This window comes from Cornus florida, unplaced genomic scaffold (assembly GCF_030987335.1).
Source record: "Cornus florida cultivar Cherokee Brave unplaced genomic scaffold, ASM3098733v1 CherokeeBrave_3.0.0_Hap2_Chr10, whole genome shotgun sequence".
NCBI classification, from domain to species: domain Eukaryota; kingdom Viridiplantae; phylum Streptophyta; class Magnoliopsida; order Cornales; family Cornaceae; genus Cornus; species Cornus florida.
Genome location: NW_026775580.1, coordinates 54,566,443 through 54,619,851, shown reverse-complemented (window position 1 = coordinate 54,619,851; position 53,409 = coordinate 54,566,443). Strand labels below are relative to the sequence as shown.

The window sequence follows — 53,409 nt, the reverse complement described above, 5'->3', positions numbered from 1 at the left end:
ATATATAATTATTTATCTATATAATCATGAATGAAATAATTAATTTGGAGGTTAGAATTAGATATTTGTTACTTTTGTTTTTCTAAATTTTGTTTTATTTTTTAATTAACTCATTATATATTTTAAATTACATTGAATCACTTTCTTCTTAAAAAAAAAATCACTCCCTAGTATTCTAAAAGTATTCAAAACATGCTCTCACCATGTTCCAGTTGTGTTCAACCAGAAAATAAAAAATTTGTTTTAAAGTAGCGAGGATTCGATTCTTTAGAAGATAAATGTAAGCCAATTTTCCCACAACACATCTATGTACACATATACGTTAGTTGAATTGTCATTGAAATAAAGCTTTCATGCAATTCATAATCAATCTGCAATCTGCATTCTCAGGACCTGATTGGGTTCAATTCTGAAAAAAAGAAGAAAGTTTTCAGACTGTTCAATGGAAATGTGTGTGTGTGTGTGTGGAGTATCAACCAGACAAATTCTCATTCTGGACCTATCCCAAAGGCTCCTCCCATTAGCCTCATTAAGCTACTAACAAGATTCCCCAACTCTGATAAAAGCAATACGACTAACCATGAGAGTACCCATTTTATGTCCTCTCCGCAAGATTCTTTCCTCTCTTTCATTTCTTCGTAATATTTCAAGACAACCAAACAAAGAAAAATGAAATTTTTTCTATAATTTCTTTTTGCCTCCCCACTTGGTTTCTCAGTTAAAAAGTGGCATGATAAGCAAATTCAGCACCTTGTTATCGTAATAGTTTCTAACGACTGCAATAGTACCTATGCAAGTGATGTACATATTTTCGTAGTTGAGTGGAAACGAAGAATCACATCAAAGATAGTAGATGGAGAGAGTACATGCATGAACTAATAATCCACAGAGACTACTTCCAAGTATTGGTCTTGTGTTGATTTAAACCCCATATTAGCATTGCTATAGTTTTCAATCCAGCAACAGAAATGGATGAGGAATTGGGGATCAAGTACCAGCAGCAGAGACATTTCCCAAGTATGAATGCTTAAGTGCGTCAGAAGCAGTAATCCTTTTACTCGGATCCAAGATCAACATTTTCTGCAAAACAATGACCAAAGTAAACATACAAGGAAATGTGAAAGTACCATATAAAAATTAGATTTTATATATTCCGTCACTTTCAAAATGCAGCGACATTTAAAACTAGAAAGCTTAATTTAATGCGAGTGGTGATCAGATGGACTTGCTAGGCCACGGTTAGAACAAGAGTTAGGTATAGCAAAATCACAACTTACAGAAAGAAGATCCAATCCAGCAGGTTCAAGTCCAGCCACCTCGACTCCAAGGTTTCGTGTACATTGAGGCTGTTGGCAGAAGGGAAACAAGGTGAGAACGAACAGTACCTTTTTGAAGATTCTGTGGTAGGAAGATCAAAGAGACAAAGGAAGCTCAAAATCTGTATTACCGTGGGTATGTAAGCAATGTAGTCACATAATGAAGTCACTCCAGGCCAGGTTGCTTCAGTTGGCACACCCAACAAGCTTCATACAAGAATGCAAATGTCAATATGACTGAACTTGAGATGGGAAATGGATATGCACATAAAATCGGTTTGTGTGAGCTATATTAGCACCTGAACATGTCCATCAATACACTAATCTCACTTTCTGTACAGAACAGAGGTCGAAGGGTCACCATCTCAGCAAATATACACCCCACAGCCCACACATCAGCGGGAGTGGAGTAATTGGAGCCAAGCAGGACTTCAGGCGCCTTGTATGCTAGAGTTGCTACCTGGAATGCACTTCAAAAGTATGAAAATCATAGACAATGTGATAAACAAGTTGACTGATGCTTCAAAAGTTTCCTTGTAATAGAATGAGATGTTTCTCAAAAAGTGATCAAATCCTGGTATATTTAAAGATGTATTGATATGTTTTGTAGAAAAAAGATAACCCCACTAGAACCTAATCCGTCAAAATTACATTTGCAAGGGACTTCCTTTCCTAGTGAGGTCGTAATCACAACCTCTGGAGTGCACTCGATCAGTTTCCTCTTATTTCATTCAAACAACATTGAGAAAGAATGATAGTTAATGCCAGTTTTCCAACTACTATGGATTTAGAAAACTTAAGACACCTAGAGGAGACCTTCCCAAATTTCTGTGAGTCACTGCGCCCATAGTCAGGGCTCTGGAGAATAACCATTTGTTATTATCCTAGTTATACAATGACAAGAGTATCTATGTTTCACAAATTTTAGGATTTGTTTTCCAAGTGGAAGTAGAATTACCCCACTCCATCAACTCCATTCAGCTTGATCTCAACTTCCAGAGCAACACACACACACACACATATATATATTTGGGTATGCAGGAATAATAATTTCTCATTAAAATTTACAACTTTTCTTGCTAAAATCAATAAAAGAAAAAGAATTTTTTGGTATGCAGGAAACATCTAGATACCCATGAAGGAAAAATCTCAACATTACTCCAAAATACCAAGCCAACATTAAGGAAAATAGAACATAACAAATTTCATAAACATGATTTCTTGTAAGGACATATGCAAGGATAATAGTCAGGAGCAGTGAAATACCTTGCCACTGTTGGTCCTAAGAGGAACACCAAATGCCCTGGCCAATCCAAAGTTAGCAATCTTCAAGACCTTGCTGTCGATATCTATGAGCAAATTCTTAGGTTTCAAATCCTGATGGAGTATTTTATGAGAATGACAATAAGCAACACCACAGAGAATCTGATGGAGAAACCGCTGCAGAGAAATTATGTTCAAAGGTAATCATCATTGTCATCTCAACTAACTATCCAAAGTAACTGCAGACAAACACTATGAAACTGCAATTTTTTCTTTCTTTCTTTAATTTTTTTTTTTATAAAAACACAAATAAGTAAACAGTAACAAAGAAGAAGATAAACAGAGAGTGTTTGGAAAACCGTATGGAGTTTCAGTCAGTGTCCTTCATTCTAATTTATTCAGTTTCTGGTCATGTTATAACTCAATTTTATCAAACAACACAAAATTGAAAAAAAATCATTATCATAAAATTTATAAATCATCCACATCAAGTGATATCATGTCACAACAATAGAAAAGTGGTAGTCAAATATAAAATATTCATACAATAAAGAAAACTTTATTGATCTGTAAAAGTGAAATAAAAGGCCATAAACGTCTGTAACATTTCACCAATGCACCAGTTTAGCTTCATTTTAAAGTTACAGACAGAAGTTACCCATTTACAGAAACACAAGCAGAAGGCTCTCGCCCACCTTTATTATTTGTTGATCCTTTGCAACCTCAGGATAAGAAGCAATGAACTTTGACAGGTCAAGGTCCAGACACTCGAAAATGAGATCCACGTCTGCCCCATTCTTTATTACATTAAGTAACCTGTTTCCAAAGTTCCACACACACAGATATATATATATATATATATATATATATATACACACACATATATTAGAAATTCACAAAATTAGTACTGTTTAAATGTTGTCAGAAGTTCAAGACATTAAAGAAAGTTAATAGAAAAATATAGCAGAAAAATCAACATAAGAGATTTACTACTGTTTGCAACCGATAAAATTTTAATTATATTAAATAGATAAGGGCCTTTCTGAACTAAGATACACTATACTCATGAGACAATCAAGTTCTACATACATCCATCAACCAGAACAACAATTAAAAGAGAATGGAAAGTTAGCCCTCCTTAATTTATTCATTTTGGTACAAGTATTTTTAGAAGTGTGATATAGCATAAAATGCCAAAAAGAAATCCAGCATGTCTGCCTCAGTGGAAATAGGCCTCTGATGTCTCATTTTCATTCTGCCATTACAAATACTAGAAATACAAGTGATCTGTTGTACTATGATACACAAGGTATCAAGATAAATATATCAAAAATAATACCCTGGAAAAATATAAATCATTGTAGAAACACCATTACAAATATTAGATTTCCGATAAGCCATGCAAGTCCCACACGAATTAATGGCCCCATTGAGTTCTAGATACTAGATAGCATTCCTAGGAATACATTCATCACCTCAGATAGAACCATTACAAGGGAAAAAAGAGAGGGGAAGGAATTATCTCAAAAACAATGTCACAAAAGTTGATTGTTACTTTATGGGCAGGTTTGTAATGATTATCACAAAAAGTGATGAAGCCTTCCATTTTCTATAATGAAGCCATTCTAGATTTAAAATTTTTCATTTCTAGTTCTGTAGAGACAATGGAACCATTTGCCCCCTGTGAGTTATGATTTTGCCTTTGAGAAATGTGATTAATTCACCAAAGTGGGGGTTCATAACAACAACACACATACACATTCAAAGTGTCCCAAGAGAAGAAGAGAAACAAAGCAAAAACTAAAATAAATTATCCAAGGAGTAAGAAGTTGCAACATTTATTGCTTTCTCTCGCTATGCTGAAAGGAAAACAATAACAGTTCTGGAGTTACCTGTTTCTCAAGGATTAAATTTTATGAGACCAACTGCAAGCTTCAAAAGGTAATTAATGAAAAATGAATAAAAAGAAGGAAAATGATAAAGACCACAAAAAAAATTCTGTGATCTATATCATAAATAATGTGGCTATTCCACATCAGTAATTTAAGAGCAATTTGTTTATTCATTTACTATATGGATAAATAATTATCCAATCACAACAAAAAATCATCTTATAGGATAAGAACTATGGTGAGGTTTTGTTGAATTTTTCCAGCCGTAGTTGGATCTGTGTCTCCACTGAAAAAGGAAAACCCTAATCAACATCATCGCCCTTATGAATAAATGAATTCTCTTTTTCCATTCTTTCTATTACAAGCCATCTCTTGGCTAATATTTAAGTTTTTAAAGTCATTTCTAATGATTTGATCTCATGTCAATTTCAGGTGCCCTATTTGCCTCCTACCCTCTATGCAAATTATCCTACCTCTTCTCACCGGTGCATATATAGATCTTTTGTGTCTATGTCCATATCACCTAAGTCTGTTTTCTCTAATCTTATCCTAATAGGAGTCACACCTAAGTTCTCCCTCACATTTTGGAAAACCTAATCTTGCTACGTTTTCATCGTTGCACCATTACAGCATGAAAAGTATACATTTTGGAGAGATTGGACCTCCATGAGTTTCAACATCTTTGTCCAAAATTATGATAATCATTTTCTGAAATGTATTGTGCAAAGAATCAAGAAGATTTGAAAGGGAAAAAAAAAAACCATAATCTTCATGGAAGGAATCCAAGTTTTGCCCTTCCATAAAATCGACAATTGTCAAAACAATTTCAAGCGATTCTTGAACCGGTTTGATGTTATTGATTGAGTCCATAACTGCATGGATATTAGTGGATGGGTCATGAGGCAGGGGACATTGGCCGGATCAGGTGGAGTCGGGCAAGATGCTAATGAAGTAGCGAGTTTTGAGGTTGGGGATGAAGTGTTGTGATGGCAGAATAAATGTTGTAGTTGGAGTCTAAAGAAAGAAGGAGTCCCAAGAAAAAGATACCATAAACGACATTTTCTTATTTTGTGTTCGAGGTGTGTATCACTGCTCTAAAAAGAATAAACGATCCAGAAATTTTATTGGACTTGATCTTTTTGTATGATTGTTGATGTCATTTCAAATTTTAATTACTATCAAAAATAAATGTTCAACTGTGTAAAGAAAGGTTGATGTTCCAACTAAAATATATATATTTTTTTCAAGAAACCAAATAGATAGTACTCCCTAGATTATAAATATTTTCCATAACTAAACCAAAATCTTAAATTGCATATGCATAATTAGCCCTATCATTTCAGGACAAGTATGGAACCAAACCTTGCACTCTGGAAGTAGCACAAATGCCTAGTCTAAAAAAATTTGAGTGGTGCCAAGAAATGAAATATTAGCATGATATAACTAATATGGCAATTTAAATGTAAGCAATTAATTTATGTGATTAGTCTCTCAATGAAAGTAATACTTCACTGTTGGCAAGAAAATCTGAAGATTTGATTTTGGCAATTCATACATGCTCGATCAAAATAATTTCTATCTATAGGAAATAAAAATAGATGGCCAAAAATCAATTTATCATCTGAAGTTTTTACACTTTATAGACTCCATCATATTCATAATCAAAATAAAAAATGGCATACTCAAGAAGTTAGAGAAGGTAACCATCAAATGAAAGACAAGAAGAGTCAAATGTAGGTGCAACATGCAACAAACACTAACAGAATGCACAAATATGTGAGACTGATTTTATTCAAGTAGAGAACAACCAAAAGAACAGCACAAGGGGCAAAAAACTTGGATAGAGGAGGTGAGAAATATATGAATGCCTATGATTCTATGAATGGTCTGCCTTCAGATAGACCTGATCACATGACAAAATATATATATTTATATATAAGTCATCTAAAGACATGTTGAAATTAAGATTATGTTAAGTTGAATTAAGTTCAAAACTGTTTTTACATAATCTATTAATAATTGGCTGCAAACCTCTGCTTATAGAACACACAAACATCATTAAAGGTAACCCCAAGGGGGTGGTGTTTTGGCCAAGAACACAACTGACGAGGCGGAGGTCCTGGGTTCAACGCCTCACAGAATGACATATTGGGGCTTGCCAAGTATCACAAGAAGAATGGTCCCACCCAAAGGGTGAGGACATGCCTATGAGCCAACAAAAATAATGGAAAAGAAAAAAAGAACCATTAAAGGTACTTAGGTACTTTTGTACTTTGAGTACTAAATTATGTAAGATGCAGAGAGTATAAACGAAGTTACGAAAGATATGACTAATTTTTCAACAATATTGCTGTTGCATGGCAGGTGGCATACTATGGAGCAACTATCGACACCAACAAAGTGTATATTAAGAATCCAAAAGCAAAAAATACTATGACATCAATAATACCTCTTATTTATTGCTTAGCATGGGGCTCTACTAAATATTGCATTTCCTTATCAATTGTCATAAGGAAAGAAAACATGATTATACTAGTAAAAGACATTATACAAGACAAATTCATTCTCTGCATTGGTGGACGTTCTCCATCCACACCCACCCACTTCAGAACTTCCAAAGAAATCAACAATTAATTCACCAATTCTTAATATAAAAAAGGAGAAGGTAGTTTCCAAGCAATGTTGTAGCTAATACATCTCTTCATTCATTGAAATACTAGGACATAATTTGGTTTAAAATTTATTTTTCTTTTTGATTGGTTGAGATAGAGAAAATGTTCAGTCTTCTAACTTGCACCAAGATTCCATAACTTTCTTAACAAGTATCAATGGAAAAAAGAGAAAAAGAGGTGGCAAGAAGAGGAGAAATCATCAATCTTTTAAACAGTACTCTTTCATCTCATTATTGGCTATTTGTCATAACAATTACAATAAATGAGCATCACCTGATTATATTGCCATGATCCAGTTCCTTCAAAAGCGAGATTTCTCTTATTACTGAACTGGGGACACCTTCATCTTCATCTCCAAAGAAAATCCTCTTCAGAGCTACAATCGCATCGGTCACGCAATCACGGCACTTGTAAACCGTACCAAATCCACCTTGTCCAATCTTCTCAATCAGCTCATACTGCGAATTGAGTAGGATGAACAGCCATGCAAAGAGACTTGGAGTAGTAACAAAGTAACCTAGAAGTAAGAAACCCTACCTTATTGTCCATTTATCAAGTCAAACAGGACCACCACCGAAGGAAAATCTGAAGTTTTTGATCTGGAAAAATTGGAAAATGGATTTCTAATAAATGGTCAATTAACAAGGGAAAATAAATGGATATGTTAACACATAATCAAGCTAACCGTCAAAATAGGACAGTTGAAATACAAAGAAACTCAAAAACTTTCAAACCACAAATCTGCATTGAGAAGAAAGAAATGAACTAATGAACAGACAAATCAACTAAGAAACTTCCAAAAATTTAACCAGTACAAATAGAAAAAGAAATGAAACCAGACGTGCCAAAAGAAAACATTTGGAGGGACACTTGACCAGAACTTAAAAGCCATGAATGCAATGAGTGGTTATCCATAAACAAATGTATCTAAACTCTCAGTCCTGAACAAAGTTTGCAATGCTAGACATGCCAAAGGTAGTCATAATAGTTTTTGGAATTCCTTAGATCCAATCAAGAATAAATGTCCTTTTTGCCTTTTCATTTCTTGTAAAGTCATTTATCATGCATAATATTCTTCAAAATATCTGTTCTTCCAACACTAGTTAAAGTAGCACCTAAAGTACAAAAATACTAATCTACCTAGCTTAAAAAGAAAGTGAACCCAAAACAGTCATTTTATTCCTTCTGCTGCAGAAATATTTTACATTTTCTTTAGCCAATCGCTATAGAAATCAAAACTCCAAAAGGTTGTTTGGTTATGAATAATTTCAATATTGATATTATACATCCCACTATTCGTATTTAGCAAGACGCTAAGCACCAAAAGAGATTCATTACCGCACTAGAAAACAGAAGTAAAGGCAGCTCGAGATCACAAAACATATTAATTGTTAGATAATTTAAGATCAACAACTAAATTCTTCAATATGCAGACGATAATTTCATCTCTAAAGTTCTGAATTCTATCTTCAAATCTTTCAATTGTTTACTCAAGTGTATTATATTCCATCTATGAAACTTAAGAAATTGTAATACGTACTGCTAATGAACATATATATCTTGCACACTCGATAGTACAATCAGAATATCAGACCAGTATTCAATTCAACACATAAAAGAACTAGAAAGTTTATACAGAAAATCATCCTAAATCATCATCATCATCGTCATCGTCATCTCAAAGACGTATAAATACAGATCTATGCATATAGAATATATATATATGTACATGCGCTAGGGCTTACATTTTCCTAATATAGAAAAAAGACCTTATCGCAATCAACAGTTATTGACAAATTGTATATTGAAATTGAAGATGTTATATGTGTGTATACGCACACGACCTTCAGACATACATAGCAATCACGAGATCGTAGTAATCAAGAGATCGTATGGATCTGACAAAGCTCAAGCTAAACCAAATATTAAAACTAAGATGCTCTAATTGAAATTGAAGATGATATGTGTGTGTGTAAGTGTGTGTTTAGAGAGAGAGAGAGAGAGAGAGAGAGAGAGAGAGAGAGTTTACCTAGAAGAAATAGTGACGATCACCGGTTTTGCCCTAATTTCTTGATTGTTTTCGAAGTCGAACTATAGTTGCAGATGAGAGCTGTAAAGCGAAAATCTGCTGAAATGAGGAGAGAGAATCTTATTTATACACACAAATACAGAGGCGTAACTGCGTTTCCCTCCAAAATCAGAAAGAGGAGAGGCGTAACTGCATTTCCCTCCAAAATCAGAAAGAGGAGATACTGGGGTGTAGCGATTGTAAAGTGCTCTCGATCATCCAACCCCTCAGGACCATTGGATGCATTTTGAATGTCAGCACAACTTATTTTTGCCTTAACAAATCATGATGATGATGATTGCTACAACATTTTTTAATTTTAATTTTTATAAACGAATGGATTTGAAGGTGAAGAAGTGGAGTTTAAATAAAAATTTAAGAAGTCAAATTAAAAATTAAGAATTGCAAAGATATATCATGTTATTTTAAAATTTACACAAAATAGTATTCCCTCTATCCCAGTGTTATGTTTAGGGGATCGTAACTCACAAACATGATATTTTGTATGGGAATCGTGACTCACAAATATGACATTTTGTATGAGACTGAAGGAGTACGAAATTCGACCTTACTCATCTATTGTTTATGAATTTTTTATTTTTTAATATTCAATTTTTATTATTCTTTTATATGGACCTGATTATAATATATTGATCAATGTAAAAGTAGATAGAGTTTCCATGCAAAATGGATTGTATTTTATTACTAAATCTCTTTAAAATGCACATAAGTAACTATAAAAATTAAGAGTGGCAATTGGGTGGGTTTGGACTGGTTATGAATGGACGGGACATCAATAAGTCACTAACCATTATCAAATATCAACCCATTATAGTAGATTAAAAATGAGTTGGGTGTTAAATAGGCTGAGCCAAACCTAAACCACACCCAACCCAATTACCCAAATACTTTTAAAAATAAATTGTCAAATATTTTTAATTCTCGAATACCAAAAAATAAAAAAATAAAAAAATAAAGAGGAAATTACTCTCTCTCTCTCTCTCAAATTTTTTAGAGAGCAAAAAAAAGAGTTAAAAAACTTTTGTTAAAAAAAAAAAAAAAAAAAGGAGAAGAAAGAGAGAACAGAGGAGAGAGAAAGGAAAGAGAGAAACGGAGGAGAGAAAAAAGGGGGAAGAGATGAGAAAACAGAGGGAAAAATAAATAAAAGAAGAAAGAGACAGAAAAAGAGTTTTGTTTGAGCGGGTACCTACTATTCACTCATTATTTACCCATGAATATAATGGGCACCCATTTTTTACCCATTAATTACCCATTCATTTAAATTGATTGCCCAAATAATTTAATTTTAATGAGCAGATTTGAGCGATTTAATGGGTTTCGTTATAAATTGTCACTCATAATAAAAAGTTCGGTAAGATTTGTTACATTTTGTATAAATACATACTATATGATTCATTTAAAAATTAAAAAGAAAAAATCCAGTACCAAAAGTGAAAAAAGTCTTTTTTATTTGTTTTTGTTACCGTAACTGAACAACTCTAGCAAATTTTTTTTCTTTCTAAAATCAATATAATATACAACTTTTTTCGTTTTTACAATCTTCTAAACATTAATTTTTCTTTTAAAATATTGAATATATTTAATTTACCAAACTTATGAATGGTTCACAATAAATCACATTACCAAAAAAAATAATAATAATAAATTGATATCTTTTCCCACAAAAAATGTAACCTTTGATGAACACCAATTCAGTGCTTGTCAAAAACTCTCCGATAATAAGTCTGTGATCCGAGTTCTGCGTAATGGGAGTTCTAAAATTAAGCAAAAATTTTTGCCAATCAGTGACAGTTTTGAAAGGAGAACAAAACTAAGGTTGGAAGCTGCCCCCCTCCAGTGATTTCAAAAGTTGGGAATTTGAGGTTGATTTGGTGCTTGGCTTTTGCTTCAGTAAATCAGCCTTTGTAATCTCATTTCTGATCAATTTTGATCAATTGTGAGCAACCCATTTGGTTTAGAGAGGAACAAAGCATTCGATTTTAAAAGATAAATGTAAGCCAATTTCTCACAACACATATTTATATACACATATACATCCATAGTTAAATGCGCATAAAGTTGAATTCTCATTGAAATAAAGCTTTCCTGCAATTAATTCATAATCAATCTGCATTCTCAGGACGTGTTTAGTTTTTAGACGGATAAATGGACAAATTCTCATATTACTGTGTATGGCGGCACCGAATTCCCACCTTGATTTGGTGCACCCAAACATAACAATCCTGTTTTCGCAATTACAATCCTGTTTTCGCAATTAGCCTCATTAAGCTGCTTACAAGATTCTCTAACTCTGATTAACACCATCATTGGTAAAGGAAAAAGATAAAAGCAAGACAAGTAGATGAAAGCACAAAGTAGCAGTAGTCTCTCATTCATGAGACCCCCCATTTATGTCCATTTACCTGGGAATAATAACAAACAGATCCAGAGGGGCAAATATCAGGGAGAGACTGGCTTTGTCACCACTACAAAGCACATTGAAGATGACTACGGTCTACGGCTCGGTAAATTTGTGGCAAAAAAAAAGATCTAAAGGCCGAATCCAAGCATTAGAAACAATACCCTCCACCTCTGGTGTCGTAATATTTCCACACAACCAAACAAGGAGAAATGATATTCACGTAGTTTTTGGTGAGATTCAAGACCTTGTTATCGTAACAGTTTCAGTAGAACAGTAACGGGTGCAAGTTATGTACACAGTTTTGTTAGTGGAGGGGAATAGAAGAATCAAGTTCCATAGATGCAGAGAGTACATGGATGAACGAACTATCCAACCGTCAGAGCTCAAATACGGAAGTATGCATGCTGAAGTGCATCAGAAGCAGTAATCCTTCTACTTGGATCCAAGATCAGCATTTTCTGCATAAAAACAACAGATAAAATTTATATTTTATATATATTCCACTCACTTTCAAAATGCAGTGACATTTTAAAACTAGATAGCTTAATTTAATGTGAGTGGTGGTGATCCTCAAATTCTTTATATACGATTAGAACCAGAAACTCCTTGTGATGTATCAGAATCAGACTAAGGTATATATAGCAAAATCACAACTTACAGAAAGAAGATCCAATCCAACAGCTCCAACTCCAGCGGCCTCGGCTGCAAGGTTTCGTTTGACAACAGTGCGGAACTGTCAGCAGAAGAGAAACAATTGGTGAGGACAGTACTGTTTTTAAGATATATTCTGCGACAGGAAGATCAAAGAGACAAAGCAAGCTCAAAATCCTCTATTACCGCGATCATTTTAGTAAAGTGGACACATAATGAAGTCACTCCAGGCCAGGTTGCTTCAGTTGGCACACCAAACATCCTTCATACAGGAATGCAAAAGTCAATATGACTGAATAAACTTGACATGGAAAACGAACAAGCACATAAAATCGGTTTGTGTGAGCTATATAGCACCTGAATATTTCCATCAATACATTAAATTCAGTATGTGCTTGGAACAGAGGCTGACCGGTCACCATCTCAGCAAATATACACCCCACAGACCACATATCAACCGGAGTGGAGTAATTGGCACCAAGCAGGAGTTCGGGTGCCTTGTATGCTAAAGTTCCACCCTGGAGTGCACTTCAAAAGTATGAAAATCATAGACAATGTGATAAACAAGTTGACTCATACTTGAATAGTTTCCTTGTAAAAGAGTATAATGTTTCTCGAGAAGTGATCAAAACATACAACTTAATTGCTCAACATTACATTTGCAAGGGACTTCCTTTTCTAGTAAGGCCCGAATCACAGCCTCTAGAGTGTACTCAGTCCACCACCCAATAGCATGTTGACCCCAGAAGCAGAACCCCATATTTCTTCTAGAGAATCTCCTAATTGTTCCAGAGCCACTAGAACGAAGCTGCTGGAAATAAGAGAAGAGAAAGAAACAAAAGCAGGCAAGAAATCCTACGATCATTTTTCTCTTATCATCCAAACAACATTGAGAAAGAATGATACCAATTATATGAAATTAATATTCGAATGTCACTTTTCTGACTACTGTGGGTTTACAAAAGACACATAAAGGAGAACTTCCCAAATTTCTCTTGCTTGCTATGCCCAGAGTCAGGATTCAGGAGAATAATAATTTTTTATTCAACTAGTTATACAATAATAGAGTATCAATGCTTCACAAAGATAATAAACATATTTGTTTTCTAAGTGGAAGAACAAATTACTCCACTCAGCCAACCCCATTCTGCTTGATCTCAACTTCCAGAGCAACATTCAGGAAGAATAACAATTTTACACAAAGTAATGTCCAAAATGTCCCCAAGGGGCAATCTAGAAATTATTCAGTGTTCCCCATCCCACACTAAAGATACTTTTCTTTTTTTTTGGGAACACTTATTTCTTTATTTTTATACATAAAAAAAAGGCATATCTAAATGTCTCCTAAGTTGTGGTATTCAAATTGCGCAATTTCCAGCCTACATATCCCCGTGGCAAGTGAAAAATTGTTACCAAAGCAATCAGGTATACAAAAAGGACAAATACAAGGATAATGGTAATGAGCAGTGACATACCTTGCCAGTGTAGTTCCTAAGAGGAACACCAAATGCCCTGGCCAATCCAAAGTCAGCAATCTTCACTATGTTGTTGTTGCCATCTATCAGCAAATTCTCAGGTTTCAAATCCCGGTGGAGTATTTTATGAGAATGACAATAAGCAACACCACAGAGAATCTGAGAGAGAAAACCCTGCAGAGAGATCATGTTTGAAGGTAATCGTCATTGTCATCTCAACTAACTAATCAAAGTAACTGCAGACAAACAAAATATATAACTATATATATATAATAATAATAATAAATAAATAAATGATAAAAAATAAGAAACATAAACAGGAGTATTTCGAAAACCGTATGGACTTTCCGTCAGTGTCTTTCATTCTACTTTATTCATCATAACAATAGAAAAGTGCTAGTGTCAAATAAAAATTATTCATACAATAAATAAAAGTTTATCGATCTGTAAAAGTGAAAAGAGAAGGCCGTAAACATCTATACCATTTCATCAATGCACCAGTTTAGCTTTATTTTTAAGCTACAGACATAAGTAACCAATTTACGGAAATACATCCAAAAGGCTCTCACCCACCTTTATTTTTTGTCGTTCCTTTGCAACCTCAGGATAAGATGCAATGAAGTTTGATAGATCAAGGTCCAGACACTCAAAAATGAGATCCACGCTTGCCCAATTGTTTATTATTACCTCAAGTAACCTGTTTCCAAAGTTCCACACACATTATTATATATATATATATATATATATAGAAATTCACAAAATTAGGACGCTTTACATGTCGTCAGAAGTTCAAGAAATTAAGAAAGTTAATAGAAAGATATATAGCAGATAAATCAAACATAAGAGATTTACTACTATTTGCAACCAATAAAATTTTAATTTATATTAAATAGATAAGGGCCTCTCTGAACTAAGGATGCACTATACTCATGAGACAATCAAGTTCTACATACATCCATCAACCAGAACAACAATTAAAAGAGAATGGAAAGTTAGCCCTCCTTAATATATTCATTTTGGTACAAGATTTTTAGAAGTGTGATATAGCATAAAATGCCAAAAAACAAATCCAGCAATGTCTGCCTCAGTGGAAGTAGGTATCTGATGTCTCATCTTCATTCCGCTTATTACAAATACTAGAAAGACAAGTGATATGTTGTACTGTATGATACACAAGCTATCAAGATTAATATATCACAAATAATACCCAGGAAAAATATAAATCATTGTATAAACACCATTTCACAGATGATTATTATTATTTTTCTGATAAGCCATAAAAGTCCCACATGAACTAAACCCATTGAGTTCTAGATACTACATAGTGTTGAAATATATAAATATTTCTATATAAGCGTGGAGCAAAATCCTCCACCAATCACAGTGATCCGGGTAATTTCCTTCCAACTATAAATATTTCTATATAACGGTGGGAAAAAATCATCCACCAATCACGGTGCCTCCTTTGACTATATTGTACACCTTCCATATTTTCTTATCTTTACCATGCCTATATATATCTGAATAATAAAGATGTAGCCCTTAGTGGCTCTTTGTCCATGGATGTAGGCCTTAGTGTCGAACCATGTATATGCTTGTGTTCTTTATCTTTCCCTCTTCCCTTTTCCTATTTGCATTTCTTATTTTCGCATCCAATTTTAACATGGTATCAGAGCATCGATCTTAGATTTTGAGGGGGAGTATGGAAATTATTATCATGGAGCAAATTTTCTATGTCTTCGCATTCTTTTCCGGCTTAGTTACGGCTTTTTTTGGCTTAGTTCCGGCCATTTCCCGGCGTTGTTCTGGCCATTTCCCGGCTTAGTTCCGGCCATTTTCCCCAGCAAGTTCTAGTTTATTTTCTCCGGCAAGATCTGGTCATTTTCCCCGGCAAGATCTGGTCAATTTCCTAGCTTTGTTCCGGACACCTTCTCATCATCTTTCGAGGCATTTCTTTGGCAAGTTGGGCATTCATGATATTCATGCTCCAACTTGAGGGGGAGTGTTGAAATATATAAATATTTCTATATAATTGTGGAACAAAATCCTCCACCAATCACAGTGATTCAAGCAATTTCCTTCCAACTTTAAATATTTCTATACAACGGTGGAGCAAAATCTTCCACCAATCACGGTGCCTCCTTTGACTATATTATACACCTTTCATATTTTCTTATCTTTACCATGCCTATATATAGGCTCTTTGTAACGATATATATCTTATTAATAAAAATGTAGCCCTTAAACACTCTTTGTCCATGGACTTAGGCCTTAGTGCCGAACCATGTATATGCTTGTATTCTCCATCTTTCTCTCTTCCCTTTTCCTATTTGCATTTCCAATTTTCGCATCCAATTTTAATAGATAGCATTCCTAGGAATACATCCATCACCTCAGATAGAGCCATTACAAGGAGAGGGGAAACAAAGAGAGGAGTTATCTCATAAATAATGTCATAAAATTTAATTGTTACTTTAAGGACGGGTTTGTAATGATTATCACAGAAAATGATGAAGCCTTTTATTTTCTAGATTTATAATCTTTTATTTCTAGTTCTATAAAGACACAATGGGACCATACGCCCCTTGTGAGTCATAAATTTTTCCTTTGAGAATTGTGATTAATTCACCAAACATGGGGCTCATAAAAACAACACACGCATACACATTCAAAGTGCCCCAAGAGAAGAAAATAGAAATAAAGCAAAAACTAAAATAAATTATCGAAGGACTAAAAACTTGCAACATTTATTGCCATCACTCACTATGCTGAAAGGAAAACAAGAATAGTTCTAGAGTTACCTTATTGTCAAGGGTTAAAATGCATGAGACTTGCTGCAAGCTTCAATAGGTAATTGATGAAACATGAACAAAAAGAAGGAAAATGATAAAGACAACGAAAGAAAATTTGTGATTTATATGATGAATTACATGGCTATTCCACGTTGGTAATTTAGGATAAATTTGTTTATTCATTTATTATATGGAAAAAAAAAAACCCAATGGCAAAAAAAAAACCATCCTATAAAATAAGAACAATGGTAAGGTTTTTATGAATTTGTCCAACAACAGTTGGATTCGGGCCTCCATTAAAAAAGGAAAACCCTAATCATCATCATCCTTGCCTTATTCCTGTTGAAATATATGTATTATTATTATTTATTTATTTATTTTTCAGCTGTTTTCAGTCTTTTATTAGGTGTTTTATGTAAGATCCCTATTATCATTGGATCACGTAGACAGGATACCTGTAATCATGGGATCACGTAGATAAGATCCCCATAATCATGGGATCATGTAGATTTTGGCATATTTCCTATTTTTCTTTGATTTGGTTTCCTTTCTTTGTACCCTATACTTATATATAAATATAGCTCTTGGCTCTCGGTTTGAATAAACCAAAACCCAAAACTTCTTCTTTTTGGTATCAGAGCAAAACAAAAACCTTTGCTTCCCCATCTTCCTCCCCAACGCAACCACCTTCTCTCTCCCTCTCTCCATTTTCCCTCACCTCCGGCGCACCTCCATCTCCTCCCAGCCCTTGCATTGGACCCCTCGAGTAACCCTCTGTTTTTTACTCCTTTCTTAGGAGAATTCCCTTAGGTTTTTTATGACCTAAGGGTCCTTCTGGTGTTCTTTTTTCTTTGTGGCTTGCCTATGTTTGTTTGGCAGCATATTTAGAGGAAAGCGCTGATTTTTCCGGCCTTTTTTTTTTTTTTTTCCTCTTTCCTCATGCTTTGACATGTGGACCAACCTTATTTTGGGTATTGTGATTGATTCCAGTAGCCAAAAGGACACTTTATCCTCAGTCCAGCATACTTTATCTTCGGCGCACATCATACTCCGGCATAATGGGTTACTAGTGTGCTCTTGAATGGGTGCAACTTCGTATCTTGGTCCCGTTCTCTTCAACTCTATATTGGAGGGAAAAGGAAAATTCGTTGGCTTTTGGGTTTAGTCAAGGAACTGGAAAATACGGATACTAAATACATTGCATGGGACATGGATATGCACCATTCTAGGTTGGATCTTCAACTCAATGGAGGAGTGTATCTATAATATGTTCATGTTTCACGCCTCTGTTTTTCGTCTGTGGCAAGCCCTTAACAAGATATATGCCCATTCTCGCAATGATGCTCGTATCTTTGAACTCTATTGGGAGACTGCTCATACATCTCAGGAGACACTCAAGCTGTCAATACAGAGTATTTTGGGTACCTCCAGTCTAGGTGGGAAGAATTAGCATAGTATGAACCTCTCTCCGATTTCTCTGAAGAAGCTGCAACTCTTTTGGTCAAGAGACTAGACCACCAGCATACCTACCAGTTTTTGATGGGTTTACGATCTAAGTATGACGCTCTTAGAACTCAGATCATAAACACCTCTCTTATGCTTGATTTATATGATGCCTTCGCTATTGTTGACCATGAGGAGCATAGACATCAGATCTCTCAACCAATAGCTTTACCAAAGACTCCAGTTGATCAGATGGCTCTTGTTGCTAATTCTAGACTTTCAGAGGGAAAGGTTATTTGTCAGCATTATGGAGCCACGGGTCATGTAAAGGATCGTTGCTTTAAGCTTCATCCCGAGCTAAAGCAGAAATTTTCTCGCAATTGTCCTTCTGGCCGTGGCCGCACTGCCGCAGTAACCGATACTATTGGTGGACTCCACAGATTGCCAAATCACTAAACTGTGCAATGATTTTCTTTCCTCATTATTGTGTTTTACAGGACCTATGTTCGAAGAGGATTTTGGAAGGGGATATGAGCACAATGGCCACTACTACTTTAGGGATCCTCCACCGACACCTCCTTCACTTGCTTCAAGCCTTCAAACCCCTGATCTTCCAGTTTCTAGATCTTATGATTTTTCTTTTCAGACTTTAAATTTATGGAATGCTCACCTTGGGCATGTAAACTTTCAGTAGTTAAGTTTGTTTTTCCCTTTATTAATAACGGCTTGTAAGGATAATAAGTTTCAATGTGAGATTTGCGAACTTTCTAAACATACTAGAACCAGTTATATTTCTCATATGCATCGTGCATCTAGTATGTTTGATCTCATAAATTCTGATGTGTGGGGGTCCTTCTCCTGTTACTGCTTTTTCGGGGCATCGTTATTATGTCACATTCATTAATTATTATTCCAGCTGCACATGGGGTATATTTACTTAAAAAGAAATCTGAAGTTTTTCCCTTGTTCACTTAATTCCTCCAAATGAATAAAACTCAATATAATACTGTTGTTAGAAATATTAGGTTTGACAATGGTCGTGAATATGTTTCCAATGAGTTTCGGTCTCAACTTAACCAACAGGGTATTCTTCATCAACTTACTTGTCCATATACCCCTAAAACGAATGGTGTGGCAGAGCATAAAAACCACAAACTAATGTCAGTTGTTCGATGTCTTTTAAGTGGTATGAATGTTTAAGCTACTTTTCTCATTAATCATACCCCTAGTAGAGTATTAAATGGTAAGGTCCCCTTACAAGTGCTTCAGCCTGATATTACTCTTTTTTCCATCATGCCCCGGGTGTTTGGATGTACATGTTTTGTTTAGAATCGTAACCCTTCTCGTACTAAACTTGATGACAAGGCCATTAAATGTATCTTTTTAGGATACTCTTCAATGTCAAAAGGTTACCAGTGTTATGATCCTGTACACAAACACATGTATCACTCTCTTAATGTCACCTTTCATAAGCATACTCCCGAGCAAGAGGCTTCTCCTTTTGCTCGTCCTCTTCCTATTTTTCAAGAAAAGTCTCCTCTTGTGGTTTCCTCACCCCCTTTGCAGGTCTATTCTCGCCGCCCTCGTGCTCCGCCTCCACTGCTTTCATCCTCCTCAGATACAGGTTCAGGTACATCTCCTCTCTCTACTTTACATTTCCCTGACCCTGTTCCTAAATCTCGGTATCCCACTCGAGACCCCAAACCCCCTTGCTCAATTTGGATTCGTTTGTAGTATTGATCATCTTATTTCGCAGTCTATCTCTTATGATGGTCTTTCAGGGTCTTACCGAGCCTTTCTAGGCAAACTTGATTCTATTTCCATTCCCAGAAATGTCTCTAAGGCTCTCCGAAATCCCAATTAGATGTCTACTATGATGGTAGAAATGGATGCTTTACAGCAAAATGAAACATGGGAGCTTGTATCTCTACCTCCTGGTGAAAAGACTGTTAGTTGCAAATGGGTATTCAGTGTTAAATATCTGGCCGATGGCTTTATTGATCGGTATAAGGCCTGTTTGGTGGCCAAAGGGTTTACTCAGATTGCTGTTAAAGACTTTAATGATACCTTCGCAAGACTTTAATGATACCTTCGCTCCAGTGGCTAAATTGACCTCAGTTCGTTTGCTTGTCTCCCTGGCTGCCTCTCACAATTGGCTTCTTTATCAGCTGGATGTGAAGAATGCTTTCCTTAACGGTGATCTTCTTGAGACTATTTATATGGATCCTCCACCCAATTTTCGGGCTGAGGGGGAGTATGCTAGAAAGGTCTGTCGATTGCGGAAGTCTTTGTATAGGTTAAAACAATCTCTCAGAGCTTGGTTCAGCCACTTCAGTGACGTAATTCTATCTATGGAGTTTGTTAGATGCCATTCTAACCATATGTGTTTTATCCACCGATCCTCCACTGGTCGATGTATCATTCTTCTTCTCTGTGTTGATGATATCATCATTACTGGCAATGACATCCCTGGGATTGCTCAAGTAAAGCTTTAATTGGATAAAGCTTTTGATGTGAAAGACCTTAGACAGCTCATATATTTCTTAGGAATTGAGGTTGCTAGATCTAAGCAGGGTATCTCTTTATCGCAAAGGAAGTATGTCTTGGATCTTCTTCGAGACACAGGTATGCTTGGGTGTAAACCTGCTTCCACTCTATGGATCCTAATATGAAGATCTCGGTTGAGTCTAGAGATCTCCTTTCTGATCCTCGCAGTATCAGCGCTTGGTAGGAAGATTGATTTATCTTACCAACACCCGTCCTGATTTGGCTTTTGCTGTTAGTGTTGTGAGTCAATTTATGCATGTTTCTCGTACAACTCATATGGATGCAGCATATCATATTCTTCGATATGTTAAGTCCTGTCCTGGACTTGGATTATTCTATTATTCTAGTAGGCAGGTTGGGCTATCTTGTTTCAGTGATGCAGACTATTCTGGGTCCGAGACTGATAGACGTTCCACATCTGGCTTCTCTACTTTCTATGGAGATCATCTTATATCCTGGAAAAGTAAAAAGCAACCTGTAGTTTCGAGATCTTTAGCAGAGGCTGAGTATCGTGCCATGGCCCAGGGTACTTGTGAGATTCTCTGGCTTCGATCTTTCTTGGAGGAACTAGGGCTAAGTGAAAAACAATCCTCAAACTTGTTTTGTGATAATAAGTTAGCCATCATGCTTGCTTCAGATTCTGTTCTTCATGAGAGGATTAAACATATAGAGGTGGACATTCATTTTATCAGAGAAAAGGTTTCCTTGGGAATTATCAAGCCGTGCTTTATTCGGTCCTCTAATCAGTCGGCAGATGTGTTCACCAAATCCATTGGTCCATCTTTGCTTCATTCCTCGATTACCAAGTTGGGCTTGATTGATATCTTCACTCCAGCTTGAGGTGGAGTGTTGAAATATCTGTATTATTATTATTATTATTATTATTTTTTATTAGCTATTTTCAACCTTTTATTAGGTGTTTTATGCAAGATCCCTATTATCATGGGATCACGTAGATAAGATCCCCGTAATCATAAGATCACGTAGATTTTGGCATATTTCCTATTTTTATTTGATTTGGTTTCCTTTCTTTGTACACTAAATCAAAATCTTGCATTGCATATGCATATGCATAATCAGTCCTAGCTTTTCAGGACAAGCATGGAACCAAACCTTTCACTCTGGAAGTAACACAAATGCCTAGTCCCACAAATGTAGTGTTGCAATAAATGATATATTAGCATGAGATAACTAATCTGGCGATTTAAATGTAAGCAATTAAGTTATGTGATTAGTCTCTCAATTAAAGTAATACTTCACTGTTGGCAAAAAAATTAGCTTGGTTTAATAATATTTGATTTTGGCACTTCATACATGGTTAATTAAAATAATTTCTATCTGAAGGATACGGAAAATAGATGGCCAAAAATCATTTTATAATCTGAGGTTTTTACACTTCATAGACTCAATCATATTCGTAACCAAAACAACAAATGGCATACTCAAGAAGTTAGAGGAGGTAACCATCAAACGGAAGACAAGAAAAGTTATCTAAGATGGAGGTGCAACATGTAACAAACACTAACAGAATGCAAAAATATGTGAGACTGATTTTATTCAAGTACATGACAACCAAAAGAACAACACAAGGGGCAAAAAACTTGGATTGATGAGGTGAGAGAAGATATGAATGCCTATGATTCTATGAATGATCTGCCATCAGATAGACCTAAGCACCTGACAAATATATATATATATATATATAAGTAATCTAAAGACATGTTGAAATTAAGTTTATGTTAAGTTCAATTAAGTTCAAAACCGTTTATACATAATCTAATAGTTATTGGCTACAAATCTCTGCTTATAGAACACACAACCATCGTTAAAGGTAACCCCAAGGGGGTGGAGTTGTTGGCCAAGAACACGACTCACGGGGCGGAGGTCCTGGGTTCGATGCCTCACAGTACTACTCATTGGGGCCTGTGACGTGTCGGAAGGAGAATGATCCCACCCAAAGGGCAAGGACTCCCCTATAAGTCAACAAAAAGAAAGGAACAGAAAAAAGAACCATTAAAGGTACTTAGGTACTTTGCATTTTGAGTACTAATCATGTTAAGATGCTAAACGGAAGACATAATTAATTTTTCATACAATATTGCTGTTGCATGGCTGGTGGCATACAATGGAGCAACCATCGACACAAACCAAGTGTATCCTAAGAGTCCATAAGCAAGAAATATTATGGCATCAATAATACCTCTTATTTATTCCTTAGCATGGGCCTCTACTAAGTTTTGCATTTCATGATAAATTGTGTCATTAGGAAAGAAAACGTAATTATATTAGTAAAACGACATTATACAAGACAAATTCATTCTCTGCGTTAGGTGGACGCTTCAGAACTTCCAAAAGAAATCAACAATTAATTCACCAATTCTTAATATAGAAAAGGAGAAGGTAGTTTCCAAGTGATAGGGTAGCGAATCCATCTGCTCATTTCATAGAAATATTAGGACGTAATTTGGTTTTAATTATTTATTTTATTTTTTTCTTTTTGATTGGTTGAGAGAGAGAGAGAAAATGTTGAGTCCTGTAACTTGCACTAAGATTCCATAACTTTCTGGGCCAAATATCAATGGAAAAAAGAGAAAAAGACGTCGCAAGAAGAGGAAAAACTATCAAACTTTTAAACATTACTCTTTCATCTCATTATTGGTTATTTGTCATAACAATAACAATAAACTAGCATTACCTGATTATATTGCCATGATTCAGTTCCTGCAAAAGTGAGATTTCTCTTATTACATAACTGGGGACACCTTCATCTTGATCCATAAAGATAATCCTCTTCAGAGCTACAGTTTTATTGGTTGCACGTTCACGGCACTTGTAAACCACACCAAAACTGCCTTCTCCAATCTTCTCAATCAGCTGATACTGCAAATCCAACAGCATGAACAACCATTCAAGGAGACTTGGAGAAGCATCAAAATAAATTAGAAGTAAGAAACCTTACCTTAGCGTCCATTTATCAGGTCAAGCAGGACCAACACCGAAGGAAATCTGAAGTTTTTGAGCTATAAAAATGAAAAATGGAGTTCTAATAAACGACCAATTAACAAGGGAAAATAAATGGATGTGTTAACAAATAATCAAGCTAACCCTCAAAATAGGACAGTTGATAGTCATGAAATACAAATAAACTCAAGAACTTGCAAACCACAAATCTGCATTGGGAAGAAAGAAAATAACTAATGGTAAAACAAATCAACTCAGAAACTTCCAAAATTTTAACCATTACAAGTACAAAAAGAACTGAAACCAGATGTGCCAGAAGAAGAAAATTCGGAGGGACATTTGACCAGAACTTAAAAGCCGTAAATGCAATGAGTGGTCATCCATAAACAAATGTATTGAAACTCTCAGTCCTGAACAAAGTTTTCAGTGCTAGACATGCCAAAGGTAGTCATGGGTGGACTAAATTGAAAATGAAAAATTAAAAATAAGAAATTTCTAAAAATTAGTTTTTGGAATTTCTTGGATCCAATTGGGAATAAATTTCCTTTTTCCCTTTTCATTTCTAACGTACACAGCTTAAAAAAGGGTAAACCCAAAAATCTCATTTTATTCCGTCTGCTGCAAAATATTTTACATTTTCTTTAGCCAATCACTATAGAAATCAAAACTCCAAAAGTTGCATGGTTATTAATAACTTCAATATTGTATTATACATACAAGTGTTCCTATTTCATCCTTCTTTATTTACCATTGCCCACATAGCCTCCAAAATATCTTACAAGTCTTACTAAGCAAGATGCTAAGCATCAAAAGAAACTCGCTACTGAGTCACTATACTGTTTCTTTTCTTGGTGCATCCTCAGATTTTCCTTCACCTTTCTTTTCTATTTATAGAAACATTATTTCTTTGTGCATCCACAGTTTTTCCTTCACTCTTTTTTCCTTCTATTTTATTCCATGCCGATGGAATGCATCTTTAAGTAAACACAACTAACAAATAATTCAATTAACTTTATAAAATAATTCACGTGATTTATCATAAGAAATAATAACATTTCACCTGCCTCAAATGTTAGCAGCCTTTTTCAGCCATTTTGTGACTAGTTTGCCTGTGGAAGAACCTCAAAACTTAAATTCATCACGTAGCAATGGGAAAACAGATCCTTCTTTGTACACTGTATGAGTTTAATAGAGCTTCTAACGTCGAAAGTCATGTGTAACTTGAATAATAGAAATAACTTATAAACAACAAAGATTAATGGTCAGAGATATAAAAACACCAAAATGGGAATAGGAAGAGAAAATTAATAATATAGTAGCACAGTTCAGTCTGATGGTTGTTGAAATCTAATCAACTATCGTCGAATGCACTTACTTCAAGTTTTAGTACTTTCTCTTCCTTTTTCTTTTTTCTATATTTTCTTTTTCTTTTGGTAGGTAACGACAATGAAGAAAATAAACATAAAATATATATAAGTATAAAGCAGAAGAGAGCACATCCTACAGAAAAAACAAACAGCACAGCTGGCCAATAAAAGACAAACATTGATATACACATCTCCAATAAAGCTACACTGGCAACCAACAATGAACCGAAGAAACAATGACAACTATCTCCAAAGTCCAAACATAAACTACATTCTAAACCAAGTCATAGGTAGTTTCCAACTAAAACCTATTTCCTACTTCTGATCATGATGACCATCTAGCTCGGACTTCCTCCTTAATCCTGTAAGGCACCCTGGAGCTTTTATTACTACTACTATTCATAACTTTGCAATTTATTTGTTCCAAAGATGGCAGAAGCTGTCATAGCCAATATCACTTGAACAACATTTTTTCATTACTAGTACTATTCGTAGCTCTGCAATTTATTTGTTCCAAATATGGCATACACGAACTGTGAAATCCAGAATCAGTTGAACAACAATAGTTTTATCCTTATATTTCCTGTGAACCCAACCTACTTCAGAGCCACTTCACACGAGCTTATAAATATAACAATTTGCATATTATGTTTTCCAACAGGAGCATCTGAAAAGATTATGGTTAATAGTTTCTGTAGCACCAGAATGTAGTAAAAAACTAAAACTATTAAAAGTTTCTGTTTCCCATACAGTCATTTTACCCCCTAGTTGGTAGTCTTCCTCAAGGGTTGACCAAAGAATGAATACATGCACAAAAAATATCTAATTTCTACTGTCAATTCAATACCAAAAAGAATAACTCGCACTTGATTATTAAGTCCACAAAGTAGTCATGCTCAACAAATTCCCCAAAGATGCGTTGAGGGGGTACTCCTATTGTGAAGCCGAGAAATTCTAGCAAATGTTCAGCAGAATTAACACCATCTCTCAAGATATGAGCTACTATTGCAGAGAAGGGATGGCTACTTTATATATAATTACAAACATCTCTATAAAAGTTGGACCAATTTGTTGCCACTTATCTGTCTGTGCCGGCAGAACAACATAGTCCATAAAACTATCATAGAATTCCATAAGACTAGACAATAGAATACCACTCTACTGTTTGATAACTATTCATAACACATCCACATCAAAACTCCCATATGCAAACAGAGTCAATAAAATACTGTCTTCCTCACCAATTCAACAGAAATAAAGGATGCTCGAGATTGCAAAACATATTAACTGTTTGATCATTAAGATCAACTACTAAATTCTTCAATTATGTAGATGATAATTTCATCTCAAAAGTTGTGAATTCTATCTTCAAATGCTTCAATCGTTTACACAAGTGTATAATATTCGATCTATGCAACCTATGAAATTGTAATTTGTACGGTTAATGAACAGCTATCTTGCACATTCAAAACCATCTTTATATACTATTAAGCCACAAGTTCTGAATTCTATCTTCAAATGCTTCAATTGTTTACACAAGTGTATAATATTCCATCTATGCAACCTAAGAAATTGTAATTTGTACCGTTAATGAACATATATCTTGCACATTCGAAAGCAACTTTATATACTATTAAGCCACAAGTTCTTCAGCAACTTGTACAATCAGAATATCAGACCAACGATTCAATGAAGCACAAGATATCAGACCAACGATTCAATGAAGCACAAAACAACTAGAAAGTTTCTACAGAAAATCATCCTAAATATATAGAAGATTTCATACAGATCTATGCATATAGAATATATAAATATATATGTACAGTCGCTAGGGCTTACATAGCTTAATACAGATCTATGCATATAGAAGATGTCATATATATTTATGTATGCTTAATACAAATCTATGCTTACATAGGTTATATATCTGTGCACGCACAAGCTTCAGACATACATAGCAATCAAGAGATCGTAGGGATCTGACAAAGCTCAAGCTAAACAAAAATTCAAAAATTAAAACTAAGATACTATAATTGAAATTGAAGATTTAATAGAAATTGAAGATATAATTGAAATTGAAGATGATACGTGTGTGTGTGTGTGTGTGAAAGTGTCTGTAGAAGTGTGAGTTTAGAGACAGAGGAGAGAGAGAGAGTTTACTTGAAGAAATAGTGACGATCACCGGTTTTGCCCTAATTTTCCGATTGTTTCTGAAATCGGACTAGAGTTGCAGACAGATTTTCAAAGTGAAATGAGGAGAGAGAATCTTGTTTATACACACAAATACAGTGGCGCAACTGCATTTCCCTCCAAAATCTATAAGAGGAGATACTGGGTGTGGCACTTGTACAGTGCTCTCCATCATCCAACCTCCCAGCACCGTTTGATGTAACACTCGTAACAGTCCCTCTCCATTATCCAACCTGTTAGCACCGTTGAATGTAGCACTCGTATGGTGCTTCTGGACGTCTGTTGAATGCATTGAAGGCAAGTTTGGGTATGTTTCTTTTTTCTTACTTATTTGGGTAAGTTTTGTTTATTAATTCTTAAAATTCCGTCTTTTCTAATATGCAGTTTCTATTATTCTTTTCTGTGGACCTTATTTAGAAGAAATACATTGATAATTGTGCAATTTATATTACATCCATATTTATTAATATTAAAAGTACAAAAAATATGGAAGGATAATACTATCAGTAAGATTTGTTACATTTTGCATAATTAGTTATAAAAAAGATCCAAATTCAAAAGAAAAAAAAAAAATTTATGTTTTTGTTACTATAGGTGAACAACTGTAGCAATTATTTAAAAAAAAAAAAAATCAATATAACATATAAAAAATTTTGTTCTTACAATCATTCAAATATTACTTTGTGCTTTTATTACTGCACGGCAAATTTAGTTATTAAAGTGTTCATAGTTCAAAATAAATCACAAAAAAACAAAAAGAAATTTTATACCTTGTATAAAATAAAATGATAAATTGCAGTGACATCTCCTTTCGATCAACGTCACTCAACGGACGGTCAATGGCTCTTTTTACATTGACACTCCTTGATGTTTCAAAAATATGTATTGACATTTCCTCCAGACCTCTGAAATTACCTTTTAGCCATTTGACTAGTCAACACAAGTGCAAGAAATATATATAGACCAAACTAATATGTAATGCCCCAAATTTTTTTTCGAATTTTTTAGTATTTTTATTTATTTATATTATTTTTTGCACCTTGGTGTGCGAATCATGTGGGTCCTTTTATTTTTCCTCCTATTGATTCCTTTTATCTATTTAATTAATTAAGGTATATGCTTATGTAGGCGTTAGTGTAGTTGAGTGAACAAGAGATATTTATATGGCATGTGTGTAATTAATTTTGAAAAGCGAGGCCATTATGGTAACTTGGAAGGTCAAAGAGTGACTCATTGTTGACTACTTATTTTAGAAAGGATTAGACGCCATATTTGGACCTCATTTTCTTCCTCTCTCATCTGGCACCTTATATCTCCCTCTACATTTTTTTTCTCTCTATATTCATCTCCATTCTTTCTAAATTTCTACAAGCTAAATGGAGATTTGATCCATGCTGTAAAGGGCAAAGTTGTAGATAGATGCAAGGGCTTCGTTTTGATACTGATCTTGCTAGCATTATGAGGATTTCGAGATTTAAGTTCTTAGAGCTTGGGTTGTTAACTCGAGGTAAGGGTGTCTAGATCATTAAGTTTTGACTTTTGTTGAGCTCTCTTGTTTGATTTCTTACTAAGCATGTTTAGATTGATAGATTTTGAAGTGAAGAAGTTGGTTATGTGTTTATGTGAAGAAAGCATATTCAAAGATGATGTTGTTTGTGTATATATATACTTAGTTGCAAAATTATTTAAAAAGCTTGCCTTGTGATAATTTGTTTTCTTGAAATTACATATATATACATGATGTTGACGATAACGACGATGATGACGACGACGACGACGACGACGACGATGATGAGCATCTATGGTTAAATTGATAAAGTTGCAAAGCATGTATATGTTGATTTCATTCATTCATGTTATGGGCATGGTAAGGGGATTGGGGTGAAATTATTTTATAAATTGTTTTGGAAGGTTTTTTAGAAAGAAATAGTGTTTTAATATTTTCAAAAGGGAAATGTTTTATGGAAGAAATGGGTTTTGTGAAAAGAATCGGGTTTCGCAAGCCTGGGGGTAATTCGATTTAGAGGGAACGCGTGCCGGATTTAGATGTGTAACATTAATTACTAGACCCCAAATGGTTGCTAGATTTGGAACTAGGGATATCTAATCAATCTCGCCTCGGTAAAGTCGGAAAGGCATTGTTGTAAGCAATTTCATTATAAATATAATTCATAGCTCTGAGTACATAAACCTTGATAAGAAACATACCCGACATTTTTAGAAGTTTCTTCAACCCTCCACCCAACTGCTAAAATTGAACGATGGATTTCAGACCCTTTTATCGGATATTTATAGAGGGTTGGGACCGTTCCTTATTAGTTAAGAAAAAGAGGCGTTAGTTCCATCAACAGACGCATCCCTCTACAAACAACTAATAATATACTAAAACAAAGCATCACAACTCTTAATTATATATAAGTGACTATTCATTCAAATATATTGATAACTAAATATTAATTAAATATTGTTAGACTATTAATTTTTTTGCTTATATTCTCCCACTTAGTCTAACGATAATTAATTTTGATCAGTTCAAGATTAAAATGATCATTAATTGTACTCCAAAAGTTAATCCATATACTTATAAGAAACACCTCTTCCATTCAATTTGGAGTACCTTCGAGTCTACTAATATGGTGTAATACCCCTAGAATTTAAAGGAATTATTTAATTAAATAAATTGCCTTTAAATGGATTTACTGGTTTAAATTAATTTATTTGTTTATTTGATTTATTGGAATGATGATTGTGTGTGTGTTGGGTGCTTGATTGTTGATGTGTTGACCTTGATTGTATGAAATGACTTTGTTGATTGTTTGTGTATGTGATGTGTGTAATTAGTTGTTTTAATTATTTGATTTATTTATTTATTTTATTAAATGGACTGGACTTGGAAATGGATTAAAGGATTTGGTGATGGTATATATATATAAATATATTATACTTACTGTATTTATATATATATATATATATATATATATACACACACACACACACATATGTTTATATGTATATTACGTATATATATGTGGGGAGTTATCAGATTAGGGTTAGGAGGCTAGGTATATGTATATATATATACACACATATATATATACCTATTGTGTGACCCTTGGAGAGGGTTTTTACGTGAGGAAGAGAGACGGCAGAGAGGGTCTGCAGAGAGAAAGAAAGAGAGAGAGAGTTGCAGAGAAGGGAGAACCGATGAAGAAGAAAAAAGGAGGCCGAACCAAAGGGGAGGCCAAACCAGAGGGCAGCCGGAATTTCTAAACAAATCAGAGAATCTTGCGACGTCAGTTTCGTTTTGAAACTTCAGGCAAGTTCTTCTCTTATTGAGTGTGCACAGCGGAATGGTTGTGGAATATATTATATGGATATATAATCTAGAGAGATGGTAAATAGATTCAACTTGCTCTTTTATCTAATTTTTACTTATTTTAATTTTACCGAAATAAAACTAAAATCAAACCACAAAGCAAAAATAAAGTGCAAGTAAAGTAAATAGAGTTCGAGAGATGACACCAGAATTTTATCGAGGAAACCCCAATTGGTAGAATAGACCAATTGTAACAGGAAAAACCTCATTGGACTACGCAGTCCTGAGATAAACGATCCACTATGTTTGAAGTAAAGTATATCGAACTTTGACTCAGTCTCATACCCCATCGTTCTACCAAAAACCAATTGCTGACAATCCCTGGCTTTGCGACTCCCCCGTCCAACAGCTCTCGACCTCAGGCTTACTCTCAATCTCTGTAGAAGAGTTGCAGGTAGATCAGACAACACTCCACGAATGCTCTGACCCCTTCAAAGTGTGATCGCTTTACCCATTTTCTTCTAGATCTGAATTTGACGAAGAATGAATGAATTCTGCTTTTCCAGAATTTCCGAATCTTCAATTATGCTTCAATTCCGATGAGATATAGAACAACACTCCTAAATCACTCTTGTGTTTATGTGTGTGCTCTTAAAAATAAAATCAAAAAAATCAGATTGATTTTCTGAAGGAATAAAAAATATCTCTCAAAAAGGGCTCTAAAAAAGATCTGTATTTTTTTTTATGCAAAAGCCACCAATAAAAATATCTCTCTAAAGGCTTTCTCAAAATATAGAATTGATGTTTTTTAAAGCCATGAATAAACCAATGTATATGACAATGTTTATATAGAGTTTAGAAAGTCCTAATCCCTCAGAAAATAAGATAAAATTCGTGCATAGGATTTGGTACAATTCTAGACCAACTAGGAGAGAAATCTGAAACAAGAAACTAAACTTTCCATAGGCTATCAGGACTCTTGAACCTGTTCAAAGAATTGGGAACATGTTCAAGAATGGCAGAATGTTTTTCGAGGCCAATGTTAAAGACTCGAACCTATTCAAAGAATTGGGAACAGGTTCAAAAATGACATAATGTTTTCTAGGCCAAATTCAAATGGCTTGAACTTGTTCCAAGAATCATGAACAGGTTTAAATCTGCCAAACTTGATTCCTAAGGTTCTAGGCACTGTTTTTGGTATATTCTGAAACTTACTAAATATGGAATGTGGCCTAACCTTTTTAGATTCCTTCCTAAAGTATTGTTCTTACCTATCTCGAATGATCTCAATCATGGTAACTTTGAACAACCTTCCAATTCTGCAGTTGCTATCGATCCGGATATGGTAACTTAAATAACAACTCGAAAGGACTTGTTTTGACACCGAAAGTTGCCAATTACAGAATATATATGTTTTACAATCTTCCCAAAATATATACCTTACAATCTCCCCCTTTGGCAATTTCGTGACAAAACCCTAAAAACAACATGTAATCTACCCAAGCAGAAAAAACAAATTATAATGATTGTCAAAGAAATAAAACGGAACTCTTCTTAAACATCATGAAGCTTCAATACATGTTACAACCTGTAATCTGTACATTAGCTCAACAAAACTACCCATGAAGCTTAATCAAGAAAGATAAACAATCAACATATATCAATATGTGAAAATCAATATATATATATCTTCCTCTCAATTCTAGAAACTCTCCCCCTCAATTATGCACATTCTCCCCCTTTTTGTTACAAATTGACAAATAGAGCTCAACAAAGAAGGAAAAGAAATAATGTGGGAGAATTAAAAGAAGAGAGATCAAAACACAAAAACATGATGATATATAGTAGCAATGGAACCAAAGACAACTATCCAAGATAACACATGTTCCATCCACTAGATAAATAGAACCAATCAAGTTCAAAATCACACACTTGATATCTCCATCGAATTAAAAACAAAAATTCCTAATAAAAACTGAAAGAAAAATCTTTTTGGATTTTTTTTCATTTTTCAATTTTTTCATGTTTATGATATTTTAACAAAAAATATGAGATAGCAATTTCTATGAATTTCAAGCATATATGAGATCCAAAAATTTCTGAAGAATTCAAGAGAATTTTAAAACACAATTTTTAGACCCCACAGATTATTCAATCAGATCAATTCTCAAGCATGCAAACACATCATGAAATTCAACTTGCAATTATTATAAAAATTTAGAAATTTGTCTAGCAAGTTCACATGTGTGTGTGTGCAATCCAATCTCATCAATTTTAATCAAATCACATTGATCAGCTGTCTAAATCATATTGATCGAAAAGCATCAAGATAAGATTGTTTTGAGCAAACTTTTCTAAGTAAGGCGGCTTTCACTCTAAAGAGTAGACAACAATTCCCTATTTCGACTTGTCTCCTCCTTTCTTTTTACTCAATTAGCTCCTCTTCAAAGTCTAGTAGGAGCTTTCGAACTAGTCTCAATAGGTAGCCTTTTCCTCAGCAAAAATTTTCAGCGTTCTTTTAATTTTTCTTTTCTTTTTATGCTGAAATTTTTCATTTGTTTTCCTCAAACACATGCTCTATAATTTTTTTTAAAAACAATAACCTTTATAACTTTTATGAGCAATATAACCTAGTCAACTTCATAACGATTTCCAATTAAAATTCTCAAAGTTGGACTAGTGCACAAGAAAAATATGGACTCAAGAGACTCATCTCTAAAAAGAAATAAATAAAGTAAATTGTCTTTCAACATATAGATTACACATCAAGAACCTTTTCAACAAATAATCATGTGTCCCCAATTTGCATTCAAAAATAATTAATTCAAGAGAAATAAGTATCACTCATGCATTGACAAGAAAAACATGATCATCCCTTTCTCATGAAAGAAAAACAACATAAATCCTAAACTACAAGATATGGTCCAATGAAAACAAGATATTCATCAAAGTATAGTCCATGACCATAAAAACTCTTTAGGACTTAGTTAGGGGGGTTTGCACCCATAGACCTAATAGGAACAAGTCCCATAGCATCAACAGGCACATAATTAACCAAGTCTTCCTTTTTGATCGACATAGTCTTTACATTCAACTTTTGAAAAGACTTTTCAATTTCAACCTTTTTCTTGTTTGAGTAATTCTTAGCATGAGAATTTTTGGGTTGATTCATAAAATTTTGCTTTTTAACATGAACCATATTCTTAGCATAAGAACCAAAAGTATGAAATTCAGAAAAAGATTCTCTTCTCTTCCTAAAGCAATAATATTGGTTATGTCCATTCCTAACACAATAAGTGCAATGCAAAATGGTAGGCACATAAGACATATTAGCATGTGATGAATCAACAACCTCAGATTTATTTTTAGGCACATTCAAGTTAGTGAGTTTCACAAAAATAGTTTTACCCTCTTTACTACATGAAGCCTTATTAAAACCTAAGCCAGTTTTGTCATTCACATTCTTACCAATATTAATCATCTCATCAAGTTTAATCTGCCCAGAAGTAAATCCATTCAATTTCTCTTGTGACTTTTTCAATTCAAGCTCAAGAAAATTAAATTCGGCAACAAAAGATTCTCTAGCAGAATTAGCTTGACTTACCCCGCTCTCGAGAATTTTTACTTGACCTTGAAGATTTTGAAATTCAACTTTGTTCTCCTCAAGCAATTTCTGTTTTTGCTTATTCTCTTTCTTCAGGATTTCATTCTCCCTTTTTATCAACTCTAGTTTATCAGACTGCTTCTGACTAGCCTTTTACATTGCCTCAAAGATTTTCAATGTATTGCTTTCACTTGGTTCTTTTTTAATTTTCTTATCATCCGAATCATAAGAACCAACCTTACTCAATGTCCCAAATTTGGTAGAATCTCCTATACAAAAAGAAGAATTATTAGCAATATCATTATCAACATGAGCAACAAAAGTAATAGAAGCTTCTTTCCTATTTTTCTTATCTTTCAATTAAGAAGGATCTCCTTTAACAAAATTTTTTTTCTTTTTACTTTTAAGGAGTCTTCCATATCTTTTAGATAAACGAAAAAGTTCCTCATCCGAACCTAAATCATTGAAAACAAGATCGGAACTTAAACCATCAAAAAGAATATCCAATTCACCCTTATTCGTAGGATTTTCCATTATGAATTTTTGAAAACAAAAATAGTTTTATTTTTCAAAAAAAACTTCCACAAGGATTAACTCAATGTATAGAGGATGGCTCTGATACCACTTGTTGAGTGTGCGCAGCAGAATGGTTGTGGAATATATTATATGGATAGATAATCTAGAGAGGTGGTAAATAGATTCAACTTACTCTTTTATCCAATTTTTACTTATTTTAATTTTACCGAAATAAAACTAAAATCAAACCACAAAGCAAAAATAAAGTGCAAGTAAAGTAAATAGAGTTCAAGAGATGACATCAGGATTTTATCGAGGAAACCCCAATTGGTAGAATAGACCAATTGTAACAGGAAAAACCTCGTTGAACTTCGCAGTCCTGAGATAAACGATCCACTATGTTTGAAGCAAAGTATATCGAACTTTAACTCAGTCTCGCACCCTATCGTTCTACCAAAAACCAATTGCTGACAATCATTAGCTTTGTGACTCCCCCGTCCAACAGCTCTCGACCTCAGGCTTACTCTCAATCTCTGTAGAAGAGTTGCAGGTAGATCAGACAACACTCCACGAATGCTCTGACCCCTTCAAAGTGTGATCGCTTCACCCCTTTTCGTCTAGATCTGAATTTTAACGAAGAATGAATGAATTTTGCTTTTCCAGAATTTCTGAATCTTCAATTATGCTTCAATTTCGATGAGATAGAGAACAACACTCCTAAATCACTCTTGTGTTTATGTGTGTGCTCTCAAAAATAAAATCAGAAAAATCAGATTGATTTTCTGAAGGAATAAAAAATATCTCTCAAAAAGGGCTCTAAAAAAGATCTGTATTTTTTTTTTATGCAAAAGCCACCAATAAAAATATCTCTCTAAAAGCTTTCTCAAAATATAGAATTGATGTTCCTTAAAGCCATGAATAAACCAATGTATATGACAAGGTTTATATAAAGTTTAGAAAGTCCTAATCCCTTAGAAAATAAGATAAAATTCATGCATAGGATTTGGTACAATTCTAGACCAACTAGGAGAGAAATCTAAAACAGGAAACTAAACTTTCCATAGGCTATCAGGACTCTTGAACCTATTCAAAGAATTAGGAACAGGTTCAAGAATGGCAGAATGTTTTTCGAGGCCAATGTTAAAGACTCGAACCTATTCAAAGAATTGGGAACAGGTTCAAAAATGACAGAATGTTTTTTAGGCCAAATTCAAATGGCTTGAACCTGTTCCAAGAATCATGAACAGGTTCAAATCTGCCAAACTTGATTCCTAAGGTTCTAGGCACTGTTTTTGGTATATTCTGAAACTTACCAAATATAGAATGTGGCCTAACCTTTTTAGATTCCTTCCTAAAGTATTGTTCTTACCTGTCTCGAATGATCTCAGTTATGGTAACTTTGAACAACCTTCCAATTCCATAGTTGCTGTCGATCCGGATATGGTAACTTGAATTACAAGACAAGGACTTGTTTTGACACTGAAAGTTGCCAATTACAGAATATATATGTTTTACAATCTTCCCAAAATATATATCTTACATCTCTACCTTTCCTCTTAGAACCCATGAGTTCTACGCATTGGGTATCATAATCTAGATTGTAATTGCATGTTAATCACCTAGACATAGGGTTAAAAGCATGGAAAGAAACTGTTTGTATGTGTATGTATATATGTATTTGTATGTATTATTTTTGGTTGATTTGGTTTGGATGAAATCATGTTATATCATGTTTATAATATATATTTAGATGCATAATCATAAGTTAGATCATCCTAGAATTAATTAAGACTGTTCTTACACGAATCGGAGGCGAAACAGACAAGTTACAGAGGCTGGAAGCTGTTGTCGTAGGGAAGAAGACGACCCAGGCTCAACCGAGCCGACTCAGTTGTAACTGAGCCGACTAGGTTGGCAATTGAGCCAACTTAGTTGCAACTGAGCTGACTCGGTTGGGCAGAGAGCTGACTTAGTTGGTAACTAAGTTGACTCAATTGCCCTACTACTTGGTTTCGAGTTTTGGTTGTCTAAAATTGATCTACGGGTGTTTTAATAGAGTTTTAGGGTTTTAATGGACCTAATTAAATGTTGGAATGCGTATAAATATTAAGAACACTAATTGGATTGACAAATGAATGAGTAAATTAATTCATAAATTAATTTAAAGGAAAGTTTGGATGCTTATATGGCTATTGGTTTTGGAAGCGTTTAAACAATTTATTTAAATTGTTCTATAATGCTTATCATTTGTTGACATGCTGTAATTGGGATGGAAAGCTTAGAAGATTATTGTAATACCCCTAATTTTCAAAAGGATATAATTGGAATTTAATTTTTATTTATTGTACAATCTGACGTTGACTTTATTTAAGGATACGTTGGAGAGAAATACTCTCCTTTGTAATGGATTGCATGCGGTTTGGAGGCGGCAGTAGGATTTTGTAAATAGTTGAACTCGTACACTAGAGTTTTCTATCAGGAAGTAGTTTACTTGTGATGTCTTCCTTAATTGAAGCAAGGAGATTTTTGGAGAAGGGTCAATTTTATATATTAAATTGACTTTTCGCGGAATGTATTTATAAACTGAGGTAGTAGCCTATAATTTAGTGTTACCAAAACGTTAGCGTTGGGTGCATAGAAGTTTTGCGAATCTATATTATAGAATTTGGAGGAATATGGATTTGTACCTTGGTATAAATATTGGGTAAGGATGAGTTGTTATTAAATACAACTTACGTGTAGTATATTTTTGTGTTTATTAAATATAGGAATCATAAAATTTCTATGAGGAGTGGAGATTCAGTGAAGCCCATACACAGAGGTAGCGTCCACAACGGACGGAAATGAATTTCAAAGAAAAGAATTCAGATTTTCGTGAATTCCGAGAACGAAATTCCTTTTGTTAGGGGGGAAGAATGTAATACCCCTAGTTTTCAAAATGATATAATTGAAATTTAATTTTTATTTCTTGTATTCTATACTTGTTTATATACTTAATTGTTTGGTATCTCTCAGATTTGTGCTCGGACTTGATCACCCGTGGCTCTAAAATCGAGAGGTATCATAATTATTTTATATCTTTTTGTGTATACTTGTATTGTACATATGTTGCTTATTGTATGCTTTATTGTGCTTTTAATTTATACTTATTGAATATGGTTGATTTGGAAGCATGGATTATTTGCCAAGGTATAAATATAGTGTTATTAATTTTGTATGTAGAAAACATATTTCAGGAGGCATGGATTATTTGCCAGAGATATAAATAAATTATCATTTACTAAGTATGAACAAGAACATACTATTGGAGGCATGGATTAATTGTCAGAATATAATTGGAATGTCAATTGGTTAAGTATAGATAAATATTATACTTGTGGAGGTATGGATGAGTTACCAAAGTATGAATAAAATGTTATATGAATTAGATGATTAAATAAACATCTATGGTTATGGTTACGTGAATAAGAGGAAATAAAATGCTCCAAGGATTGAGCATGGTATTATTAATGGTTAATTAACCATTTGGATTAATTTTGGAAAAGAGGAGTTCCATGTGATGCGAATGGTTTATGTTAGGGACGGTCATGTGTGTGTGTGTGTGTGTGTGTATATTAATTCATGGTTTAGGATTATGGAGTTATTAATTATTATTAGTGATATTATGTATTATTACTAATCACTATATATTAAAGGCTAAAATTGGAATTAGGATGATTGTGGTTAGAGATGTATTAGTTATCGATTTTCAGGGGCTTGTTAGATAGAACTTGTTCGTGGGTTTTGACCCACCTTATTTTATTTTTCAGGTTCGTAGAAGTTCAAGTCTCGAGGTTAAGAATCTGCAACTTGGAGGCTTATATATCATCTACTCTAATTTATTTCAAAGTATGATGTTGTTAAGTCATTTGACTTTAGTTTTACTCATGGATTTCGGATTAATGGATGTTAGTTAAGGGGTCCTTAAATTATGGGATTCACGAATTGTAATCTTTGGAAGATTTTTATTTAATGGAATTATTATTTATTAGTTTTTTCAGCGGTTTATTTATTCTTTATTATTCATCTTTGTATTCTATACTTGCTAAATATTAATTGTTTTGATATCCCCTGATTTTATGAGCGTGGACTTAATCAACTCATGTCTCCGAAATTAAGAGGTATCACATATGGGATCAAGGGCATCATTATATCATTAATGATATAAGACACCAATGGTCATTGATACTAACAAACTTAACTCCAAAGTCACATATATATCGCATGTGTATCTATTCAATACAATATTCATGCCATGCATCGGTCCTACCGTATCTCAATAAAGACACACCGTGTCTTAAAACTGGACACTTAAATCTCAAATTTTCCATACACACGTGTACTAATATGGAAAATATAATAAATGGGGATAATAAGTGTACTCACAAAATAAAACTGTCTTTACCTAAATGCTCCAAATCCGAAGAAGTTTTCCATGCCGATCTTTATTCTGTTTGATGGAACAACCGACCCGGTCGACCACATCTACCACATTCAGTTGAAAATGGCTTTGAACACTAACAATGATCATTTGATGTGCATATGCTTCCCTACAAGTTTGGCTGGGCCAGCCCTCAATTGGTTTAAGAATCTGGCTTAAGGCTCAATTGTTAGTTTCCAGGACTTGTGCGACAAGTTCATAAGCCAGTACTATAGGAATAAACGCCCGGCTAAGGATGTTTCAAGCCTTTTCACAATGAAGCAGCACAAAGATGAGCGACTCCAAGCTTTCCTCACCCGGTTCAACCTTGTTAAAAGCATGGTAATAGATTGTCATCCGTCCACAGCAGTCCAAGCGTTTAAACTTACAATAAACCGAGGGACACCGTTCCACACAAGCTTGGTGGTGAATACGCCAAAGACCATGGACGAGCTGAACGAGAGAGCTGACAGTTTTATGCGTCTGGAAGAAGAAGAGGCAGCTAATGCAAGGAAGACGTCAATTATTTCAACAGAAGAGAAGTCCAAAGCTAAGATCCGGCAAAAACAAGCTCAGCCACAACGTCAGACCTCCTGGAAGGCAGAGAAAAGGCCCAGAGAGGGGGAGTTGGTTACTCCACTCAGAGTTACCCTAGCAAGGCTGTATCAACAGAATAAAGATAAGTTTCACCCTCCCTTACCAATCAGACAACCTCTTGAACAGAGGGATCAAACTAAACATTGTGCTTTCCATAGTGACTTTGGACATCAGACTAATGAATGCAGGAACCTAAGGAGGCAAGTGGAGATGCTGATCATAAAGGGGGAATTTACAGGATATGTTTAAGGTTCGGCACAAGAGCAAAACCAACTGGCTGAGTAGATCAAGAGAAATTAGAAGCCGAATCACCATAGCATTCAGTTCGTTTGGATTATAAATGCAATTCATGGCCGATCTGAACAGACAGCGGAGTCAAAGGAGCTGCTCAGAACGCAATTACGCCAGGCTCAGTTGAAGAGAAGGATTAGCAGTGTACATGCTTTGCATCAGCCGAACGCATCGGCACAGATAAAGTTTGACAGAACAGACCTGCTACACGTTCAGGTTCCTTATGAAGATCCACTGGTTGTCAGTCTAATAGTTGCAGAATGCCTGGTACGAAGAGTTCTGATTGATCCAGGAAGTAGTGCAAATGTCATGCCCAGAATAACGTTCGACCGGCTCGAGATCGAACCCGGGAAACTTAAACCCACAGGAAATCCATTGCTAAGATTTGATGGGAAGCGGATGGAGCCCATTGGTATGGTGGAATTGATAGTACAAGCTACTGAGAGAGTTCTGACTGAGAGTTTTGTGGTCGTAGAAATTCATCCATCTTACAACCTCTTGATGGGAAGAGGGTGGATTCACAGAGTTCAGGGTGTCCCATCAACCCTACATCAAGTGATGCGATACTTGGGTCTAAATGGGACCAAGGTGATTGACATTCATGGGGACCAGGTTGCAGCTAAAGAATGTTATTCAGTGACTTTGAAATCTGCTGGAAAGGGGAAAATTCCCATCCGTTCTGCAAGTCCAAGATAACAATTACAGGAACCTCCACCCAACAAAAGTGGGGAGGAGGAGCCGCCAGTTCTGACCGCAGAACCTCTTCTTGATGTGCAGATCGACAATAAGAAGCTGGACAGAATAACGAGGGTGGGATCCAGACTTGTTGAAGAGGAAAAACTAGGGTTGATTGACTTCTTGACTCAGAATGCAGATGTGTTCGCATCGAGCCATTCAGACATGCCAGGAATTAGTCCTTCTGTATCCTATCATTCTCTCAATGTAGATCCGAACGCAAAGCCTGTGAAGCAGAAGCAGAGAAGATTTGCTCCAAAATGCAATCGAATCATAGCTGAGGAGATTAATCGGTTGCTTGAGGTAGGATTCATTAGAGAGGTTCAATACCCGGCCTGGCTCTCCAATGTCGTTGTTGTGCAGAAAAAGAAAGGGAAATAGAGATTATGTATTGACTTCACTAATCTGAACAAAGTTTGCCCAAAGGACAGCTTCTCATTGCCAAGGATTGATCAAATGGTAGATGCCACTAATAGGTACGAGCGATTAAACTTCCTAGATGCTTATTCAGGTTATAATCAAATCCCCATGGACCAGATTGATGAAGAGAAAACTTCTTTTATTACTGAACGTAGGACCAACTGTTACAAAGTCATGCCGTTCGGATTAAAGAATGCTGGAGCTACTTATCAGAGGCTAATCAACAAGATTTTCAAAAGTTAAATGGGCAGAACTGTAGAGGCTTACATTGATGATATGATGGTCAAGAGTAAGAAGAAGGACGATCACTTTGAGCACTTACAGGATGTGTTTAGTGTGTTAAGTAAGTACGAAATGAAGCTTATTCTAACCAAATGCTCATTCAGCGTAAGCTCTGGCCAATTCTTGGGACATGTGGTCAATCATAGAGGAATTGAGGCTAGCCCAGCCCAAGCAAAAGCTCTGATCAGAAATGTAGAACCAAAGACAATTAAGGAAGTGCAAGCACTCACAGGTCGAATAGCTGCACTGAGCTGATTCATTTCTAAGCTCTCAGACCATTGTATACCATTTTTTGACACGATACGAGGCCATAGAAGACAAGCCTGGGGGGATGAACAACGACAGGCATTGACCAGCCTGAAAGATTACATACGAAACCCTCCGATTCTGTCTACTTTCGAGCCAAATGAAAAGCTCTTTATGTTCCTTGGGGTATCCAGCATCGCGACAAGTGCCGTTCTGATCTGTTGCAAAGACGGAAAGCAATTCCTAGTGTTTTATGTCAGTAAAACAATGGCCGAGCCAGAAAGAAGGTACTCAAAGGCCGAACGGATGATCTTGTCGTTGGTCAACGCGAAAAGGAGGCTCAGGCATTATTTTGAATCCCATCCAATTGTCGTCTTAACTACTTTTCCTATAAAGATGATCTTGCACAAGCCAGATCTATCAGAAAAAATGACAAAATGGGCCATTGAGTTGAGCTCATTTGATATTACATATGAACCCAGAACGGCAATCAAAGGTCAAGCGGTGGCTAATTTCCTACTTGAATGTGATGTTGAAGACTTGATGGAAGATTATAGTTGTTCTTTATGGAAGCTCTTTGTTGATGGCTCTTCAAATCAAATGGGGGCAGGAATTGGAATCAAATTGCAAACACCAGAGGGCACCACGCTGAGCCAAGCGATCAGACTTGAGTTCAAAACAACCAACAACGAGGCTGAATACGAGGCATTGTTAGCTGGGCTGAAATTGGCTACAGAGCTGAAGATCAAGAATCTAATTGCTTATAGCGATTCCCAGCTAATCGTTCGGCAGGTAACTGGAGAATACGGAACCAAAGATAAGACTATGGAAGCATACCGAACTGCAGTTCTGCGTGAGGCAAAAGACTTCGATCAGATTAAGTTTATTCAGTTGCCGAGGGAGTATAATAAAGATGTCGATCATTTGGCCTATAGTGCATCCAGTTCTGGAGAAACACTGGCTAGGGTCATCCCGGTTGACGTGTTGATCCAGCCATCCTTTTTTATGAACTACTTGATCCGAGTGCTCAATAAGTTAATGTTATACCATATGAGTCGAGTTGGACTGATCCGATCATGACTTTCGTACGTGATGGTGTGCTGCCCGAACAAAAAAATGAAGCAAGAAAAATCAGGTCCAATGCCGCGAAATATGCTATTGTGCGTGATCAGTTGTACAGACAGTCCTTTTCGGGTCTATACTTGAAGTGTGTTACCCTAATAGAGGCTAGACAGATCATGCGAACCATTCATGAAGGTGTATGCGGAAATCATTCGGGAGGAAGATCTTTGGCACACAAAGCAATGACACAAGGGTACTTTTGGCCAAACATGGCACGGGATGCAGAAGAATTCTCTAGAAGATGCGATAAATGCCAAAGGTTCGAACCATTGATACACCAACCACCTGAAGACTTATACGTAATGGCCACGCCATGGCCTTTTGCGCAATGGGGGATGGATGTGGTTGGCCCTCTGCCGACCGCAAGTTCGCAGAACAAGTACGTTCTGCTAGTAACAGATTACTTTACCAAGTGGGTGAAGGCAGAGCCATACCCTAGTGTTACCCAAACTCAAGTAAGACGCTTCATCTGGAATAATATTATCTGTTTGGCGTACCAAGGTCGATCGTTATGGATAATGGAACCAATCTTGATAACAAGCAAGTGAAGGAGTGTAACGACCCGCTTCACCACATGGTATGATATTGTCGGCTTTAGGCCTGAGTCCGCACGGTTTTGCTCTTAGACTTTACCCCAAAAGGTCTCATACCAATTGGAAATGACACACTTACATTTAAGCACTTTACCTTTCCTTTACCCAGGTGATGTGGGACTTGTACACTCGTACCTCGCCAGTGTGGTAGCCTGTCAGTGTCTCTCGCACCCGTCCACAGCACACGCACCCACAAGGTCATCATAATCCACCCCCCTTGGAGGCCCGACGTCCCCGTCGGCACACTTCTGGTTGGGTCAGGCTTTGATACCATTTGTAACGACCCACTCCACCATATGGTATGATATTGTCCGCTTTGGGCCTGAGCTCGTACGGTTTTGCTCTTGGGCTTCACCCCAAAAGGCCTCATACCAATTGAAGTGACACACTTACATATAAGCACTTCACCTTTCCTCTACCCAGGTGATGTGTGACTTATGCACCCGTAGCTCGCTAGTGTGGTAGCCTGACAGTGTCTCTCGCACCCGCCCACGGCACACCCGCCCACAAGGTCATCACAATCCACCCCCCTTGGAGGCCTGACGTCCCCTTCGGCACACTTCCGGATGGATCAGGCTCTGATACTATTTGTAACGACCCGCTTCACCACATGGTATGATATTGTCCGCTTTGGGCCTGAGCCCGCACGGTTTTGCTCTTGGGCTTTACCCCAAAAGGCCTCATACCAATTGGAGATAACACACTCACATATACGCACTTCACCTTTCCTTTACCTAGGCGATGTGGGACTTGTGCATCCGTAGCTCGCCAGTGTGGTAGCCTGTCAATGTCTCTCGCACCAGCCCACAGCACACCTGCCCACAAGGTCATCACAAGGAGCTGCTGGAAGAATATGGAATTAATCAAAAGTTGGCAGCAGTCAGCCATCCCCAGGCTAATGGCCAAGCTGAGATCACGAACAGGACAGTATTTGCCTGCATCAAGAAGAAGCTCGAAAATGAAAAAGGAAAATGGTTAGACGAGCTTCCAAACGTCTTGTGGGCTTACAGAACAACCCCAAGACGGCCGACCAGGAAGAGCCCATTCGCTATGGCGTACGGCACCGAGGTAGTGATACCAATCGAGCACTTAGTTCTAACCGTTAGAAGCTTGGCATGGAATCAAGAGCAGAATGATAGAATGTTAAGATTTAATCTTAATCTGCTGGAGCAGAAAAGGGACGCAGATGCAATAAGGCTTGCTTTTTATCAGCAGACGCTAGTAAATAGCCATAACAAGAGGGTGAAACATAGAGACTTCACCCTTGGCGATCTGGTTCTGAAAAGGAAGGTGGGGATAGTCAAAAAGATGTTTTCGCCATGGGAAGGTCCATACAGGATTGCAGAAGTCATAGGGAATGGGGCATACGTCCTGGAGACCATGGCAAGAAGGTTGGTCAGTAAACCATGGAATGCCACATCTCTAAAAAGGTACTACCAGTAGAAGTAGAATTTAATTCTGAATAGTATGCTCGTTTTGACTTGTATACTTGCAAGTGTACGAAATTCTCAAGTTTTATGAAAAAAGTTTATTTTGCTTAAGATTAGTTGGCATTCTTCCCACATAGCAGAGCAAGTCGCAGCTGGCACTACGAGCCGAATGCCAAACTCTTGCATAAAAATGAATATATGCTAAGTGGCAAGAGGCATTCTAGCAGAACGCCAGGCACTTAGCGCAGTAAGTGGCAGCTGGCACTACGAGCCAAACGTCAAACTCTTGTATAAAAATAAATATATGCTTAGTGGCAAGAGGCATTCTAGCTAAGCACCAGGCACATAGCAAAGCAAGTGGCAGCTGGCACTACGAGCCGAACGCTAAACTCTTGCATAAAAATGAATATATGCCAAGTGGCAAGAGGCATTCTAACCGAACACCAGGCACTTAACACAGTAAGTGGCAGCTGGCACTACGAGCCGAACGCTAAAGTCTTGTATAAAAATAAATATACGCCAAGTGGCAAGTGGCATTCTAGCCAAACGCTAGACACTTAGCAAAGTAAGTGACAGCTGGCACTCAAGCAGAACGCCAAACACTTGCTCAAAAATAAACATATGCCGAGTGGCAAGTGGCATTCTAGCCGAGCGCCAGGCACTTAGCAAAGTCAGTGGCAGCTTACAAGCCGAACGCCAAACACTTATGAAAAGTGAAATTTGAAAACTGAAACTTGAAATTAAAGAAAAAAATCAAGTATCAAGTTATCATATCATCTTGAATTGAAGAATAGAAGTTTTGCCAAAAAGAGGTATTATCATTCCCTATTCCTTCATTACAAAACTATTTTGAGGTACATGGCTTGATGTTCTAAGGATACATGAAGATACATGGCAGAATGCTAGTTGGCACGATCTTCTCCAAGCTATGACTCATTGTTTCCCCCATCATTGCCCTCTGGCCCATTATGGCCCTCTCTGTTTTTAGCTGTACCATCATCCTTGGAGGGATAGTCAAGATGAATCACCCCCTCAGTTAGCACGAGTCTGTCAGAAGCAACTGATGTGGAGGGGAAGATAGTAGTGATAGGAGGAACGCTCAAAAGATGGAAGGGTGGAACAACCCCTGAGGCTGCAACCTCTCTGCATTCAATAAAGATATTCTCAGTAGGGTCGCAAGGTGGATTTTGGTAGTTGTTTGGTGGATGGATATCCAAAGAGGCGTCCCGCTCATCCGGACCAGCACATAAGCTAGATTCACCCTCAGGGGGAGAACGGTCAATAAAACCGTCTCTATACCCTTCAGCATACCTGAGAGCACTGGTTCTAGCGAAGTGGGCAAGGAGAGCTCTCATGCCACCCTTAACTTTGCCAATCATATTCAGTAAAGAAGAGCGTTCATTTAAAAGCTTTTCCTTTGAGTTGGCATGGGTTAGCCGTTCAGCAATAAGTGTACGCTGAAGGTCTCCCATCTTAGCCCTCAGTGAGTCCCTTTCAGTCAGGGTGACGTTCTTCTCAGTCTTCAGGACATCAACTTTATCCTGAAGAGAGTCCCGTTCAGCCTTAAGGGCCTCCCGTTCAGCTTTTAAGGCATCCCTCTCATTTGTTAGAACGTCTTTCTCAGTTTTCAAAGCGGCAGTTTCTTTCTCTGACTCATTCAGCTTAGACACAAGCTCAACGATTTTGGCCTCAAGACGGTTTTCCGCTTCAACGGATCTTTTAAGGCAGCAGAGAGAGACTTGAGCTTCTTGTTCAGAACCTCAATGGTCTTCTGAAAGGTAAACATCCCAAATAGAGTCTGCACAGAGGAAGGGAGGTTCTGGTCAGTTCAGCCACTAAAAAGTTAAAATAGATAAGAGACATATTTCAATAAGAAGAAAAGTTACCTCCATGGCAGCTGTTGGGAACCGCCGGCATATATCACCAAAGGTCATCTTGTTCTGGATTTCAAGATCCTTGGGAGTCCAGAAACCTTTGTAGAAAGCAAAAGAAGTGAGGGGGTCCTGGTATAAAGAATCTGTAGGGCCAATGGTCGAGCCATCTTCACGGCTGAGCAGAGAGCGCCATGGAGGAACGGATGGTGCTAGACCAAAGGTTCTGGCAGATTCACCATCTGGAATGAAAAGATGAGGTGGAGGCATGGGTTCAGTAATCCTGAAAGAAGCCATCCTGGTCCTCCGAGCTGGTGGGACGTCACTCTGGTTATGACTGCCCTCAGGTATTGGCCTTTTTCCCAGACTTTTTTCTGACATACCAGCTCTAACTGGAGGAGACCCTCCATTGTTTTGAGATCCCCCAGCATCCTGAGTGCTCTCTGAAGAAGTGTCAGACAGAATGTTTAAAGGCACATTGGTGGGAGCAGCAGGATGGGCCTCAACAGAATGATCCACAACATAGGTCTCAGCAGGGATGGATGCAGAAGGCCCGTTAGCAGAATGATCTGCGACTTGAGTTATAACTGGAACAGTCATAACCTGTTCCGGAGCTGAGACAGCTGAGGTGGATGATGTGGTAACAGGTGTAGAGGAAGATATAGTAACAGTAGCAGCAGAAGGGATGGGAGCAGAATGCCTCCTCCTGTTGAAAGATGGAATCTGAATGCTCTCCATTGTAGATCCTAGGAGAAAGATGTCAGAGAGATTGTCAGGAGTAAGTAAGTCTGTAGCTGACGAGACGTTGTTCAGTAGACTCTCTTGTAAGATGTATAACCTGGCCCTGTAAATGCAATAAACCAGTTCATCATGAGGTATTTGAAGGCATCCATAAAGAAAAGTACAAAAACTGGGAAGACAACTTTCACAGTGGCATTCAGTGGGATGTGTTTTCAGTTTTTTATAACCAAACATAGAGCATACTCCAAAGGTGGAGGGGATAGAGAAAGATTGGCCGAACGGAGTCCGCCAATTCCCACTGACCCCAATCAAGTTTTGTCTCCAACCTTTTTCAAAAGAGTTCTTATCCATACAGATTGATCGTTTTTCAATAGGAAAGAAATGATAGTATAGCTCACTATGTTTGATTCTGTTAATTCAGTAGCAGAGGATGAGGTCAATGACGTCAAGATTGAGACCCCTGTCACGGTTCAAGAGCAGAAGGACTGAAATTACCCTAAGGAAGTTAGGGTTAACTTGCAGAGGGCAAAGCCCTGATTTGCTAAAGATATAGCAAAAGAATGGATGTAAGGGGAACCTAATGACGTTCAAGTGGACGACAGAGAATAAAATCTCCCCAGGAAGGAGACCCTCACCAGAGCTCTCATCCAGGTTTGTAGGGTAGATTCTGAGAAAAATGTCATTGGGAATGCTATTTTTGAAATGAATGGCATTCAAATTAGGGGGAGCCATGGAGAAGGGGAGGAATCTATGATAATGAAAGTTTTTCTTTCAAAAAGGATAGTGTAAAAAAAAAACTGACCTTGAGGAAGGAGTTTGTGAAGTACTCTGCCAAATCGCGAAGGAAAAACTCGCCAGATAAACTGAAGAAAGCTCACTGAAAAATACAGGAAGATGACAGAAGAGACCCGAGAAGACAACAACGGAGGATAAAAGTAGGATATGTTAAAGGAAGACAAGGATTGAGAGGATTAGGGTTTTTAAAGAGAAGAAATGGAGGCGACGTAGAATTCAAAAGGTTAAGGCAAAAGTGGCGCAGCAGATCTTGGAGTCTAGGTCTTCGTGCCAGCCGTTCGATTCCCTGTGTCATCACTCTAAGCCGTCAGACCAAGATTGTGTCTTTTCAATAATCTCACCCTAATTAATTAAGGGAGAGATTATGGGGGCAGATGAAGACACCAAAAGTGACCCAGGCTTTGTATGATTCATATTGCTAAGAACGGGTCGGGTAGGCAACCGAGATGGAGCAAGTCCTCGCTGAATGGGCCCAGGTCCAGGAAGTCATTAAGGAAGCCCACATTGTGATGAAAGGAGTTAGGCCTAAACAAAAGGAAAAAAGATAGGTCCAGCCCAGGAGTGATTGTAACCGTCTATAAATAGACGGAAATGAGAAGGAAAAGTGGTTGGAAAATATTTTGGAAGTGTAAAGTTTCTCTCTCTAAAATTGGGGAAAATTCTTTGTACTTTCGAAACTCAACTTTTCAAAGTTTATTATATTCGTGCCATATCAATCTTAATTGATTGCCAAGAAAATATCTTTCTTCATTAAATATATATAACCGACAAGAATGAATATTACATACATGTGTGCATATCTATGTGCATAAAACAATCAGTTATTGCATATATATATCTTCAATTACTCTTTTTTGTGTTACAGTTTAAATAATAATTCCATCACCAATGGAATTTATCACACTGATATATAAATAACAATATTGTGGAAGGAAACTTATTGCAAACTGTTCCAATATGAATGAAGCCTAATAACATTCTTTAAGCAATTTTTTATGTTTTTTTATTTGTAATCTCTCTGTATCTCATGCATTGAACTTTACTTCAAAGTATCATAATCCGACTACTATATATATGAAAATAAGGTCCTCACAAGCAGAGAGTCTTTCTGTCACAAAGTCCATATATGTGTATCACAGACAACAATAAAAGTGTCTTGGCCTCTTTGGTTACAATATATATATTTTACTATGTACAGATATAATATATATTACACGTGAAATTATATTAACTGATACTTCTCTAATCTATTTGGATATATGTAATTCACGGGAAATATAAAAGTAATAACTTTGTTTTTCACACACACATGGAAATGTATATACATACAAACACCATCATGTCCTAATTACCAAGTATCAGTGTCCACGAATTTTTTTTACATAAATTAAATTTATGTATTAAAGTCCATGTAGGCTTTGATACCACATGTAAGCAATTTCATTATAAATAGAATTCATGACTCTAAGTACATAAACCTTGATAAGAAACCTACCTGACATTTTTAGAACTTTCTTCAATCCTTTATCGTTACTACAAAAACTGAACGATGGATTTCAGACCTTTTTACCGCATATTTAGAGAGGGTTGGGACCGTTCCTTATCAGTTGAGAAAAAGAGAGGCGTTAGTTCCATCAATAGATGTATCTCTCTACAAACAACTAATAATACATTAAAACAAAGCATCACAACTCTTAAATATATATAAGTGACTATTCATTCAAATATATTGATAACTAAATATTAATTAAATACTGTTAAACTATTATTTTTTTTTGCTTACAATTGCATCTCATGTCACATTGGCATTCTTGTGTTGATTATAATTTCTTGATAATCTCTCAATGTATTATCCTGACTTCTCTTTGCCCCATTTTTTATTTGTCGACTTAAGGGAGTCCAAAGCCGATCCTTTAGGCATTTCCTACTGAGTTGTTGAGCCCACCCCTTATCTTAACATTTTTAGGAAACCGAAGGAGATTTGGCATAAGACTTGCATTTACAGACTTAGACAACGCTAAGATTTTCATTGTATTATGATGTTGTATTTTCGACCATGGCGGCCTTATTTTTGTACTTAAACTCTTTGAAATTGTGTAAAAAGGATTTGTATGATTTGATCTTCAAAGATGTATAAAATGATTGTTTTGATGGATATAAACACATTGATTTTGCATATTTTGATGTTTATGAACTTATATTTTCATGATCTTTAAATTTGGGATGCATATGGATGGACTGCAAAGTGATCTAATCGATCACATTGATTTTGGGCATGATCTAAATGATTAGATGGGGTCATCTAAATGTTTAGATCAGATCTGGGAGTCATCTGTGAGTACAGAGGGTCCCTCAACTTGACTACCTCACTAGAATGACTAACTAAACGATAGGATGAGGCCAGTATTCACTGTTTGACCTCAAATTCCTGTACAATTACATAATTACCTCTAGACTTCAACTAAAACATAGAATGGCAATAGAAAATAACAGTTTTACCCCTAAAGGGTTTAAAAGCTATAATTTGTATAAATGACCATTTTGCTTCTTTGGGTTTTAAATCCCTAAATGACCACGGTAAATGACTATTCTACCCTTTTGGGTTCTAAAGTCTTATTTGACCATATCAAATGACTGTTTTACCTTTGATAGGTCTTAAAGTATTAATATAAGGTAAAATTACCATAATACCCTTGTGTGTCTTCAGGTTCGGGTAAGGACCAGTTAGAGATCTGAATCCTCGAATTTGGGTTGTTACATAATATATCCACCTCAAACACTTCTCCACAATATTGCAACCACCACCACATGTATATTGTATACATCTTATATCTACCCCAACATTACCCACCATCACCCACCTCTTCATGAGAAAACCACCATTACCACTACAACCTCCACCATCGCCACCACTACCTACTTAGTACACCTTTTCAACAATACTCCCCGTACTGGTACAATCCCTCTTACCGGTAATTAGGCTCTTCAAATTTGCCTCATCAACATTTTTCAATAGCCACGTCAGCATTTCCCATAGCCACATCAGCATTTTAGAGTCTCCAAATTTTAACTATCCCATGTACTCCAATAGTGCATTTTCGCTCTCCAAAAATATTAATATTTTAATATTTTTAATAAATTTTATTTTTTAACTTTTTCCTAACGGCTATACCATACAAAAAATTTAAACAATATGCTATTGTGCTAATGTAGCCTTTATATATATATATATATATATATATATATATATATATATATATAATTATTTTTTTTTTAAAAAATGAAAATATGCTTTTGCGCCAATATAGCCATTAAGCCACTATTTGGGATAGCCAAACAGTGCTTAAAATGGCTATAATGTCAGTAGGAATATTTTAAAAAGTAAAGTTTTTTTTTTAAAAAAAGCACTTTTCGCCTTTTTTTTAATTACTTTTTTTGCCCAAAAAAGCCTTTAAGGCACTGTTTGTGTCAGCCAAACAGTGCCTTAACGGCTCTTTGGTTCAATTATTTTGAGAAAAAAAAAATAGAAAAAAAGAGAGACCAAAATAACCCAAAAATCTTATTTTTAGCTTTTATTTCAGCCAAACATGGCCTTACAAATAGTGTTCTGGGCTAAAACAGGGACTTGGGCCATAATTTAAAAAAGAAAAAAAATATTTAAGTGGGCCCACAGAAGTGAGCCTTCAATTGCCTTCAAGGTCGCCCTTTTTGACGACCTGTTTAGAGACCCAAAAATTGTGGCCCACATTTTAGCTAGTCAAAAGGAGAAGCTAGTCTCCATTTTTTGGCCCAAAATCGCTATAAGAAGCACCAATGGAGCTGCTCTTACTTTAGGGTTAAATTTGTTAGCAATTTCTCAGCATAGTGATGACTAGTTTAGTCATTTCATAGGGCTGATATTTTTACAATAAAATCGAATTAAAAATTCATAGGCATTTATGACATTTCAAATGGTAAGGGGTGTTAATGTAAAAAATAAAAAAAGTTGTTGACCATCCGCTTAGTGGCGTCGACAGAAACCTCAGGGGTGTTAGTGCAATTTACCCGAAATAAAAAATGTAAAGTAGAAGCTATCGATAAAAGTGAAGGGACACTTTTAGAATTTTCAGGGGAAAAAAAAAAAAAGAAGAAAAAAAGAAGAAGAAAAAGAAACGGAACGGAGCTGAGTCTGTTCGGGCTTGGCTCGTTCGTTTGTGGGCTCAGTTCAGACTTGGATCATTAATAACAAAATTCATTTAAACTCGGTTTAAGCTCGTGTTCAAGATCACTTTGATATATTTATGAAATTATATGAGCTATACAAATCTATGTTCCTGATCTTATATAAGCATATGTTTATAAATATATTGATAAGTTTATACAAGCATATGTTTACGAACTGTTGACCTTAAGGATTTCATCCAAGGACAATCTAGATGTTTTGATGATAACAAACAATTAATGGTATTTAAGGACTAATGTTTACATTGAGTATTATATAGATTATTCACATTCAAAGAATGACCTCTATGAAGCTATAAAGATCATTCCAAGTATTCCATTATTCAAGATCACATCAATGAAAGAAATGGATACAAAGAATAGTTGAAGTTGCAAGGAACTCAATGAGTAAGAAAACAACTCAAAGGAAAGAAGAAAGCAAAACTACCTCAAAGCTTACACGATTATGGACAAAGCATGAAGAAAGGGGCACATAGGATAGTGAGTGTTTAGGATTTAATGTCAAAGTATTTTTGAATCCATTTGAAACTCATCTCTATAGGATCATGCATATCATATCATCATTTATATGTTCTTATATCCATTAACAATAGACTATGCACTTCATTCGTATATAATTAACACATGAAGTCATTGCTAAAGTGTAACAACCTGGTCATTTGCCTTCCTTTCCTTTTTCCTAGAATTTTACAGATAAATTTTTTTCGTCTAGTTTCCTTTTCCGAGTTCTGTTTCTTGTCACTTAGTGTCATCTCGAGTGCTTGGAATTGGTTTCTAAGACTCTTTCGTGCGGATTGACAACTTCCTTTAAGGACCGAGTCATTTTCGCATTTTTCATTTTTTTGACACTATTCATCTTTCGTCTTTTTCTCAGTTGTCACTTTGTTGGCATAACCTCGTTTTTCGTGTTCGGTTTTGCTTCCACTTTTGCATGCACCCATGATATATGATTTCTTAGAGGCATGTGTTTTTACTTTCCTAGAAATGCATGCCATTTGTGCACTTTCTTCCTTAGGGGTGTGGATGCACACTTTCCTTGGAATTTTTTTTTCTTTTGGGGTCACTAGTATAAGTACTGAAAGTAATTATTTTTCGTCTTAGGGACCATTTG

At 36.0% G+C, this 53,409-nt stretch overlaps 1 protein-coding gene across 5 annotated transcripts; it reads right to left on the bottom strand.

Annotated features, from left to right (window-relative positions):
• Positions 1-554: 554 nt before the first annotated feature.
• LOC132279031 (cell division control protein 2 homolog) lies at positions 555-27,361 on the bottom strand. Of its 5 annotated transcripts, none has more exons than XM_059780945.1 (10): positions 27,030-27,361; positions 9,173-9,268; positions 7,681-7,742; positions 7,417-7,601; positions 3,275-3,395; positions 2,583-2,756; positions 1,616-1,776; positions 1,448-1,523; positions 1,278-1,346; positions 555-1,080 (listed from the first exon to the last, which is right to left on the bottom strand). In XM_059780945.1, the coding sequence occupies exons 3-10, from the start codon at positions 7,690-7,692 to the stop codon at positions 988-990; spliced, it is 891 nt and encodes a 296-aa protein (XP_059636928.1). In that variant the 5' UTR covers positions 7,693-7,742; positions 9,173-9,268; positions 27,030-27,361; the 3' UTR covers positions 555-987. The 5 variants fall into 5 exon arrangements, 4 of the variants coding, with proteins under 4 accessions (XP_059636928.1, XP_059636929.1, XP_059636931.1 ...); XM_059780946.1 differs by having other exon boundaries at positions 9,173-9,253; XM_059780948.1 differs by lacking the exons at positions 555-1,080; positions 1,278-1,346; positions 1,448-1,523; ... (4 more) ...; positions 7,681-7,742; positions 9,173-9,268 and adding exons at positions 11,358-12,091; positions 12,292-12,366; positions 12,471-12,546; ... (4 more) ...; positions 23,501-23,561; positions 26,784-26,863.
• Positions 27,362-53,409: the final 26,048 nt, after the last annotated feature.

What these genes read in the sequence shown, in the direction of transcription:
- LOC132279031 (XM_059780945.1), bottom strand. An exon ending in ACATTGCTTACATACCCACG is followed by an intron (nt 1,347 to 1,447) that starts GTAATACAGATT and finishes TTCTGCCAACAG; the next exon opens with CCTCAATGTACACGAAACCT. An exon ending in CTGGATTGGATCTTCTTTCT is followed by an intron (nt 1,081 to 1,277) that starts GTAAGTTGTGAT and finishes ATTGTTTTGCAG; the next exon opens with AAAATGTTGATCTTGGATCC.